Consider the following 72,089-nt stretch of genomic DNA (forward strand, 5'->3'; position numbering starts at 1 on the left):
CTCTGTGTGGCATTGACCTGGTCTCTAATCTGAGCTGCTGTTAACCTGCGATTTCTGAGGCTGGTGACTCGGATAAACTTATCCTCAGAAGCAGAGGTGACTCTTGGTCTTCCTTTCCTGAGGCGGTCCTCATGTGAGCCAGTTTCTTTGTAGCGCTTGATGGTTTTTGCCACTGCACTTGGGGACACTTTCAAAGTTTGCCCAATTTTTCGGACTGACTGACCTTCATTTCTTAAAGTAATGATGGCCACTCGTTTTTCTTTACTTAGCTGCTTTTTTCTTGCCATAATACAAATTCTAACAGTCTATTCAGTAGGACTATCAGCTGTGTATCCACCAGACTTCTGCACAACACAACTGATGGTCCCAACCCCATTTATGAGGCAAGAAATCCCACTTATTAAACCTGACAGGGCACACCTGTGTAGTGAAAACCATTCCCGGTGACTACCTCTTGAAGTTCATCAAGAGAATGCCAAGACTGTGCAAAGCAGTCATCAAAGCAAAAGGTGGCTACATAAGCTATATAAGACATAATTTCAGTTGTTTCACACTTTTTTGTTAAGTATATAATTCCACATGTGTTAATTCATAGTTTTGATGCCTGTGTGAATGTACAATTTTCAACCTATTCAATATTGTACGCGGCTTTAATCTATATATCTACGCATGTCATACGGATGTTCCGAGAAAAAAAAGAAAAAAAAAAATCGCATGACACTCACATAGCATTCATCCGTTTTTTTTGTCCGGAAATCGGACCTTTTTTTTCTCGCAAATGGGTATGAGCCCTTAGCCATATTCAGGGGCGGACACAGACAGCTTGAAGCCCCTGTGCAGGAAATGTGTCTGGGCCTCCTCTTTTTAAGGCAACAAAGCTATATATGTATATATATATAGCAACACACATACATGTATATATTACATAGTCTCCTTTATTATGTACAGTATATTGTCGTCCCTTACATATTGGATTTTCTAGAGCCCTGTTTTTTATTACATACCGTCCTGTCTTGTTAGCTGTATAATGCAATGATGGCTAATGGAGCATGGGAAAGCTTCTTTTCTAAAGGAGGAGCTGATGGACTGGTCGTCTGGTCACCGGCTCCTCCATCAGTAGTCATTTTACATCTAACAAGAGAGGGGACTATGTAATAAAAGAGGGCGCTATGAATAACAAAAGTAACAAGAATACACTATGTAAGAGACAGCACTGCACATAACAGCAGAGGAAGCTATATAACAGACCTGGGCAAGATGCGGCCCGCATCCGGCCCGCCTGATGATTTTAAACGGCCCGCCAGCTAGCTGTCACTTCTGACAGCCGCCCCCGGCACCGCTCGGCCAGCCGCCAGACGCTTCTGAGGAGGACCGCTGGCGGCTGGAGTGAAGGCCCCGAGCTCATCCACACGCTGTCGGAACGGTATGCGCTTGCAGCGCATACAGTTCCAGGGTCAGGATGTGATTGACACAGCATCAGGAGCCATTGGCTCCCGGCTGTGTCAATCATTCTTGTGACCGGATTCTAGCATATCAGAGTCCTGGAAATCTGGAGCTCCGCCCCTGATCATGTGACCCCTCCCCATGTGACAGATCACATGACTGTGACGTCACATAGGTCCTGTCCGCACACGGCGGGGCCGCTCTGCAGGAGGAGGTATGTGTGTGTGTTTCTGTCACTCTCTTATATGGCGCCACCATAGTTCTCAGCGCTGTACAGACAATATCACAATCTAATTCCCTATCAGTCTCTGGAATGCGGGAGGAAACACGGGGAGAACAGACAGACTCTGCACATGTTGTCTTCTCCTATTAGTGCAGATGATTTATTTTGTATGACATGGCCTCAGTGTGGCCCCTCAAGGCTCCTGTACCTTCCTCCCTATGACATGGCCTCAGTGTGGCCCCTCAAGGCTCCTGTTCCTTCCTCCCTATGACATGGCCTCAGTGTGGCCCCTCCAGTCTCCTGTTCCTTCCTCTTTATGACATGGCCTCAGTGTGGCCCTTCAGGTCTCACTCTGCTGCCAGGACCAGCTCTGTATTGGCCCCATGTTTTCAGTGTCTCTGTCACACCGGTATTCTGATTGTGTAACAACTCACAGGGGTAAATAGGTAAAACACTAGAAACTGCAACTGACCCTGCCGATGCCTGTACAGCAGAGTTAATTATATTAGTCCGGCCCTCTAAAACCATCCCAATTTCTCATGCGGCCCCATGGCAAAATTAATTGCCCACCCCTGCTATATAATAAGGGACTCCACCATATATAACTAGAGAGGATGGTATATAATAAGGGATGGTTATACATAACAAAAGAGGAAACTATGTAACTAAGGATGGTGTTATACATAATAAGTGAGTACACTATACACTAAGGGACTGTGCTATATAATAAGTGAGTACACTTTATACTAAGGGACTGTATTAGACATAATAATCAATAATAACGTCTTCCTCCACCTCCCCCTGTTCCTAAATCCATTATAAATCCCCCTTCCTCCCATCCCAATCCCCCACATGCCTCATTGTCCTCCTCCCCCGCATCCCATATTGCCCTCTCCACTACCCAATGATTGCCCTCTTCACCACCTCCATCATTGCTTTCTCCCAACACCCCATTATTGCCCATTCCACCACTTCCATCATTGCCTCCTCCCCACCAGCTGTTGTGAATTCCGTTCTGGAGCTCCCTCCTGTGGTTGCTAATGGTATTTTTGTGAGTCTGCCCTTGGGCTCCCTCTGGTGGTTTTGAGTGGAACTGCTGCTCCTTTAGGTAGCTGTAGCAGCTGCCTTCACTAATCGCCTTGCCTGGGTTTGTTATTTAAACCTGCTCTGGGCTTTAGTTCATGCCAGCTGTCATTGTTCTTGGTTGGATTTGGTTCTCTCCTTGGATTTCTCATATGGCCTGTCCTTGTCAGCAAAAGATAAGTTTTTGCTAGTTCTTGTTTGTCCATTTGTTTGGACTCTATTGCTCTGCAAATATGTCTCTTTTTGTCCAGCTTGTCACTATGTCATATTCAGGCTAGCTGGAAGCTCTGGGAAAGCAGATTTGCCCCTCCACACCGTGAGTCAGTGTGGAGTTCATTTTTGTAAACTCTGTGTGGATTTTGTAGTTTTTAATACTGACCGCACAGTATCCTTTTCTCTCTGTCTATCAAGTTTAGTATTGGCCTCCTTTGCTGATATCTGATTTCATTCCTGTGTACGTCATTTCCCTCTCCACTCACAGTCAATATTTGTGGGGGGCTGTCTTTCCTTTTGGGGTTTTCTCTGAGGCAAGATAGCTTTCTATTTCCTTCTTTAGGGGTAGTTAGTTCTTAGGCTGTGAAGAGGTGTCTAGGGAGAGTCAGGAACATCCCATGGCTATTACTAGTGTTGTTGTTAGGATTAAGGACTGCGGTCAGTAGAGATACCACCTTCTCAGAGCTCGTTCCATGTTGCGTTTTAGCCACCAGGTCATATCAGTGTGGCCTCTTAACCACCAGGTCATAACACCAGCCCATCATTGTCCTTTCCACTGCCACCAACTGTTGCCTTCTCCACCACCCCATCATTACGCATTCCACCACCTCCATCATTTCCTCCTCCCCCACCACCCCATCATTGTCCTTTTTACTGCCATCATCATTGTCTTCTCCCCATCACCCCCATCATTACCCATTCCACAACCTCCATCATTGCCCTCCTCCCCACACCCCATCATTGTCCTTTCCACTGCCATCATTGTCTTCTCCCCCATCATTACACATTTCATGACCTCCATAATTTCCTCCTCCCCCACCATCCCTGTTATGACCCCAATGGCGAGGGTCTCAGAAATATCAGCAAGTCTGCGAAGTACAAAAATCCAGCTCATAGGGCAGTGGTAACTGGGTTGACCATATATCTACTCCTAACGCCAACCCTAGAAGTAGCCGGGGAACATGCCTACGTTGGTCGCTAGATGTCTCGCGCCAGCCGGAGAGCTAACTACCCCTAGAAGAGGAAAACAAAGACCTCTCTTGCCTCCAGAGAAAAGACCCCAAAAGTAGGATACAAGCCCCCCACAAATAATAACGGTGAGGTAAGAGGAAATGACAAACACAGAGATGAACTAGGTTTAGCAAAGAGAGGCCCACTTACTAATAGCAGAATATAGTAAGATAACTTATATGGTCAACAAAAACCCTATCAAAAAATCCACGCTGGAGATTCAAGAACCCCCGAACCGTCTAACGGCCCGGGGGGAGAACACCAGCCGCCCTAGAGCTTCCAGCAAGGTCAGGATACAGATTATATACAAGCTGGACAAAAATAGAAAACAAAAACAAATTGCAAAAGCAAAAAAAAGCAGACTTAGCTTAATGAAGCAGGAACCAGGATCAGTAGACAAGAGCACTACAGATTAGCTCTGATATCAACGTTGCCAGGCATTGAACTGAAGGTCCAGGGAGCTTATATAGCAACACCCCTGACCTAACGACCCAGGTGAGCATAAAAGGAATGACTGACATATCCAGAGTCAAATCACTAGTAGCCACTAGAGGGAGCCAAAAAGTAAATTCACAACAGTACCCCCCCCTTAGTGAGGGGTCACCGAACCCTCACCAAGACCACCAGGGCGATCAGGATGAGCGGCGTGAAAGGCACGAACTAACTTGGCCGCATGCACATCAGAGGCGACCACCCAGGAATTATCCTCCTGACCATAGCCCTTCCACTTGACCAGATACTGAAGCCTCCGCCTGGAGAGACGAGAATCCAAGATCTTCTCCACCACGTACTCCAACTCGCCCTCAACCAACACCGGAGCAGGAGGCTCAGCAGAAGGAACCACAGGCACAACGTACCGCCGCAACAAGGACCTATGAAATACGTTGTGAATGGCAAACGACACCGGAAGATCCAGGCGAAAGGATACAGGATTAAGGATCTCCAATATCTTGTAAGGACCAATGAATCGAGGTTTAAATTTGGGAGAGGAGACCTTCATAGGAACAAATCGAGAAGACAGCCATACCAAATCCCCAACGCGAAGTCGGGGACCCACACCGTGGCGGCGGTTGGCAAAACGCTGAGCCTTCTCCTGTGACAACTTCAAGTTGTCCACCACATGATTCCAGATCCGCTGCAACCTATCCACCACAGAATCCACCCCAGGACAGTCAGAAGGCTCGACATGTCCCGAGGAAAAACGAGGGTGGAAACCAGAGTTGCAGAAAAATGGCGAAACCAAGGTGGCAGAACTAGCCCGATTATTAAGGGCAAATTCAGCCAACGGCAAGAAGGTCACCCAATCATCCTGATCAGAAGAGACAAAACACCTCAAATACGCCTCAAGAGTCTGATTAGTTCGTTCCGTTTGTCCGTTAGTCTGTGGATGAAAAGCGGACGAAAACGACAAATCTATGCCCATCCTACCACAAAAGGATCGCCAGAACCTGGAAACAAACTGGGATCTTCTATCCGACACAATATTCTCAGGAATGCCGTGCAAGCGAACCACGTTCTGGAAGAACACAGGAACCAGATCAGAAGAGGAAGGCAGTTTGGGCAAAGGAACCAGATTGACCATCTTGGAGAAACGATCACATATCACCCAGATGACAGACATGCCCTGAGACACCGGAAGATCCGAAATGAAATCCATAGAGATGTGTGTCCAAGGTCTCTTCGGGACAGGCAAGGGCAAGAGCAACCCGCTGGCACGAGAACAGCAAGGCTTAGCTCGAGCACAGGTACCACAGGACTGCACAAATGACCACACATCTCTTGACAAGGAAGGCCACCAAAAGGACCTGGCCACCAGATCTCTGGTGCCAAAAATTCCCGGGTGCCCTGCCAACACTGAGGAATGAACCTCAGAAATGACTCTGCTGGTCCACTTAGCAGGCACAAACAATCTGTCAGGTGGACAAGAGTCAGGCCTACCAGCCTGAAATCTCTGCAACACACGTCGCAGATCTGGAGAAATAGCTGACAGGATAACTCCTTCCTTAAGAATACCCACAGGTTCAGCGACTCCAGGAGCATCAGGCACAAAGCTCCTAGACAGAGCATCGGCCTTCACATTCTTAGAACCTGGTAAATACGAAACCACAAAGTCAAAACGGGAGAAAAACAATGACCAGCGGGCCTGTCTAGGATTCAGGCGTTTAGCAGACTCGAGGTACATCAGATTTTTGTGATCAGTCAAGACCACCACACGATGCTTAGCACCCTCGAGCCAATGACGCCACTCCTCAAATGCCCACTTCATGGCCAACAACTCCCGATTGCCCACATCATAATTTCGCTCTGCCGGCGAAAACTTCCTAGAGAAAAAGGCACAAGGTCTCATAGTAGAGCAACCAGGGCCTCTCTGCGATAAAACGGCCCCTGCCCCAATCTCCGAAGCATCCACTTCAACCTGAAAGGGAAGTGAGACATCAGGCTGGCACAAAACAGGCGCTGAAGTAAACCGGCGCTTCAACTCCTGGAAAGCCTCCACGGCAGCAGGAGCCCAGTTAGCCACATCAGAGCCTTTCTTGGTCATATCCGTCAACGGTTTAACAACGCTAGAAAAATTAGCGATAAAACGACGGTAGAAGTTAGCAAAACCCAAGAACTTCTGAAGACTCTTAACTGACGAGGGTTGAGTCCAATCATGAATAGCTCGAACCTTGACTGGGTCCATCTCCACAGCAGAAGGGGAAAAAATGAACCCTAAAAAGGGAACCTTCTGTACACCAAAGAGACACTTTGAGCCTTTAACAAACAAAGAATTTTCACGCAAAATCTTGAAAACCATCCTGACCTGCTCCACATGCGAGTCCCAATCATCAGAAAAAAACAGAATATCATCCAGATAAACGATCAAAAATTTATCCAGATACTTCCGGAAAATGTCATGCATAAAGGACTGAAAAACTGAAGGTGCATTAGAGAGCCCAAATTGCATCACCAAGTACTCAAAATGACCTTCGGGCGTATTGAATGCGGTTTTCCATTCATCTCCTTGCTTAATGCGCACAAGGTTGTACGCACCACGAAGGTCTATCTTGGTGAACCACTTGGCACCCTTAATCCGGGCAAACAAGTCCGACAACAACGGCAAAGGATACTGAAATTTGACAGTGATCTTATTTAAAAGCCGATAGTCAATACAAGGCCTCAAAGATCCGTCCTTTTTAGCCACAAAAAAGAATCCCGCACCAAGAGGGGAAGAAGAAGGACGGATATGCCCCTTCTCCAGGGACTCCTTAATATATGAGCGCATCGTGGTATGTTCAGGTACCGACAGATTAAACAGTCTTCCCTTAGGAAACTTACTACCTGGAATCAAATCTATTGCACAGTCACATTCCCTATGAGGAGGCAATGCACTAGACCTAGACTCGCTGAAGACATCCTGATAATCAGACAAATACGCCGGAACTTCCGAAGGCGTAGAAGTAGCAATAGACACGGGCAGGGAATCTCCATGAATTCCATGACAGCCCCAACTTGACACTGACATTGCCTTCCAGTCCAAGACTGGATTATGGGTCTGCAACCATGGCAAACCCAAAACAACCAAATCATGCATCTTATGCAGAACAAGAAAACGTATCACCTCCCGATGTTCAGGAGTCATGCACATGGTAACCTGTGTCCAAAACTGCGGTTTATTTTCTGCCAATGGCGTAGCGTCAATACCCCTAAGAGGGATAGGATTTTCTAATGGCTCAAGAACAAAACCGCAGCGCTTGGCGAATGACAGATCCATAAGACTCAGGGCAGCACCTGAATCCACAAACGCCACGACAGGATACGATGACAGTGAGCAAATCAAAGTTACAGATAGAATGAACTTAGGTTGCAAATTACCAATAGCGACAGGACTAACAACCTTAGTAAGACGCTTAGAGCATGCTGAGATAACATGTGCAGAATCACCACAGTAGTAACACAAGCCATTCTGGCGTCTATGAATTTTCCACTCATTTCTAGTCAGGATTCTATCACATTGCATTAAATCAGGTGCCTGTTCAGATAACACCATGAGGGAATTTGCGGTTTTGCGCTCCCGCAACCGCCGGTCAATTTGAATTGCCAGGGCCATGGAATCATTCAGACCTGTGGGAATGGGAAAACCCACCATCACATTCTTAATGGCTTCAGAAAGGCCATTTCTAAAATTTGCAGCCAATGCACACTCGTTCCACTGGGTCAGCACGGACCATTTCCGAAATTTTTGGCAATACACCTCAGCCTCGTCCTGGCCCTGAGACATAGCCAGCAAGGCTTTTTCTGCCTGAATCTCAAGATTGGGTTCCTCATAAAGCAAACCGAGCGCCAGAAAAAACGCATCAATATCAGCCAATGCCGGATCTCCTGGCGCCAGCGAGAAAGCCCAATCCTGAGGGTCGCCCCGTAAAAAAGAAATAACAATTTTCACTTGCTGAGCGGAGTCTCCAGAGGAACAGGGTCTCAGGGACAAAAACAATTTACAATTATTCCTGAAATTTCTAAACTTAAATCGATCTCCGGAAAACAGTTCAGGAATCGGTATCTTAGGTTCTGACATAGGATTTCTGGTAACATAATCTTGTATGCCCTGCACACGAGCAGCAAGCTGGTCCACACTTGTAATCAAGGTCTGGACATTCATGTCTGCAGCAATCACAAGCCACTCAGAGGTAAAGGGGAAAAGAAAAAAAAAATGAGAGAGAGAAAAAAAAACTCAGAACTTTCTTTCTTATAATCCCACTTCTGCAATGCATTTAACATTTAATACTGGCCTGGCAAACTGTTATGACCCCAATGGCGAGGGTCTCAGAAATATCAGCAAGTCTGCGAAGTACAAAAATCCAGCTCATAGGGCAGTGGTAACTGGGTTGACCATATATCTACTCCTAACGCCAACCCTAGAAGTAGCCGGGGAACATGCCTACGTTGGTCGCTAGATGTCTCGCGCCAGCCGGAGAGCTAACTACCCCTAGAAGAGGAAAACAAAGACCTCTCTTGCCTCCAGAGAAAAGACCCCAAAAGTAGGATACAAGCCCCCCACAAATAATAACGGTGAGGTAAGAGGAAATGACAAACACAGAGATGAACTAGGTTTAGCAAAGAGAGGCCCACTTACTAATAGCAGAATATAGTAAGATAACTTATATGGTCAACAAAAACCCTATCAAAAAATCCACGCTGGAGATTCAAGAACCCCCGAACCGTCTAACGGCCCGGGGGGAGAACACCAGCCGCCCTAGAGCTTCCAGCAAGGTCAGGATACAGATTATATACAAGCTGGACAAAAATAGAAAACAAAAACAAATTGCAAAAGCAAAAAAAAGCAGACTTAGCTTAATGAAGCAGGAACCAGGATCAGTAGACAAGAGCACTACAGATTAGCTCTGATATCAACGTTGCCAGGCATTGAACTGAAGGTCCAGGGAGCTTATATAGCAACACCCCTGACCTAACGACCCAGGTGAGCATAAAAGGAATGACTGACATATCCAGAGTCAAATCACTAGTAGCCACTAGAGGGAGCCAAAAAGTAAATTCACAACACATCCCCATCATTGCCCTTTCCACCACCACCATTGTCTTTTCCCCCACCACCCCCATCATTGCCCATTCACCACCTCCATCATTTCCTCCTCCCCCACCACCCCCATTATTGCCCTTTCCACCTCTCCATCATTGCTTTCTCCCAAATCACCCCCATCATTGCCCTCTGTCAATCCAATCATTGCCTTCTGCCCCACCACCCCATCTTTGCCCATTACACCACCTCCATCATTTCCTCCTCCCCACCACCCTCATTATTGCCCATTCACCACCTCCATCATTTCCTCCTCCCCCACCACCCCCATTAGTGCCCTTTCCACCACCTTCATCATTAATTTCTCCCCATCACCCCCATCATTGCCCTCTCTGTCAACACAATCATTGCCTTCTGCCCCATCATTGCCCTCTCTTTCAGCCCAATGATTGCCTTCTGCCCGATCACCCCCATCATTGCCCTCTCCTCCACCTATACACACACAGACACACAGCACCATTCACTTCTCTGCATGCACACACACACACCCCTCACCTCACCTCTGAGCACGGTATCCGGAAGCCCCACAATCGCCGACAGCTTCCCGTCTCGTACAGTGGCGGCATTGAATGATGATGTCATTCAGCCGCTGCTGTGAGAGACAGGAAGGACGGATCCATTCGCTGCAGCTCCACTGCCATTTTCTGTTGCAGGCTGTGGAGCTGCAGGGATTGCTCCCTGCCCGCCGCACATGAGGTCAATCTGGCCAGGGGCCCCATCGGAGACTCAGGGCCGGCTAATTTGGCCAGATTTCCCTCATTAATAGCCGTCCTGCAGGGGCTTCCCGGAGCCTCCGGGCCCGGATGCTGCTGCACCGGTTGAACCGGCGGTGTATCCGCCCATGGCCATATTTAATTCACAGCAGAAGATAGAACAATAGTCCGATGGTGAAAAAAAACCTGAAGTAATTTTGAAATTATTTACAGCAACACAAATAAAAAAAAAAATGGGACAGGGCGATGTCTACCATTGTGTAGCATCCATCTTTCTTCATACAATAGTGTGTAAACATCTGGGAAGTGAGGAGACCAATTACTAGAGTTTTTGGAGAGGCGTGTTGTCTGTTATGATCCGTTGACCTTGGAGCCGCATGAGACTTTCTCAGGAGTAGGTGGAACCTGTACTGACCGCAAACCCTAAACTGTCACCGCAACTAGAAGTAGCCGTGGGGTGCACCTAACACATCCTAGACACCTCGACACAGCTGGAGGACTAAATACCCCTATAGATGGAAATGGGAATTCTATCTTGCCTCAGAGCAGAACCCCAAAGGATAGGCAGCCCCCCACAAATATTGACTGTGAGTATTAGAGGAAAGACACACGCAGGCAGAAATCAGGATTTAGCAAAAGAGGCCACGCTAGCTAAATAGGAAAGGATAGGACAGAATACTAAGCGGTCAGTATTAAAACCCTAAAAATATCCACAGCAGATAATACAAAAATTCCACCATCTAACTAAAGACATGGAATGTATATCTGCATCTCCTGAGAATCCAACTTGACTGAAATATCCAAACACAGTCTAAGCTGGACAAGAAAAAACATTGAATAGTACTGAATTGTAAAGCACACAGCATGTGTGCTGTAGAAACAAAACCAGACACTTATCTTTGCTGATTTGGCAGCAGGGCAGAAGGAACCAGACAGATATGCAAAATCTCCAAGAACAATGGACAACTGGCAAGGGCTAATGAATCCTGCACACCTAAATATCCCAGTCAGAGCAGGCAATCAGCAGGGACACCTGCCCAGGATTGCAACCCAGGGACAACTGCATTACTATCAACAACCACCGGAGGGAACCCAAGAGCAGAATTCACAACAGTTGTCCCACTGTTGCCAGATGTAGGATTCTAGCTGCTCAGCAGCCCTGGGTCTTTGCTTGATTTTTTTTACAAAATACGCCAAATGTTATCTGTTGGTGAAAGGTCTGGACTGCAGGCGGCCTGTTCATCGCCCAAGCTCTTCTGTGAAGCCATGTTGATTTGATGGATTCAGTATGTAGCTTAGCATTGTCTTGCTGAAATTTGTAAGGCCTTCCCGGAAATAGACATTGTCTGTATAGGAGCATATGTTGTTCCATAACCTCCACGTAATGCTCAAAATTGATTGTGCCTTTGTAAGCTGAAAATGTATCAGGCACTAATGCAGCCTCATAACATCAGAGATGCAGAACTGTGTGCTAGTAACAAGCTGGATTGGCCCTCTACTCTTAAGTTCACAGGAAACGGCATCTGTGGTTTCCATAAAGAATTTCAAATTTTTATTCTTTTGACCACAGAACAGTTTTACATTTTTCCTCAGTCCATTATAAATGAGCTTTGACCCAGAGAGGACAGCAACGTTTCTAGATTGGGTTGATATATGGCTTCTTGTTTGCACACTAGAGCTTGACAGGGCATGGCGACTCTTTCTATTCCAAGCCTTCCATCTCCTTAGATAATCGTGCCCTTCCAGCCTTTACCAGAAAATAACACAAAAGAGATTAATTTGGCCACAGCGGCCATTTATTAAAGGGAACCTGTCACCCCCAAAATCGAAGGTGAGCTAAGCCCACCAGCATCAGGGGCTTATCTACAGCATTCTGTAATGCTGTAGATAAGCCCCGGATGTATCCTGAAAGATGAGAAAAAGAGGTTAGATCATACTCACCCAGGGGCGGTCTCGGTACGGTCCGATGGGTGTCGCGGTTTGGTCCGGCGCCTCCTATCTTCATTAGATGACGTCCTCTTCTTGTCTTCACGCTGTTTCTCCAGCACAGGCGTACTTTGTCTGCCCTGTTGAGGGCAGAGCAAAGTACTGCAGTGCGCAGGCGCCGGGCCTCTTTGACCTTTCCCGGCGTCTACGCACTGCAGTACTTTGCTCCGCCCTCAACAGGGCAGACAAAGTACGCCGCAGCGTGAAGACAAGAAGAGAACGTCATTGTAAGAAGATGGGAGGCCCCGGACCGGACCGCAACACCCGTTGTACCGGGACCACCTCTGGGTGAGTATAATCTAACCTCTTTTTATCATCTTTTAGGATACATCGGGGGCTTATCTACAGCATTCCAGAATGCTGTAGATAAGCCCCTGATGCCGGTGGACTTAGCTCACCTTCGATTTTCGGGGTGACAGGTTCCCTGTAACAAATAATAAGAATTACAAATTTAACATCATAATGAGGGGGGAGGTCCTTGAAGCTACAAGATCTGGCACTCATTACAACCAATGGTTAAAACACAAATATTTTACCCCCAGCTGTAACCATCTCAAGGACACCACACCACTGTACATGGTGACAAACAAAACCACATGCTCCCAGGGTCCATCCCCGTCCAAAGTCCCACTAAATGCCAGATCAGCCATTCTTAATTCCAACCAGAAGGGAACCGTCGACTAATTCTCCCTCTGACACCAATTTTTTTTACCAGCTCCAAGGATGCCCCACCACCGAGACTTGACAAAGTTAAGCCTTTTACATCCCAAAACACACCATCATAATATAAATATTTAATTCTCTCTCTCTCTCTATATATATATATATACACTCACTGGCCACTTTATTAGGTACACCATGCTAGTAACGGGTTGGACCCCTTTTGCCTTCAGAACTGCCTCAATTCTTCGTGGCATAGATTCAACAAGGTGCTGGAAGCATTCCTCAGATATTTTGGTCCATATTGACATGATGGCATCACACAGTTGCCGCAGATTTGTCGGCTGCACATCCCTGATGCGAATCTCCCGTTCCACCACATCCCAAAGATTTCATGTTGTTTACGCCAAATTCTGACCCTACCATCCGAATGTCGCAGCAGAAATCGAGACTCATCAGACCAAGCAACGTTTTTCCAATCTTCTACTGTCCAATTTCGATGAGCTTGTGCAAATTGTAGCCTCAGTTTCCTGTTCTTAGCTGAAAGGAGTGGTACCCGGTGTGGTCTTCTGCTGCTGTAGCCCATCTGCCTCAAAGTTCGACGCACTGTGCGTTCAGAGATGCTCTTAGGCCTACCTTGGTTGTAACGGGTGGCGATTTGAGTCACTGTTGCCTTTCTATCAGCTCGAACCAGTCTGCCCATTCTCCTCTGACCTCTGGCATCAACAAGGCATTTCCGCCCACAGAACTGCCGCTCACTGGATTTTTTTTCTTTTTCGGACCATTCTCTGTAAACCCTAGAGATGGTTGTGCGTGAAAATCCCAGTAGATCAGCAGTTTCTGAAATACTCAGACCAGCCCTTCTGGCACCAACAACCATGCCACGTTCAAAGGCACTCAAATCACCTTTCTTCCCCATACTGATGCTCGGTTTGAACTGCAGGAGATTGTCTTGACCATGTCTACATGCCTAAATGCACTGAGTTGCCGCCATGTGATTGGCTGATTAGAAATTAAGTGTTAACAAGAAGTTGGACAGGTGTACCTAATAAAGTGGCCAGTGAGTGTATATATATATATATATATATATATATATATATATATATATATATATATATATAAAAACACATATATTTCTATAAGTATACCTATATCCACACCAACCAGACATAGAGGTAGGGGGGACTATTCATCACCAGTAACACCCGAAAATGGCCCCCTTTCCGCACTTTTTACCTTAAATACCCCCACACCCAGACCCTCCTCTCAATGCCCCGCCTTCACCTTTAAAACTACCTATCCCATTTAGTACCCCTGTTCAGAGTTTTGTTAATGTTGTAACAATTGTTTGAGGTGTGATTCTGCCATCAATTTCTAAGTTAGTTAATTTTTTCAAATAAAACGTAAATGGGTTTAATATTCAATTTCTGACTCTATGTTCTATTAGGTGTTAGCTCTAAGATTTCCAAATCATTGCATTCTTGATTACTTCACATTTTATCTAGCTTCCCAACTTTTTGGGAATTGGAGTTTTACACCTCTAGTTCACTGACGACTACAGAAGAAGTAAAGAAGTATGGAGCCACTCACAGCTTCTCCCTTGCATTAATAGCATGGAGTTTCACTTACAAGGCTTAATAGATACCATTATCTATTCAACTGCAGGTCTTCCATTGCCAGAGAAGACTTTTTGAGCCAAGAAATGCATCTTGGGAAATAGGTATGCAAATTAGTTCTGATCCAGAATGAAGACAGCTGGCTGTCTAGTGCCAACTATTAGAGAAAGCTATCCTATAAGCCAATGTCAAGCACTTTAGCAAACCTTGTAACATCACTAAGAATATTGAGCTAAACCAGAGTCTCCCAAAAGGAAAAGACTCCCATCTGCAGACAGCCATTTGGGGGTCGTTGCCTCATGCACCAGCATAGCAGAGTACTGGTAGGCTCAGTGAGATACCTTTTCCTGGTGTATAACTCTCCCTACGTCAGCTGGCTGTCTTTGTAAGGAGGATTGGTACCCACTAAACCTCCATTAAGGGCCTCTTACCCAACCAATTAGTACACTGCTCTGCATCTATAAGGTACTAGGACCTCGAAAGACCTATTGGCTGATGGATATCTTTTAGAGGAGAGTCTGGTTTGGTTAAATATCATTAGTCATGTTGCAAGGCTTGTTAGAGGGAATCTTGTCACCTACTTTTTTGTATATAAGCTGCGGCCACTGCCATTAGGGGCTTATCTACAGCATTCTGTAATGCTGTAAATAACCCCCCCCCCATGTAACCTGAAAGATAAGAAAGACAAGTTAAATTATACTCACCCAGATAAAGTGCGCCTGCACAGGAGCCGCGAAGGAAGCAAGGAAGAGGAAGTCATTGCATGAAGATGGGAGGTGCCGCACCCGGACCACGACGCCCATCGGACCGAACGACGCCCATCGGACCGGACTGCACCGCCACCCCAGGTGAGTACAATCTAACTTGTTTTTCTTATCTTTCAGGTTACATCGGGGGCTTATCTACATTACATTACAGAATGCTGTAGATAAGCCCTTAATGGCGGTGGCCTCAGCTTATATACGAAAACGTAGGTGACAGATTCCCTTTAAAGAGCTGGTAGCTACTTTCAATAGATGGCGCTAGAGAACCTTCTCTATTCCTCCTGGAAAAGAGCTAATTTGCAAGCAGCTGGAACCAGTTTTAGGGCATTCAGGATGTGCTCATAAATAAGTAAAGCAAAATCCTGTCCGCTAATGCTGTGTCTAGAATATGCCATGTTTTGGGGAAATACATTTTAGGTGGCTTTCAGTTCCTCCATATTACAGGGATATTTTTGTAGATTTACAGTAAATAGCATTGCATGACTTTTCAAATGTATATATACTATACAATACTGTATAACAATTAGCTGTCAATGCAGACTCTTATGAGCTGTGCGAAAAGCTCCCTTTATTGCTTTTTAAAGCTTTCATTTTGAATATGTCTGTCATTTATGAGAACTGTTGTTATAGACAGGGTTCATTAACAATAGCTAGGTCACTTGTTGTAAGTGTCCATTTAAAGTGAACCTGACAGCTGTTATATGCTGCCCAATCTATGGTCAATGTATCAGGCACCAGCTGTATGATCTCAGCCAGTGGCGTACACACCATGTATGCGACGGGTGCCGCCGCATCCGGGCCCCACGGCCGGGGGGGCCCGGTGCTGCCCGGCCCCATGGTGTGTACGCCACCTATTTTTTTTTTTTTTTTGTGTTAATTTTTTTTTTGCTCGGACCAGTCGTCCCGGGGGGGGGGGGGGGGGGGCGCGCGAGAGCCGACAGGGCTTTGCTGTCGGGCCCTGTCGGAGATGAGCGTGTGGGGAAGCAGGAAGCTTCCCCACGGTGCTGCGCTGCAGTTGGAGGGGGAAGGTCACATAGGGGGCGCGGTGATCTCATTTCCGAGCGACCGGAAGTGACGTCACCGTGCACCCTTTGCGACCGACGGCTGCTCGCTCGCTCCTGTATATTGCTACAGGGCGGGCGCTCCGGGGCGTCACTGCTCCAGCACCTCCTCCTTGTGATGCCGTCCTCCTCCTTGCTGCGACCATACATCATCCACAGTCTCCCCAGCATCGCGCTCCTGCGCAGGCGCCAGGAAAGGTCAGAATAAAACATTACAGGAGCTCCACATGGTCACAGCTGATAGAAGACTGATAGAAGCCGCTGATGCTGTGGGCCCCGTGCGTGGGGCTGGGCTGTGGGCCCAGCCGCAGGGCATAGGCCCAGCCGCAGGGCATAGGCCCAGCCACAACCGAGGGGCCCACAGCAACAGGGCCCAGCCACACGCACGGGGCCCACAAGAACAGGGCCCAGATGCTGTGCACAGGCCCTGTTGCTGTGGGCCCCGTTATTATGGCTGGGCCGCACAAACGGGGCCCACAGCAAAAGGGCCCTGCCGTTGTGATCCGTCTGTGCTGCTGGGCCCCAGCCGCTGATGCTGTGGGCCCCGTGCGTGGGGCTGGGCTGTGGGCCCAGCCGCAGGGCATAGGCCCAGCCACAACCGAGGGGCCCACAGCAACAGGGCCCAGCCACACGCACGGGGCCCACAAGAACAGGGCACAGATGCTGTACACATCATGCCTGCTACTGGTCCCCTGGCCCTGTTGCTGTGGGCCCCGTGCATGCGGCTGGGCCCCAGGCCCTGTTGCTGCGGGCTCCATTGTGGTGGCTGGGCCCTGTTGCTGTGGGCCCTGTACAAGCAGTTGGGCCCTGGTGTGGCTGGGCTCTGGGGCCCACAGCAACAGGCCTGTGGCCCATCTGCACATACGGGTCCCACAGAAACAAGGCCCAGTCGCAAGCACGGGGCCCAGGTCACAAACAGCAACAGGGCCTAGGTCACTGGCAGCCGCAGCACATGTGTGTGTGTTCTCAATAACAGTTTATTAAGCAGAAAATTTTCCTTTGTGTACAGGTCTGTCGCGGTAACTGATCATCCAGGAGGGGAGGGAGACAGTAGTGCTCGGAGCGACAGATGGAATATAGCAGCTATCAAAGTCACTCATCACCATTCAATTGTTGATTGACCAGGTAATATATTGTTGATTGAAGGGACATTGCGGCCCAAAAAAGAAATAAGCATACTTACCCTCAGTCTGGGGCAGCCCTTACAGCGCATGTCCCATCCTCCTCACTGCACCCGATGTTGATGATTGGCAGTCTGGTGGTGGGGGGAGGGGCTGCTCGCCAATAACACTTCCTGGTTGTCACTCCGGGTGACACGCCCGCCTCGATTCTTGGAGGCGGCATCTCAAGATGTTGCTTAACGTACCATCTCCATTGCCGAGAACAGAGACGGGCGTGTCACTCACTCCGGGTGACAACCAGGAAGTGCTGTTGGAGGGCAGCCCCTCCCCCCAGCTCTGGAGCACCATGCCCCCTCCCCAATCTCCTACCCCCCCCCCCCCCCAAACATGGAGTGTGGCCTGCTCCGTTGGTGCTGCATTCACAATGACACCACTTGGCCCTGCATGCAAACACGGAGATGGATGCACTTCATAGGTGGCAGGATCGGTGAGTATTTGGCCTCCCTTATATGCCAAACCCTACTGAGTACTGGGGTGATTGGGGAGGGGGTTCTGGAAGAGCTTGATTGATGGTTTAAGTTGCATGTATTCAAACACCATTTGGTTACAGATTTTTACACTAAGGGTTAGCCAAAAATGCATAATGTGCTGGAGGGCTCAGTAAGGGTCCTTTTGCACGGGCAGATAAATTGCCCAATATATGGGCGAGCAAACGAAAAGACCAATTGTCAAATGATAAAAACATTGCCATAACACATGCCAAGAAATTGCCCAAGTGACTGCTTGATCGTTCGGCCGCTGCTGATTTCTATGCACAAATGATAATTCGTATATATACACGCAGGCGATTAGCAGCTGTCAAACAACGATCTGGGGTCCGTGGCATATTGAGCAAATGACCAATTTAGGAGCAATTTCACATTCATCACTACAGCACATACACTTGTCGATTATCATTTGCATTAGCTCATTTGAGTGAGTTCTCGACCGAAAATCAGCTCGTGTAAAAGGGCCCTAAAAGTTTTCCCCCAGTGTTTACACAGGCTGCCCGTTGCCCTCTGTGTCATCTTCGAAGCAGACAGGACTCTGCTGAGCTACAGTGAAACTTAGGTCCCCTTTACACCAGACGAATGTGAAAAGATAATTGTCTGGGATTCAACATATCTGAGCGATTATCTGTTCGTGTAAATGAACAAACGATCGAACAAAAAATTGGTCGCTGGTCGGCGATCACCTCTGTCATGCAGAACCTTAAATCTCTGTTTGTCGTCCATCAATTGCCTTCAATCGTTTGTGTGTAAACACGCAAGCAATCACACACTCATAGGGCTCAATTCTGCATGACTCCTGCGCTGCAGGTAAAGTGAAAAAAACCACAAGTTTTTTTAATTTAATGTTTATTATATTTTTTTGTACGCTATACTTACCTTTTGGTGTCCTCTGCCGTCTCCCGAAGATCCGAAGAGGCAGCGGTGGCTCGGGAAATGCTCCCACCTCCTAGCCACTTCCTCTCCTCAGACTTCCTATGCAGACGTAAGAGGATTCCCATTGGCACGCGATTCAATCTTGACTCGCGCCCCGGTGCTTGCGCTCCCATCCTCTCAAAGTAGCATTTCCCGAGCCACCGCTGCCTGGTGCTATCGGCCGAGTAACTGCCCGAGCGAAACGGTTGCTCGGGCACTAACTTGGCCGATTTCTCAGCCAGTGTAAATGGCGATCAAACGAGCTTCCAGACAAATGGGCGTTTTTTTTTGATTGGCCAAACTATCGGCCCGTGTAATAGGGCCCTAACCCTCAATCTGTGACAAATCGATTCTGATTATATTTTTTGTGTAGGGCAGAGGTCCCCAACCACCAGTTCGTGGACCAAGGTAAGGCTCTATCTTACCTTGTCCTCACTTCAACAGCACATGTGCGGGCAGCGGCCTTATACCTGCTTCTTAGCGGGTCCACACTTCCGAAAGGAAAGGGGATTTGGGACCATTGTAATGTTGTGCAAACATAGGAATTTGTCTTCCGCCTTTAACCCATTCATGCAGCAAATCAACAGCAGTGACCAACACATCCCAGGCCATCTTCCCAGTCACTCTCTCACCCTGAGCAGTAGCCCCATAGCCAGTCTCACATACGCTGCAATTTATTTACCTATTTTTTTTACTTGCAGGCCACTGAATACTCCCAAAGCAACGAAGAGCCTGTCAGAGCCAATAAGAGGGCAGCTGAGATCGTTGGAGTCAAGAGAAGCTCTTGTGCATACTTTTGGTAAGCATGAATAAGACCTATATGAGAATAGTGCTGAGTGGAAGCATGTCCATTTTCTGCATACTCTGCACCTCCCCCCACATGACTATCAGATTGTTGTCAATTATGTAAAGTTATTTTTTTTGTTTTACAAATTTGTATATCATGGCATCCTATGGGCTTACCTTTGGGGAAAATTTGTATTCTGTATAGCCCATAGATTGGAATTACACAAATTTGTAAGAACAGCTTCACATACCTGAGAAGATGCTGAATTTGATGCTGCTGCAAGCTCTGAGCAGATGGCCCATCGTGGGTACCAGGAAATATGAATCTTTTGCACCTTTTTGGTGCAAAGTGCTATAGTGTACTGCTGGAGGGGGCACAGCACCCGGCTGCTTTAAAGGAATTGTCCAGGCTAAGTGTAAAAACCAGTGTTTGCTTATCTGCCATGCAGAGGACTCATCTTGGTATGTTGCTGAATAAAGCTGTTTGCGCAGAGATCTTATCAACTCCTCGGTTTTATGCTTTCATGACGATGGTTTTTAGCACTGAAAGGTGTACCTACATTCACCCCTCAAGCATCAGACTGTGTGTGACAGAGCGGAGATTGTGTGTACAGTGCAGCATTGGGTAGCCCTGATTTGATCTGTCTTTTCCCTCTTTGACATCCTCTAATTGCTAAATTAAAAAGAGGTTCCTGCATGAATAAAATCCAGGGGCTGTGCATTAGAAGAGGGGCTGGATCTCACCAGCCATAGCTTTATTCAGCAGCAAACCAAGATACACCCTCTGTACGACGATTAAGCCAACTATGATTTGTCTTTACACTTAGCCTGGACATTCCCCTTACAATGCCCTTTTGAAGAGCATGGCTTCTCTTCCTGGCTTAATGGTTACTGGCATTATTGTTAATGGTTACTGGCACCTGTGAGCTATGTGGATGTTGGAGCATGTTCTTGCTCCAGCAGTCACTTCCCGGTCTGTTGGGATGCTGTCGGATGGTGGCTGTCGCGCATGATGTCAGGTGTGGTGTGGCTGGCCAGCCAGCACAGCGGGACATCTCCTTATAAATAGGCAATAACCCTAGCAGCAATCTACCCTGTGGAATTGGTCTTGGAACTCGGTAATGTGTGGGTCTTGTGGGCTACCCCCTGCGTAGATTTTTTTTTTGTCTTTTGCTAGCACAATTTTTTTTACTCAGTCTGTATTTTGAGGTCTTGACTGCTTTATTATGCATTAAGAGGTACCCAAATGTGTGTTATATATATATATATATATATATATATATATATATATATATATATATATATATATATATATATATATATATATATATATATATATATATATATATATATATATATATTAGGACTTTCTGATCATCATTATCCAGTTGTGGTACAAATTTTGGGTAACTTTGGGCCCCGAGAGCTAGGAACGCCTCTGTTTTTGGTCTTTTTCCTTAGTTTCTATATTTCGCTAGGTGAGGCACAGAATACTCTTAATTATGTAAAGTTGTTTTATTTTCATTTATAATTATTCTATGGGCTATTCGAAAAAGTTTTGCTGCAGAGCCTCAGCAGGCTTTTCTCTAGATAGCTCAAAGACTGCTTGTTTGTCAGAATTTGTGAAAAGAAACGTATATAATTCAGAACATTCTGTCTCTTACCTGTATAACTACACTATCATAGGTGCAGGAGATTCTCTGGAAAAATGTTATTTTCTCCATGCTTACCAAGCAGCAGGCTGTTTGCTCTGCGCTGGCTCACTGGTAAACGCATCCAAAATATTGGATGACCCCCAATGATTGAATGTGTGTTTCCGATACAATTTCCTCCTCCGTGCTATAGTGCATATGTGTATATATATATTTTAAACATTAGCATAATGCACTGTGCCATATTGATTATATGTGTTATACACCACTATGTATATCTGTAAATTTGGGATATTGAGTTGTTGCCTCCTTTGTGATATAATTTTTTGGTTTACCCAGTCATGTACCCCCCATGCCTACAGATCTATCTTTCTGTTAAAGCGGAACAACCACTACTTTTTGGGGTGGGTGAAGCCCTCCCACCAGGCTGCCACCCACCCCCGGGACATCCACTTTTGTGACGCCCCACATTGCAAAAACCCCGGAGTCCCTGGGTACTGACCTGCATCCGGCAGCCTCCTGCCCCTGTGCAGCTTCATGCCCGAGCTTCCTGTAAGCTCGGGCAGCTTCGGAACGGGGGTTATGCCGAGCGCGGCATCCCCTGCGTGTATGTCCATAGGAATCTAAATCTATATGCACTTATGTGTATAGGGATGCGAGGGATGCCGTGCTCGGCGTAACCTCCGTCCCGAAGCTGCCAGAGCTTACAGGAAGCTCGAGTCTGAAGTGGTGTAGTGGGGTCACAGGCGCAGGAGGCCGGCGAATGCAGGCGAGTACCCGGAGACCCCGGGTTTTTGTGTTGCGGGACATCCCAAAAGCAGATGTCCCGGGGGTGCGTGACAGCACGGTGGGAGTGCTCCACCCACCCCCAAAAATGGAGCTTGTTCCACTTTAAATGTAGAATTGTTGGGATATTTTCCAGCATGGGGTCTTATGCTGATCTCGGTAGCAGGAGGCTTCCATATGTAAATGCTTTCTCACACATCTGTTCAGAACAATGGATCTGAACAATGGAGAGTCATTAGTGTCATAAGCCCATTGTTAGCTTGGTATTCACTATCTTTGGTGCATCACAAAGTGTTGATGCAATGAGATACAAGTTTCATTCTGAACTCTTGCTACATCTGTATGTCATTTATCTGCCTAGCTTTGAGGAGGGTGTCCTGGGGCATTCCTAGGCTTCACGGTAGCTATTTCCTATCTGTGGAGGTGGTGTATGGCTCAGCAAATATGAGAATGGAGGAGCCACAACAATGTGCAACGAGGGGCATTGGATCAAGCGATGCAACTCTGTTCCCCATAGTACTGCTTGCACTTCGCCTTTATGGAGGAGCATGTGAGCAGCGCCGCGCAATGAATTGCGACAGGGCAGAGCCTGACACAGGATTTTAATTGACTGCCTCCTGGCAGCTCGGAGAGTGGTGATCCCGGCGATATGGGTAACAGTGCTTCCCAGCCAGCGAGTGGTGCAGGGCAGTATAAAAAAAAGATGTTCAGCTAGGGGTCCTGAATCTACCATCAGACCTAGACCATTCAGTGTATTTATGTTATGCCAGGGAGGAAACGTGAGCAATGCTTTTGCAGTTCAGTAGTGGTTATACTAAGTTGTTCTGCAGCTAGAAGGTCACACTGAGTTACACGGAACTAGAGGTAGTCTGCAAGAACCCCTTGATGGGAGATGTGATGTATTTCCAGGAGACATAGCAATTGATGCCCTACAGTCAGACAGACCAGATCAGGTGTTTAATCTAAAGTTAAGGTTTTACTGAATTTAGCTCTTCAGTTCAAGTGGTTTCCAGGTTATGAAGCTCTGCTGTGGAGGGGGATATAAGGTTGAATGTGCTTTGTTTCTACAGGAAAAAGCTTTACCATTATGTCAAGCTACAAGCATCTGAGCGGTGCTCAGAAGCGTAAAAAAAAGAGAGAGGAAAGCCAGAAACATGCCAAAATGCCCAAAATCAGTAGTTTCTTCAATGCCCCTTCTTCTGCAGAGAGCTCTGTTACTATTTCACATACAGAAGATTTAGAAGCAAGGGCTGAAAGTCTTTGCTCCTCAGAGAATTCAATACAGGAACTGGCGCAATCCAGAGATCATCCTGCAGCAAGTACAGTTGAGCAAATGGCACGTGTTACTGAAGCTAGCACGGAAGATATTTGTGAAAAACAGGCAGACCAGCCAGGCACTTCTGGATTGGCTAGCGAAGAATTCGTTATGCCATTTGATAGCAGTACGAGTCCTATCAACCTTGCTTGTGAAAAATACATAACAGACAGAGCAAATTTCCCAGTTACTATAACAGACTCGTCTGTTAAGATGTTTATAATTACGCATGGCCCTTGCAGACCACCAGGACCATTTCCTAGAGATAATGACGACAATAAAAGATGCTTTTCTGCGAAGTATTATGAGAAAATAACGAAAACAGGTCAAAAATTTCCAGTTTCTTGGCTTTGTTACTCGCCAAAATTAAATGCAGCATACTGTGAGCCATGCTGGCTGTTTGGTGATCGAAGAAAATTAGGATTTTCCCCAGCTTGGGCCAGAGGACTTAAAAACTGGAGAGGCTTATCGCACAAAATACAACGCCATGAATGTTCACAATCTCATCTAGAAGCTTGTGTAGTTTATGATCAGTGGCGAAGAAAGGGATCAATTGACCTGCAAACTGAAAATCAGTTAAGAAAACAACATAATTTCTGGAGGCAAATTTTAAAAAGAATAGTGAATGTTACCCTAACAATGGCCATGGCTAACATGCCATTTCGGGGTCACAGAGAAAAAATTGGCAAAATCAATAGTGGTAATTTCCTGGCAATTATAGAGTTACTAGCACTCTATGATCCCCTGCTTAAGGAACTGCTGGAACTGCCAGAGGGCACAGCAAAATACCTTAGTCCCAGAATTCAAAACGAATTAATAGAAATTTTGTCAACCAAAGTAAAATCTGAGATTTTATCTCAAGTGAATGAAGCTCACTTCTATTCGCTGATCATGGATACAACGCAAGATGTATCAAAAACTGATCAGATGAGCCAAGTAATTAGATACGTGTCTGTTGAAAGGAATGCAAATATGAGAGCCACGAAAGTTCGCATCCATGAAGCCTTTCTTGGATTTCAAGCCATTCATGACCAGCGTGCTGCTGGTATAGAGAAAGAGATCCTGGAATGCATTGACAGCAATGGCCTTTCCATTCATAAGTGCCGTGGTCAGGGCTATGATGGAGCTGCCACAATGAGTGGCATCTATTCTGGTGTGCAGGCCCGAATTTTAGAAAAAGAACACAATGCTATGTATGTTCACTGTGCAGCACATAATTTGAATCTTGTTCTTCAAGATGCTGTTTCAGAAATTACAGAAATTTCAAACTTTTCTGATATATTGCAACATGTCTATACATTTTTTGGGGAAAGCATACGACGTTGGGAGCTTTTGTCATCATTTACAAGCAGTTCATCGGTCACACTAAAAAAATTATGTCCCACACGCTGGTCTTCCCGTCATGAGTCGCTGCTTGCCCTAAGATTTCGTTTTTCTGATGTAATGATGGCATTGTCAAAAATCATCCTTATTTCATCCAAAAAAACTGAAATAAATGAGGCAATGGCTCTTAAAAAGAAAATGGATTCATTTCAGTTTGTTTTTTTGGTTGTCCTTCAGACAAAAGTATTACAGACTGTTAATGCACTGTCAACCATGCTGCAGGCAGAAAGCATGGATTTATCTAAGGCAACTAATTTAATAAAGAATGCAGCTGAAGAACTTTCACAATTCAGAAATCATTTTGATGAAGCGAAAGAGAGCGCTATCTTGTTGGCACGCAGCTGGGGCATCTCCCCAGCTTTTGAAAGTAAGCGATTATCAAAAGTTAAAAAGCATTTTGATGAACTGAGTACGGATGAGAGATTGCACATTCCGGAGGACCGATTTAAAGTCACCGTGTTCTATGAGTATTTAGACATCATTGTAGGTCAGCTGTCAAACCGATTTAATGGAATGAATCGGGTTGTGCAGTATTTTAGGATACTTCAGCCTGCAGATCTGGCATCTTCCTCAGATGAGGAATTATATGAGGCTGCATTACAGCTGCAGAAAAAGTACAACCAAAATCTTTCACCAGCATTTCCAGCCCAGCTTCTGAGTTTTAGATGTGCTCTAAAGAATGACATTCAAAAATTGACATCTGTCAAGGACCTTGCACATTTACTGTTAGTCGAAAATAGCCTGCTATCGTCAAATCTACCGGATGTGTGCATAGTCTTACTTTTATTCCTAACCTTGCCAGTAACGGTAGCATCAGCAGAAAGATCCTTCTCAAAATTAAAACAAATTAAAAACTATCTAAGAAGTACAATGTCTGAACACAGACTCTCTGGTCTTGCCATTCTAAGCATTGAAAATGCAAGAGCCAACCAACTTGACATAGATGGCATTGTTGACCAATTTGCTGAAGCAAAAGCACGTAGGCGCCAGTTCTAACCTTCCTAACGTTTGTTATACTCCGTGAGTATGCAAGTTGAAGTTGAAGTTTTATTTTTTTTTTATAGAGATGGGTGGATTTTCCATACTTATTTCCAGATTCCCCTGGAATGTAATTTTTTTCGTAAATGCCAGTTTTGTTAATGTTTTAATCTAGGATTTTAATTGGCTATCAAAACACCTCTTTTTACAATGAGACTTAATCTTCTCTTAAAAAAAAAATTCACCCATCTCTATTTCAGAGTTCTGGTTTCAAAGTTCCATTTGTTGCATCTGCATGAATGCATCAGTTCTTTATGTTGTTTAAAAACGTTTTCTAAGCCTTTTGCAGACCTGTATACAGCTGTATCATACACCATTCACATGTCTTTGCAGGTGTTGTAAGGGGTTAGAAGCTACTTTGCCCTGTCCATATTTTGCAGAGGGCAAGTGGCAACTATTTCCTTTACAGTAGTTAACTGACAATTTTATTGGCCATTTTAATACTGAAAATATATCTACGCGTCAGTCACTAAAATGTATTTTGCTATATCTGTTTAAATATATACCATTATGGTATATTCTAGTTTAAAAAACAAGCACGTTATGGTGAATGGCAGCTGTATGCACACATGGTAAAAGGCATTCAAAGTCTCACTCAACTAATTTGTGTTATTTACATTATAGGTTGCCACATCTCAATATTTGCGGAATGTTTGGCCACAGTTTTGGTTTTGAGTTCAAGTTTCAGAAGTTTAGAATGTTTCCAAGTTTTTCTGTTATTTTCAAGTTTGGGAGTTTTTGCTGGGAACACCACCATTCTCTGTTGTTCAAAGTTCCAGGTAATGTTTATCATACTAAAGTGAATAAATGTTTAGGATCACACTGTATTGGGGATGGCAAATAATAATAGTTTCACTTTTTTAGGTTGAATTCATTTTATCTATTACTGCAATGCAATGCTGCTTTCTCCTGCAATGCTGCTTTCTGGTAAGTCTATTTTTTATTGCCTTCGCCATATAAATTAGTAATTGGGGGGTGTGGCTGTGGAGGGGGTGTGGCTGTGGAGGGGGCGTGGCTTAACATGCAAATTTTTGGCGCGCTACGCGCGCCACCTATTCCCCTCCCTTCTTCGGGGGGGGGGGGGGCCCTTTGCTCAATTTTGCTATGGGGCCCTGTGAAATCTATGTACGCCCCTGATCTCAGCCAGGTATGTTTGATTCTGAAACACTGCAGCATTTCAGAGAAGAACATACTTTAAAAGCCGATGGGGACAGAGCAGCGCTGAAGACTAGTCGGACAGGTGGGTACCTGGCAACTTTGCTGCCCTGGGGTGACATGTCTAAAGGCCCCGTCTCACATAGCGAGATCGCTAGCGAGATCGCTGCTGAGTCACAAGTTTTGTGACGCAACAGCGACCTCCATAGCGATCTCGCTATGTGTGACACGTACCAGCGATCAGGCCCCTGCTGCGAGATCGCTGGTCGTGTCGGAATGGCCTGGACCTTTTTTTGGTCGTTGAGGCCCCGCTGACATCGCTGAATCGGTGTGTGTGACACCGATCCAGCGATGTCTTCACTGGTAACCAGGGTAAACATCGGGTTACTAAGCGCAGGGCCGCGCTTAGTAACCCGATGTTTACCCTGGTTACCAGCGTAAATGTAAAAAAAAACAAACAGTACATACTCACCATCTGATGTCCGTCAGGTCCCTTGCCGTCCGCTTCCTGCTCTGAGTGCCGCCGTACAGTGAGAAGTGAGAGCACAGCAGTGACGTCACCGCTGCGCTCTGCTCTCACTGTATGGCCGGATCTCAGTCAGAGCAGGAAGCAGACGGCAAGGGACCTGGACACCGAAAGGCGAGTATGTACTGTTTGTTTTTTTTGGTAACCAGGGTAAACATCGGGTTACTAAGCGCGGCCCTGCGCTTAGTAACCCGATGTTTACCCTGGTTACCCGGGTGCTGCAGGGGGACTTCGGCATCGTTGAAGACAGTTTCAACGATGCCGAAGTCGTTCCCCTGATCGTTGGTCGCTGGAGAGAGCTGTCTGTGTGACAGCTCCCCAGCGACCACACAGCGACTTACCAACGATCACGGCCAGGTCGTATCGCTGGTCGTGATCGTTGGTAAATCGCTTAGTGAGACGGGGCCTTTAGTCTATACACCCACGTGGAGTGAGACCTGTCAATTTACGGCGTGGAGAGGCCCCTGGGGGCTTTAATGAGGATTCCAAGATCCTGTGGGAGATCCTGACTTTTACACTAAATGGGAGCATCTCTTTTTTTTCCCACAAGGGTCAACTGCATTTTTGGGTAACTTACTCAGGGTTGTTTGACAAACTACTACAGTCAATCAATTTATTTTACTACAATGGTTCCAATTTTGTTAATAAGCGCCCATAATCCATAAAATGTAATTATTGTGCATCGGATTAGGGACAATCAAAAGATAGAACCTATGGAGCCAAATACCAAGGATAAAAGCTGGGTCTCCTTCAAGTGCTGGCCATCCCACTGCCTGGAATAGAAGGACTAGGTACTTCTTTCTCTTTCTCTTATATCCATGATCCTCCTTGGGCTGATCATACAAAAACTTGATTTCTTAAGTTGTAGGGCTCATTAAAGGGAACCTGTCACCTGAATTTGGCGGGACCAGTTTTGGGTCATATGGGCGGGGTTTTCAGGTGTTTGATTCACCCTTTCCTTACCCGCTGGCTGCATGCTGGCCGCAATATTGAATTGAAGTTCATTCTCTGTCCTCCGGAGTACACGTCTGCGCAGAGCTTCAATCCAATATTGCGGCCAGCATGCAGCCAGCGGGTAAGGAAAGGGTGAATCAAACACCCGAAAACCCCGTCCATATGACCCAGAACTGGTCCCGCCAAATTCAGGTGACAGGTTCCCTTTAAGAATAATTCTCACCATGCATAACAATAGGGTCTATAGCAGTGCATGGGCCCCTTCTATAATATGTAAGGCTGTGGTCATCCATAAATCAACCCATACCTCCAAGCACTTTATGACTATCCATCAGCGTAATGTTTTGTTCAGCACTACTGAAAATAGCCGTAGTACATCAGAAAAGCATTTATACGAGCTGTGCTATTAGAGATTTGTGGTGAGACCTCAGCGTGTTTGGCTCCATGTTTACATCCCCATTAGTCTGTATAATTATCTTCTTATGTAACCAGTTCTGTAATGGGGCCAGCCCTCCAATCATTATATATCACAGTCCTCTTTCTATAGAGTGCACATTTTTCTGTAACATTTTTCAGGTAAGATGTCAAGGTGACATGATATGATAAAACATTGCTGAAATCCTTCCAACTGCATGGCTTGACTCTTTGTTGCTGGAGGCCTGCGGCACATCTGTTTGATGGTTATCTGTTGAAACATTTACTGTGTGTTTGGGAAATTGAACTATTCTAAGTGAAGATAATGCATCCGGGAGGAACTGCATTCCAAAAATATAATTAGTAGCAGAGAAATAATTATTGTGATATTAACCACTTGCAGACCAAGTAGTTTGAAGATCCTGGGTCTCATTGAAAAATCTGTAACAGAACATTCCACCAGCCACGTCACATTTATAACACTGTGACAAAGGTACCTTTGGGCCCTTTGATTTACCATGGCCCAGATGCAACTGCTACCTTTGCACACCCTTTGGTACTGTTAATGGACCCTGACTTTCCCTTTTGTGATCTTCACTATGTACACTGAATTGTGAGGTCTAACTTTTTCAAAATTACTTCCTGCACCAGTCTATTTTTCAAATTGATATGATGGCAGATAGTTTATAATGAAATCACAACATATATCAGTGGTTATGGATAAATTAGCTTGCATTTAGAAAAGATTATTATTTTAAATAAATAAAAAAATCAAATCCAATTGTAAAGTGGCCTTTATATACACTAGAATAAATGCAATTAGTGGTGTCAAATCACTTCAAGCTCTCCAATATACAGTTATACCACATCACCTGCCCCTGATGAAGTCACGATAGTGACGACACACGTCAGGTTCTACAGGAGTTGGACCTTGCTCCTGCGCCTCTAACATTTACGAGTGAATCCTGTGAGCTGTGAGCATATCCATCATGGTTGCCCATTGAGTAGGAGGAGGGATTTCTATTATGGCTGTTATATACTGCTTGTATTAACTGGACATGGTATACCTTGACTGGTCCTGTTTACAGTTATCTTCACACCTAATGATTTAGATAGATATTACAATAGTGGTGTTTTTATACTCTTATATTGGGTACCAATCTCTTGGTTTAATGTTGTACAGTATCGAGTTAAAGCTATATTATAAACCTCCAAGATGTATAATTTGTTTATGGGTAACCCTCACGCAATATCTAACAAACATGGGGTCCAGTAAAAAGCAGTAGATGAAATTGTACTACAGTATATCATGTATGCTGCCCTATAAGTATCTGGATAATCATGTTATAATAATTTTTGTATTGGTTGACTTATGAGGCGTCAGTTAGCAAACCATACTCTTGCCCCTTATGGGGATGATGTTCACATATTGGTATGTGTTTTTAAATGTTTTTTTTTTTTTTCACATTTGTGTGGTTAATGGATTATATACAGTAATAAATTGGCTAATTTTTTCTTGTTGATCCCTGCAATTTGCATGTTTCTTTCACCTTTAATAACAATATATAGTTATTGCACACTCGCCAACCCTCTTGTTCATCCAGGAAGCATCCAGAAAACAGCAGATCTCCGAGACTCTAAGAAGAATTGGCAAATCTCATGGGTATCTCCAAAACCTCCAGAAAAGCAGAACTTCCAGAAGGTTTTTGGCACTGAGTGAGTGGAAATGGTGTGGGGCTGTCATAAAAAGTTGTGTTTGGGGCCATCGCATGGTGGATGTGCTGTGAAAGATGCATGGAGGGCCATAGTCTCCTTCTTAAGTGTAATACAAAGTATGACTTATTATTCTGACTCTTCAAAGCAGTATGAATCTATAAATCCTTAGCGATCAATCTCTTTGATAACTGTAGGATAATAACAATCTTTATTTTTATATAGCGCTAACATATTCCACAGTGCTTTACAGTTTACACACATTATCATCGCTGTCCCCGATGGGGTTCACAATCTAATCTATCAGTATTGTCTTTCAAATGTGGGAGGAAACCCCTGTAAACACAGGAAGAACATACAAACTCGTTACAGATATTGTCCTTGGTGGGATTTGAACCCAGGACTCCAGCATTGCAAGGCCGCAGTGATAACCACTTAGCCACCGTGCTGATTGTTGTACTCACATGCCAGGCTTCCTCAGACAGTGCCAACTCAGCTGTACTGACTTGTAATAATAGTCCAGGAGTTGATATTCTCTGAAATTTTGTATTAAGTACAATGCAGAAGGTGGAAAGCGTAATCCCAAGCAGAGCAGTACACATGTGCATCCAAAGATGGCTGCAGCAAATGATAATAAAGAAGAAGGGAGGAGCAAGGGCTAACATAATCAACTACAGGAGAGACGAAGGGACAAACTTCAGAGGGCAGAGCTTCTCCATTGCAACAGCAGAATTAAATGCATAACACAGAAAATACACAAGTTGTTCCCATTCATGGGACACAACACTTATTGTTAGCCACATAGACCATGTTCTATCTAAAATTGAGACACATACAACTTACAGTAGAATAGAAAATGATCCACAGCAACCAAGCCACAGGGATGATTTTATTGTAGGCGCCGTGATCTCATGTGGACGTCGCTCCCTTAATTGTTTTTTGTGAACAGTGTGTATATTTACGGCACTATGGACAACAGCGCATGCGCAGTGACTTAGTGTACACGTCGCCTTGGTAATCTAGCGGCGGATACTTGGCGGCTGTATGTTTGGCGGCATTGCCGTTGACACACACGCAGTATGTTATGTGACACTATTCTATACATCTTGTATACGGACACGATGTTAGTATATATGCGCCGCCTTAAATACTAGATCACAAGGATGATCTCAACGCGGGTGCCCTAACTCCATGTGGGCGTCACTTTTTTCATTTGATTCCTGTGACTAGGATTGGTATGTACGGCACTGTGGACAATAATGCATGCACAATAATTTAGTATGCATGTTGCTTTGGCAACCCAGTGGCGGATACTTGGATGCTGCATGTCCGGTGATATGGTTGCTGACGCATGCGCGGTACGTTATGTGGCACCGCTCCATACATCCCGTGCATGGGCGGGTTATTTACTTCTGGTTTGGTTGCTTCACCGTTTCCCAGGTAAGCAGCACAGCTGCAATTGATTTTGGTGATTTAGGCACTTAGTATAAGAAGGATACTGCACACAAAAAGAGAGAACCCCTGACGAAGCTACCGTGAGTGGCGACACGCGTCGGGTTCTTTCTGCCTACCTGATTCTATGTGCGCTATATTTACTCGCATCGCACCATAGCTGCCTTATGGAACCATCTATGGACAGCTACTTTAACGGCCCTTCTAGACCTACATAGTCTTTCCACGCCTGATTTGATCTCCTACTCAACCCTTCTTTTTTCACTCTGCCTCATTTTTGGGTTATAAGGACATCTTTGCATGGTACATGTATTTTGGTAAGCCCCCTATTTATGTTCATTTTGAAACATGGTGGGTCTGTTATACTAAGGGTTGATATGGAGAAATTTTGGACGTTCATGGGTGTGTGCCAATGGGTGTTTTATTGATGCTGGTGCGCTGCTTATAGAGTTATTGTATGTATTTGCACAAATTTAATCGGGTGTATGGTAGCTAGCTTTATTATGAGCTTGTGTTATGTCCAGTTATGTCACATGTGTTACTATTTTTAATGTTTTTTGTGTGTTGCTGTGTATCTAAATAAAGAGATTTTGATCGAACATCCATGCCTGTATGGTGATCCCCGTTTTATAGCCTATACCTGTTTTCTGATAGTTTGTGGTACTCAATATTTATAGGCTGAGGTTGGATCCCTATAAAACCTTCCTATGGTGCCCCTTAATGTTTTTCACAGAATAGAAAATGATGACATAAGAATAGAAAAGAAGCAACCTTAGGAAAATGACCTTTCCTCTGATAGGTTCAGATAGCTGTAGCTGGTGGTTAGGCTCATATAGTATTCACATACTAGGCAAAATGCACATGCCGCAGAGACTTAAAAGCCCACACAGCTCAGTGGCTGGAATTAAATAGAGAATGAGGATGTCATTTATTACTTATTTCTAAAAGCTGCCTGTGCTGGACTCTATCTCAAAGGAGTTTTAAAGACAGATTACCATTAGCTTCAAAGGAGTTTCTTCTTCATTCAGGATCTACAGAAGAGGGGATATAACCAAGGGGACACACATGATGGAATTCTTTACTCTACATAAGTATGTATATGGTGTAAATGAATCATAGTGGTGACTCTCTTGGGGTTTTAAAGAAGGCACCTGCCTAACCCTTCATATGCCACCAACTTCAAGCATGAGCCGTAATTAGCCCGGATGAAGGCAGACTGCCATTCTCAGGCAGAAGAATGTTAATCGCAATGACATATGCCATGCAGACCACAATTATATGCATACTGAGGCCCCTTGTTACAGTCTTTCAGTACATATGATACATGTTTATTTGTGTTCTTCTTTAACAACGGTTATCTCAGTTACTATTTCAATGACTTTCACCAGTCTAAGAAAGGTGCATCTTAAAGCGAGATTTGTCTTAGGCCCTCTTCACTCATCCTGATAATTCTGGTACTGGAGAAACCAGTGCTGGTGCTATTCATGTCCATGTGTGCCATCCGTGTGCACCATCCATGTGACACATACTGGAATAGAATGCAGAATAGAAATGACAGATGTTTAGGTGTTAAAGGTGTGCAAAGATAGAGATAGACAGATATGGACATGGCCTATTTGGCATTCATGCTCTCCGTAGGCACTTTAAGTGGTCACGCCCCTACTGATCAGTCAGACTAACGGTATGTGCACACAGCGGGTTTTTTTCTGGCAGATCTGCTCTGTAACATGCCTGAAAAAAGTGCTAAATATATGCTAAAAAGAATGAACTCATACACTGCAATGTAAAAACGACTCACTGTTCAGTTTTTGTAGTTATTTTTAACCACTTCAGGTTTCCCAAGACATGAAGCAGCAAAAAGAAGTGACTGGTCCATTTAAAAAATAAAACAAAAACTGATGGCTAAAGATGTCGGAAAAGACGACTAAAAAGGAAGCCAAAAAAAGTTACTTCGGGACAAAATGACAATTATGTGTCCTGAAGCGTCGGCTGTCTGAAAAACTCCACGGATTCACAGAAGTCTAAAAGAAATCAAGAGCATATACGCTGACAGTGCTCATATCCTTCAGATAGTAGTTAAGATCCTTATACACATTAGACTAAATTTGGCCAAACCCGCTGATACCAGCAGGTTCTGACAGTCCAATGTGTATGGGGGCCTCTGACTGATGATTGACAGGGGAGATAAGAATCCAGCTTGTCTGATTTCGGACTGCAGATCCTTTTGTTCTTTGGGTGATAAGCTGCTGCCAGACATGTCTAACAGTGGCTTTCACAGAGAACACAGGAACGCTCCTCAGAGTGAGCAATCCTATATATGGGGGAGCCAAACAAGATAGCTGCCGGCCGAACGAGCGGACAGCTGTCTACAGTGTATGGGTGGGGCTTAGTCAATTTTTTGTTTAGCTTACAGATATTCAGACAGTTTTAGTTTTAGTCCAGCACAATGATCTTATGTTTTGGTATCAAGACTCATAAATTAAAGATTACAACATGTACATGACCACATCACTAGAACCATCGGCAGTACATTAATACATCACCAGAACCACCATCAGTACAGAAATAAATCACTAGAACCACAGTTGGTACAGCAACACATCACCAGAACCACCATCAATACAGTAATACATCACCAGTACCGGAGCCCGCATCAAAGCGGGGCTTCTGACCTCGGACGTACTATCCCGTCTGAGGTCAGAAAGGGGTTAATATTGGTAAGGAGATGCTTGAATTTGTTGTTGCAAGCCATCATCAGACTGCAGACCATACAAGAATCACAGTACTGCTTGGTCCTAGGCAGGAGCTTTATTAAACATTTGAAGATTAACTTTTGGAATATATCTTATGTTTTAGGTCCATTAACTCTCAGCAGATTGGTGCGAGTCTGAGTTAGCTCAGTGTGGAGAAGCATCATGGGGTGGGATCTGAGCCCCCACCGATTGCTGAAAAGCTTAGGAGACAGGACTACACAGCTTAGGAGACAGGACTATGACTTTCCACTCACTGCTTGATAAAGGTTTATACCGAAACGTCGCCGCAGTTGGCAGATTAAAGCTGTAAGTTTTTTCTCATCACTGACCGTTGTGGCGCTGTCCTCTTTTTTACATTATGGATTGGACTTTTTAGCTGGGCTGACCCCCTGGCAAGGACTTGCGTCCACAGGCCTAGGAAGGCTGTAAGGGACATAGGGTGCGGTTTAACCTATTTTTTGGATTTGTTTCCACTCACTGGATCCACTCTGCGCTGTGTGCATGGTCTCCTCAGCTGCGGTCTTCCAGGAGGTCTTTGTTTAGTGACTGGTGGGGGCCTCAGAAGTGGCAGACATCTCTGGTCTTGCTCCGGTGTCTCCTCTCTTCTTACAATCATCATCCTTCTTTCCTGCTTCATAAGGATGACGCTTCCTATGTCATCATACAATGTGATATTCTGTTTTTTATTTTTTTAGATTCTTTCTCTCACAGTTGAAGTGCACCTATGACACAAAATTACAGAGCTCTCCATTCTTTGTAGGTGGGAAAACTTGCAAAATCGGCAGTGTATCAAATACTTATTTTCCCCACTGTGCGTGCCAATATAACAAGAGACTTTTCTTGTATTTTAGGATTAGCAGACCATTAAGGGAGAACATTACAGGAATGTATTTCCTGTTTATCTGAATCTATATTTTTGCACATATGAATCATTCATGATTGCACAAGATATTGTAGGCTTTATTTGGATATGTAGGAATTTTGCTCTTAGAACGTTCATTTTACCTTCCCCTGTTTGCAACACGTTTCCTAATTCGGAAGTTGTGGCCAATCTTTCATCTTCTAGAAATGATCTCCATAAATCTCTGTGATGGGTTACTTAATTAGAGCTTGTAATCTGAGTATTCTGGATATAATATAGGAGCTGCCTATAATTATGATAGAATTGTCTGGTTTGTTTCTACAAGAATCGCCAAAATTTATCCATTATGTTTCATTGCAAACACTTCCAGATATCATCTCGCAGTGCTGTCGGTTCTCACCCTCCCCACACACTGACTGTCGTAATATGAGCAAGAGTGTAAAAAAACTTTTTATGATAAACAAGGATGTAATTTTTTATTGTAGAAATATCCAGACAAAAATTAGAGACATTTCAGTCAAAACATGACCTTCATCAGCCAGCTGGATGGAGAAAAAAACTGCATGCTGCAGCGCAATGTAGGGCTATGTTGTGTCCACTGCTATGTCAGGAAGTGCTGACGTATCTAGATCCTAGCTGTGCACCAGTTTAGCCAGAAGTGGCGTGTTTGTCTCTCCCTTTACCTGTCGTAATATGCGATCTGGAAGTGTTTGGTATGGTATGGTTGCATTTGGTAAAGCTGTTCATTAAATGGTATATGGCACTAAATATGTATTTTTGTCTTATTCCTTTGTATAGTAAAGGGCAACCTGAAGTTGAAAAAGTATATATCAAAGCATACAACCCTGAAGCATGCTAAAATCCCTTAGCTATGCTAAATATAGACACCAGATGCAGCCTACAAGTTTACCAAAGGCGAAACCACCCTGGACCATGGAATGCTGACTTTCTAGATGGGTCTACATTTATCTTATAATACCTGAAAAAGGATATGACATCCAAAATATTGCTATTTAAATTACCGTTCATTGTGCACTCTTGGAAGGTATTTCTCTCATCAATATTGAAGCGTAACTGCTGCCTATGGTGTACTGTTTCTTCATGACATTGATAGACATGGTATATATTGTTAGTTGTTTTCAGAAAATAAATATATTGCCAAGACCACGGGATGTGAAATATCTATAGATCTACTTGAAGCAAGTGTTCCTATCTCAAGTTCTTTAAGCTGCGAATATAAAATTTAATTTTAATTTCTCATGACACAGTCTTATCCAGTTAAAGGGAAGCTAGAATTCTTTGTGTCCTAGAAAATGTAGTTCTGCAGAAGCAAGAAAAACAACCTGCTTTTAGAAGAGACATACCGGATACGGTAAGACAAGATTTGATGTGGTTAATCAGCTCATCCATTCTCTTCTTGATTCTGGCGATCTGGTTAAGTCAGATAATGGATTTATTCTAAGGTATGATTAAAGAAGATTTTTGCAAACATTCTTTTTTTGCTAGAACATGAAAATGATTAACCTCCTTTTCGGCTCCTGTTTTTAAATCCCAGAGCATATCTCAAAGGTAGTAATAAGATACTACATTACATAAGCTCTTGACTGGCAGTAAAACTGTCAATTCAACATTTTATTATATGAAGATAACCAATTAGGGTTTTCCAGAGTTACAAAAAGTTGTTACTGGGGACTGTCCATGGCGTTTTTGCAACTTTAAATAGAGCTTTCATAGACACTCTTTGCGCTAGCCACTTAGCTTAGCTTAGCTTTGATGAATTGGGTCCACCGATTCTTCAGATGGACATCACCACCAGCCCCAGCCACAATAATATGCATGGATGCACCATAGCTGTGGCAACAGTGTCATCCCCAGTGTAAGATTGGTCTCGACAGATGTAAGAAGTTGCGGTTGTAGGGCCAGATTCAGACCAGAATGTAACATTTTTATATCAGTGACTCATACAGCATTTTGGTTCTCCAATAGTGGAATTTCTGGTGCCATACCAATCGCACCTTTAAAAACACAGTCCAAGACAATATACGAACAGCATGGACTGACCCAGGCCTTTTGCTATAAAATAGTTACCACTGAAACTCCTTCATCAATTCTCAACCAAGAGGCAGCAGATCTAGGTGATTACAATTCTTTGACACTTTGAAAGTATAAACTATTATACACACCTTCTATATAACCTCCAACACGTGCACAGAAGAAAAAAAAGTGGATATTCCACTTGTTCACCAATATCCACCACATATTCGGGAAAGAGAAACTGAAGTTGGGAACTATGTCAGCCACCTGGAAACCAGGCTACACTTCTAGCTTTGCACCTGGGAGGTGTGAAGCAGGTCTTCTCAGTACTGCATCAACATCTACATGATCAGGAGAACATAAAGAGGCTGAAGTCTGCATTTTGTCAGCCAGTCCTGAATCCATCACAGAAACCTGCTTTTTACCACCTATGGGACAAGTTTTCTTTCAAGTTTGCAGTAAGAAAATGTCCATCAATTTTTCTCCAAACCTCTGTCATAGCTGATAGAACCTCCACTCTTCACCACCTCACAGAAGGTTTTGGACTGTCTTAAAGCTCACCCATAAGGCAATACTTGATTACCTGGCTGTCAAGGTATCTAACTTCTGTTATCTCTTCATTTTTACTCACCTTCTCTGTCCTCCTGAAAAATCTGCTTTAGGCTATGTGCACACGTTGCGGATTAGGCTTAGGAATTTCTGGTGCGGATTCTGTCTCTCCCGGCAGAAAACGCATTTGCGGTTTTTTTGTGCGGTTCCGCAGCGGTTTTTTGTGCATTTTTGCTGCGGTTTTCTTGCGGATTTGCTGCGTTTTTTACCCCTGCGGTTTTCTATAATGGAATGGGTACAAAAACGCTGCAGATTCACAAAAAAGAAGTGACATGCCACTTCTTTTAAACAGCAGCGTTTCCTCAGCGGATTTTCCGCAAAGTGTGCACAGCATTTTTTTTCTCATTGATTTACATTGTACTGTAAATCAATTGCGGATCTGCAGCGTTTCTGCACTGCAAAAAACGCTGTGGATCCGCAGAGAATCCGCAACGTGTGCACATACCCTTACACCTGTTCTTGTCATCTTTAACAGCAAAGACATTGATGCAGCCCACCTCTGAAAAAATTTGTAACAAGATATCTGTTCAAAATTATAGAGTGCTTTATACACTTCTTTCTTTCACTGTTTATTGTAACTCAGTAGGTCCACTACATGCTTTTGTCACAAGGTTGTCATGTCCCCCTGGAAGACCTGGATTTAGAGTGTCACGTTGATTAATCAACTGCAGGTCTTCTTTAGAGATGGTGTGATTTGTGTCCCATATTAAATGGATTTAGATTCCTCTGGTGCCAAAGAGGTTAACAACCGTTTCTATGCTGGTCAAAAACATGCAGCTCCATTTCAGCTGCTTCTGGTCTGATTATTACCTCTTCCTATATAAACTGGTCATACCTTCTTGTCCCTGTCAGTGAAAGATTCATATTCCTGTGCTGTGTGCTAAAACTAAGTGGTTGGAGTAGAGTTGTTGTAGTTATGATCTGTGGTTTGCTGTAGTACGTGTGTTTATCTTCTGGTCACTATTCCCATTTAGTTTTTTCCTCCCTGTCCTCCTCCCTTTTGTTGGTTAGTGCTTTTGTATGATAGATGTTTTCTGTTATATCTGTCGCATGCCTCATGGGGTGCGGGAGGTCACAGATCAGGGTTTAACAGAAGCATGGTAAGGTTGAAAACTCAAGCCGCTCTACCTTCAAGAGTACCCCCGGGATAGGGATAGCTATGGTCCCAGTTCCAGGGACAGCCTGAGGCCCCCTTTCCTTACTGAAGACCGTCACAGCTTTTATGTGATGAAGAAAGGTTTGGAAATGCTTTTGTTTCCTTGTTAATACAATCTTCTGAAGGTTTCATACAAAGATCCTAAACAAATAGATATGTGATTGGTTAGGCTACACTCATTAATTCCAATTGCTTTTCACCCCTTTCCATTACCAACACTGTATACTAATTGGTTTAATATAATTTAGTTTATGACATAGAAATTGAAATAGTCCAAAGATGAGTAAAGAACCAGCGCTCCATCCGGGTGTAGTATTCCAAAAAAGAAATTTAAGCCATGTCACAGCAACGTTTCGACCAAAACGTCTTTCTCAAGCATAACAAACCATGTCAGGGGTCAGCTTTAAATAGCGTCAATGCCACATAGTGCACCAATCGCAATCAAGCCACCTCCCACCATACAATATATCACAATTAAAATACAAAAACAAACATCAGATATACATATAATAAAAATCCACCACCGCAGATACAATCACCACATACAAAGTATAGAAAACATATATATACTTAAAGTTTCATAGGTTGTTTACATTTCTACTAGCCAATCAACATAATGTGTCAGTCGTTACCATGAGAACAATAGCCCAATCCAGAGAACGCCATGTACTATCTTATATGAAGGATTAAACCAATTGGTTACCTCCGAAAACGGCGCCTAAATGTACCTGATACCTATCAAAAATCACATTTCAACAAAAGGTTCACATCCCTACCAATGAACCACAGCGTCTCATAACTCACCACTCACGTCATATCCCTGCACTCCGGCTGCGTCATCCAACGCAGTCTCACATCCGCCTCCAGTCATGTAGACGTTACCGCAAGAGTGCGCACGCGCACATCCAGCCGGGAGAGAACACCGCCTGTGAGCAGTGAAACCCAGCCGGCAGGAGTACCCACCCACACACATAGCGGCAGCATCACCTGACCGCGGCCAGGAAGGCTTTACCTAGGTGATACCAATTAACAGAAACCACGGTACTATTATTATTCTACAATAGGGCGTTATACTATGGAGATCAAAGAACACACCACAACCACACATCAAAAGCCGAAAGTCAGAGCATATACCCCATATCTTATCATATTATGGGGGAATCGGAGTATATAGGGAGCGGATCCAAAGAGAATTTTTTAATCACATATGACTCAATAACAGTCCGACCCCGACACCCATCGTCTTCAGTGAATCCAGTCCCCCAGTCATCTGTATACATATAACAACCTATAAAATAAAATTAGGGTGAGTATACAAGTACTAAACCGCGGAGTAGAAAAAATTCTAAACAATAATACCGATGTGCATTACCCAGATCCCATCCATGTGATGAAACTATACCACACAGGTCTGCAAATTGAAATCTAAGTTGAGACCCCTCGGTTGCAAGGATCCCAACATATAAATCCACTTTAGTTCCTTTTACTTCAGCAACTGCAGTCTGTCACCTCCCCTCCTAAGAACTGGAACACTGTCAATAACCCTAAATCTCAACTGATTCACTGAATGCTTGTGTTCAAGGAAGTATTTTGGTACTGGTAGCTCAGTAAGCCCCGTCCTCACGGTACTCTTATGCTTACTGATGTGAGCCCAAACCTCCATGGTCGTCTCACCCACATAGGTGAGCCCACAAGGGGACACAATCATGTACACAACGTAACTCGATGCACAAGTATACCTCTCTTTTACCAGTATGGGGATGGCAAAAAAATTCCCCTTTCAACATGTTGTTACAACACGCACAGCCCAGACATGGAAAATTACCATATCTAACTGTGCTCAGAGTCTTTTGTATTGAGATTTTTGATGTTCCAATATCTCAGATTTCGTCCCCTCCTGAAGGACATCAATGGATACGCCCCCCTTTGGTACCCCCTGAGTTGGAGTGTGGCCTCTGGTACCCTATGAGTTGGGGTGTGGCCTCCAGTACCCTCTGAGTTTGCCCAGGGTGTGGCCATCCGTACCCTGTGAGTTGAGGTGTGGGCTCTTGTACCTTCTAGGAGTTGGCGTGTGGCCTCCTGTACCCTCTAAGTTGAGGTGTGGCCTCTAGTACAATCTGAGTTGGGTTGTGGCCTCCGAAACCCTTTGATTTGGGGTGTGGCCTTGGCTACATAGATGAGTTGAGGTGTGGCCTCTGTTCCCCTCTGAGTTGGGGTGTGGCCTTTGGTAAACCCTCTGAGTTGGGGTGTGGCCTTCGGTCCCCTGTGAGTTGGGGTGTAGCCTCAAAGGAACCTCTGAGATGGGGTGTGGCTTCCAGACCCTCTAGTACCCTCTGAGTTGGGGTGTGACCTCTGAGCTGGGGTCTGGTCTCCGGTACCTTTTAAGGTTTTTGAGTTGGGGTTTGGCCTCCTGTACCCTCTAAGTTGGGTGTGTACTCTGGTACCCTCTAAGTTGGGGTGTGGCCTCCGGTAAAATCTGAGTTGGGGTGTGGCCTCCGGTACTCTGAGTTGGGGTGTGGCCTCTGGTACCCTCTGAGATGAAATGTGGCCCCCTGTACCCGCTGAGTTGGGGTGTGGACTTCGGTCCCCTTTGAGTTGGGGAGTAGCGTCTGAGTTTATGTTTGGCCACCGGTACCCTCTTAGTTGTGATGTGGCCTCCGCTACCCTCTGAGTTGGGGTGTGGCCTCCGGCATCCTTCTGAGTTGGGGTGTGACAGCCTCTGGTACCCTCTGAGATGAAATGTGGCCTCCGGTAACCTCTGAGTTGGGGTGTGGCCTCTGGTACCCTCTGAGTTGGGGTGTGCCCTCTGAGTTGGGCTCAGCGTGGCCTCCGATCCGCTCTGAGTTGGGGTGTGGCCTCCGATACCCTCTGAGTTGTGGTGTGGTCTTTGGTCCACTGTGAGTTGGGGTGTGGCCTCGTAGAACCTCTGAGATGGGGTGTGGCTTCTGGACCCTCTCATCCCCTTTGAGTTTGGGTGTGACCTCTGAGCTGGGGTCTGGTCTCCGGTACCTTCTAAGTTGGGGTTTGGCCTTCGGTACCCTCTGAGTTGGGGTGTGGCCTCCGATTTCCTCTGAGTTGGGTGTGGCTTCCAGTACCCTCTGAGTTTGCTCAGGGTGTGGCCATCGGTGCCCCCTGAGTTGAGGTGTGGCCTCTTGTACCTTCTAGGAGTTGGGGTGTGGCCTCTGCTACCCTCTGAATTGAGGTGTGGCCTCCGGTACAATCTGAGTTGGGGTGTGGCCTCCGGCACCCTTTTAGTTGTGGTTTGGCCTTGGCTACATATATGAGCTAGGGTGTGGCCTCCGTTCCCCTCTGAGTTGGGGTGTGGCCTCCGGTAAACCCTCTTGAGTTAGGGTGTGGCCTTCGGTCCCCTGTGAGTTGGGGTGTGGCCTCAAAGGAACCTCTGAGATGGGGTGTGGCTTCTGGACCCTCTAGTACCCTCTGAGTTGGAGTGTGACCTCTTGTACCATTTACAGGTGTGGCCTCTGGTACCCTCTGAGTTTCGGTGTACCCTCAGTGTTGGGGTGTGGTCTTCAGTACCTTCTGAGTTGGGGTTGGCCTCTAGTTTGGCCTCCGGTACCCTCTAAGTTGGGGTGTGGCCTCCAGTATCCGTCTGAGTTGGGGTGTGGCCTCGGCTACATCTATGAGGTGGGGTGTGGCCTCCGGTAAACCCTCTGAGTTGGAGGTGTGGCCTCTGATATCCTCTGAGGTGGGCTGAGGCCTCCTACCTCTGAGTTGGGGTGTGGCCTCCAGTACTCTTTGAGTTGCAGTGTGGCTTCCATTACCCTTTAAATGGGTGTGTCCTCTGAGATGGGATGTGGCTTCTGGACCCTCTAGTCCCCTTTGAATTGGGGTGTGACCTCTGAGCTGGGGTCTGGTCTCCAGTACCTTCTAAGTTCGGGTTTGGCCTTTGGTACCCACTGAGTAGGAGTGTGGCCTCCGGTACCCACTAAGTTGAGGTGTGGCTTCCAGTACAATCCGAGTTGAGGTGTGGCCTCCGAAACCCTTTGAGTTGGGGTGTGGTTTTGGCTACATATGACTTGGGGTGTGGCCTCCATTCCCCTCTGAGTTGGCGTGTGGCCTCCGGTAAACCCTCTGAGTTGGGGTGTGGCCTTCGGTCCCCTGTGAATTGGGGTGTAGCCTCAAAGGAACCTCTGAGATGGGGTGTAGCTTCCAGACCCTCTAGTACCCCCTGAGTTGGGGTGTGACCTCTGAGCTGGGGTCTGGTCTCCGGTACCTTCTAAGTTGGGGTGTGGCCTTTGGTACCCACTGAGTAGGAGTGTGGCCTCCAGTACCCTCTGAGTTTGGCCAGGGTGTGGCCATCGGTACCCTCTGAGTTGGGGTGTGGCCTCTGAGTTGCGGTGTGGCCTCCGTTCCCCTCTGAGTTGGGGTGTCACCTTCAGACCCCCTTTGAGTTGGGGTGTGGCCTCCTGTAACCTCTGAGTTGGATGTGGCCTCTAGTACCCTCTGAGTTTGCCCAGGATGTGGCCATCTGTACCCTCTGAGTTGAGGTGTGGCCTCTTGTACCTTTTAGGGGTTGGGGTGTGGCCTCAGTTCCCCTCTGAGTTGGGGTGTGGCCTCCGGTCCGCTGTGAGTTGGGGTGTGGCCTCAAAGGAACCTCTGAGATGGGGTGTGGCTTCTGGACCCTCTAGTACCCTCTGAGTTGGGGTGTGACCTCCGGTACCCTCTGAGCTGGGGTCTGGTCTCCGGTACCTTCTAAGTTGGGGTGTGTTAGGAGTCGAGTTTCCTCTGCTGCACAGGGGGAATTTTGATCCATGTATGCTGCGGTCTCCCATTCTGCATCGGCCGCAGTGGAGCCTTCTCAGCAGAGACATCAGTCCCAGCGTCTCACTGAGACCGATACTGTGCAAAGGGTTACTGCTGCCTCTCCTGGCTCTTCTATTGTACCCTGCACTGATCTGCGGTGAGCAGGCTTTTCTGGGACTAAGTCCTGCTTTGCATACACTGAGCATGCCCAGGGTAGGATCTCTCAGTGGAGATCAAGGGTCACATGCTCAGGTACTGCAGCCAAATCTATTGGTCCTTCTAGGAAGGTCCTGTAGGTGCGCAGGCTCTGTGGCAGCCTCTCATTGGTCCTTCTAGGAAGGTCCTGTACGTGCTGCAGCTATTTAAGGCTCGCATGGCCGCACGGCCATGCGCAAGTATCTTCCAAAGTTACGTGCTTTGCGCCACTGTGGTCATGTGTTTGAATGTGTTCAGGGACCCGGCTGAAATAAGCCCCTAGAATGCTGGCACCTCCGGCGAGGAGATTGTGTTTGAGTATGTATTCAGGGACCTGGCTGAAATAAGCCCCTAGAATGCTGGCACCTCCGGCGAGGAGTTTTGTGTCCATGCATGACCATTGACTGCTCTCATCTGGGTAGTTAGCCTGTGCCTCTGTGAAAGTCTAACAGGGCACAGAGCTTTGCTTTCTCAGCTGCTCTGTGAAGCTAACAGAGCTGGTTCATACCACCATATTGTGCCACCATTCACTTAGCAGCAGGTTTTTTCCTGCACGGTGGATCCCGGGTTGCGAACGCACCAATCCCATCTATTAAATATATTTGGTGCGTTCCGCAAACCCTAACAGGGTGTGACCTCCGTTCCCCTCTGAGTTGAGGTGTGGCCTCCGGTAAACCCTCTGTGTTGGAGATGTGGCCTCCGATACCCTCTGAGTTGGGCGGACCTTCAGTACCCTGAGTTGGGTGTAACCTCTTGTACCATTTACGGGTGTGGCCTCTGGTACCCTCTGAGTTTGGGTGTACCCTCAGAGTTGGGGTGTGGTCTTCAGTACCTTCTGAGTTGGGGGTTGGCCTCTAGTTTGGCCTCTGGTACCCTCTAAGTTGGGGTGTAGTCTCTGCTACCCTGTAAGTTGGGGTGTGGCCTCCAGTATCCGTCTGAGTTGGGATGTGGCCTCTGAGTTGGGGTGTGGCCTCGGCTACATCTATGAGGTGGGGTGTGGCCTCCGTTCCCCTCTGAGTTGGGGTGTGGCCTCCGATAAACCCTCTGAGTTGGGCTGAGGCATCCTACCTCTGAGTTGGGGTGTGGCCTCCGGTACCCTTTAAGTGGGGTGTGGCCTCCATCCGATACCTCTGAGTTTGGGTGTACCCTCACAGTTGGGTTGTGGCCTTCAGTAGCTTCTAAGTTAGGGTTTGGCCTCCGGTAGCCACTAAGTTGGGGTGTGGACTCCGGTACCCTATTGAGTTGGCTGGTACCCTCTGAGTTGGGGTGTGGCCTACGTTACCTTCTGACTTGGGCTGTGGCCTCCTACCTCTGAGTTGGGGTGTGGCCTCAGTACCCTTTGAGTTGGAGTGTGGCCTCCGGTACCCTTTAAATTGGGGTGTGGCCTCCGAAACCCTCTGAGTTTGGGTGAAACCCTCACTGTTAGGGCTAGCGGAACGCACCAAATAATTAGAGAAAAGGAATAAGGTGCGTTCACAGCCCGGGGTCCACCGTGCAGAGATGGAACCTGCTGCTAAGCAATGAAGAACTATATGGCGGTACAATGAGGATACACACTGGTTAGCTTCACCCTGTGTGAAATAGGCGAACCCTGTTGCGTCATAGGGCCGCAGTACCGCACGTAACAAAACTAATAATTAAATAGCACGAGAGTGCATGCGATGCCACACTGGCGGACGCCACTAACCACCCAGACTTGGGTTTGGAAAGCGCAGTGATAGCGCACGGCGCCGCACTGGCGGTCACAGCAATAGACGCTGTTTGTATACCAGTGTTGGTTACTAGTCGGGCGCTAGATTACAATCATCCTCCTTACGCGAGCATTCAAACACAAGGGAGGGGACGATTAAGAGCGACTTTCACTCACAACACACACATAAACAAGTGTATACTAGCGTATGGCCGTGCGACCATGCAAACCTCTTATAGCTGCAGCATGTACAGGACCTTCCCAGAAGGACCAATGGGAGGCTGCCACAGAAGTTGAGCACCTTCCTGGAGGACCAATGGGATTCGCTGCAGTATCTGAGCATGTGACCCTCGATCTCCAACGGGAGATCTCGCCCTGGGCATGCTCAGAAGGGGAAAAGCAGGACCTAGTCCCAAAAGCGTCTGCCCGCCGCTGCCCAGCACTGGCTTCCATGGCAGAAACTGGAAAAGCAGAAGTAACCCCTTGCACAGAGTGAGACTGAGCAAGACGCTGGGACCGACATCTCCGCTGAGTAGGCTCCACTGCGGCTGATGCAGAATGAGAGACCGCAGCAGACATGGTTCAAGATTCCCCCTGCGCAGCAGCGGGAACTCGACTCCTAACACTCACAGTTGGGTTGTGGCCTTCAGTAGCTTCTGAGTTAGGGTTTGACCTCCGGTAACCTCTGAGTTGGGTGTGGCCTCCAGTCCCCTCTGAGTTTGCCCAGGGTGTGGCCATCTGTACCCTCTGAGTTGAGGTGTGGCCTCTTGTACCTTTTAGGAGTTGGGGTGTGTTCTCCAGTACCCACTGAGTTGAGGGGTGGCCTCCAGTGCAATCTGAGTTGGGGTGTGGCCTCCGAAACCCTTTGAGTTGGGGTGTGGCCTTGGCTACATATATGAGTTGGGGTGTGGCCTCTGTTCCCCTCTGAGTTGGGGTGTGGCCTCCAGTAAACCCTCTGAGTTGGGGTGTGGCCTTCGGTCCCCTGTGAGTTGGGGTGTAGCCTCAAAGGAACCTCTGAGATGGGGTGTGGCTTCCAGACCCTCTAGTACCCTCTGAGTTGGGGTGTGACCTCTGAGCTTGGGTCTGGTCTCCGGTACCTTCTAAGTTGGGGTGTGGCCTTTGGTACCCACTGAGTTGGAGTGTGGCCTCTGGTACCCTCTGAGTTGGGGTGTGGCCTCCGGTAACCTCAGAGTTGGGTGTGGCCTCCAGTACCCTCTGAGTTTGCCCAGGGTGTGGCCATCGGTACCCTCTGAGTTGAGGTGTGGCCTCTTGTACCTTCTAGGAGTTGGGGTGTGGCCTCCAAAACCCTTTGAGTTGGGGTGTGGCCTCTGAGTTGGGGTGTGGCCTTGGCTACATACATGAGCTGGGGTGTGGCCTCCGGTCCCCTTTGAGTTAGGGGGTGGCCTCAAAGGAACCTCTGAGATGGGGTGTGGCTTCCGGACCCTCTAGTACCCTCTGCGTTGGGGTGTGACCTCTGAGCTGGAGTCTGGTCTCCGGTACCTTCTAAGTTGGGGTGTGGCCTTTGGTACCCACTGAGTTGGAGTGTGGCCTCTGGTACCCTCTGAGTTGGGCTGAGGCCTCCTACCTCTGAGTTGGGGTGTGGCCTCCATTACCCCTTGAGTTGCAGTGTGGCTTCCGGTACCCTTTAAGTTGGGGTGTGGCCTCTGATACCCTCTGAGTTTGGGTGTACCCTCACAGTTGGATTTTGGCCTTCAGTAGCTTCTGAGTTAGGGGTTGGCCTCAGGTAGCCTCTAAGTTGCGGTGTGGACTCCGGTACCCTTTTGAGTTTGCTGGTACCCTATGAGTTGTGGTGTGGACTACGTTGCCCTCTGACTTGGGCTGTGGCCTCCTACCTCTGAGTTGGGGTCTGGCCTCAGTACCCTTTGAGTTGGAATGTGGCCTCCGGTACCCTTTAAATTGGGGTGTGGCCTCTGATACCCATCTGAGTCTGGGTGTACCCTCACAGTTGGCATGTGGCCTTCAGTTGCTTCTGAGTTAGGGTTTGGCCTCCGGTAGCCTCTAAGTTGGGGTGTGGCCTCCGGTAACCTCTGAGTTGGGTGTGGCCTCCAGTACCCTCTGAGTTTGCTCAGGGTGTGGCCATCGGTACCCTCTGAGTTGAGGTGTGGCCTCTTGTACCTTCTAGGAGTTGGGGTGTGGCCTCAGGTACCCACTGAGTTGAGGTGTGGCCTCCAGTACAATCTGAGTTGGGGTGTGGCCTCCGAAACCCTTTGAGTTAGGGAGTGGCCTTTGAGTTGGGGTAAATATAGAAAAACTGACTGAACAGCCATCTAGTCTGAACTGGTGCATAACCAAAAAGTCTTACATAGCAAATAGATAATGGCTGCACTCAAGTTTATTGTGCTAAAGCAAGGAAATGTGCAATACATGAAATGTGAACAGCATAATGGCTTGTGAAATTTATGAAAAAACACATGAGATTTTTAGCACAAAATTTGGCCAAAAGTTGTGAGCCCATTCACCAAACGTCAAGGTAATCTCAGATCGAATGGGTAACTAACCTGTCTGCCTAGTGTGAACACTTACCTATGGCTAATAAAATGGTAAAGCCTGCATTTATAGAGGAGGTTAGAACCAACTGTGTTTGGATGTAATTAAAATCACAGCATGGTGAAGGGCGGGGCGTTCAAGTCAGAAAAAGCAATACATAGTAAATATAGAAAAACTGACTGAACAGCCATCTAGTCTGAACTCGTGCATAACCAAAAAGTCTTACATAGCAAATAGATAATGGCTGCACTCAAGTTTATTGTGCTAAAGCAAGGAAATGTGCAATACATGAAATGTGAACAGCATAATGGCTTGTGAAATTTATGAAAAAACACATGAGATTTTTAGCACAAAATTTGGCCAAAAGCTGTGAGCCCATTCACCAAATGTCAAGGTAATCTCAGATCGAATGGGTAACTAACCTGTCTGCCTAGTGTGAACACTTACCTATGGCTAATAAAATGGTAAAGCCTGCATTTATAGAGGAGGTTAGAACCAACTGTGTTTGGATGTAATTAAAATCACAGCATGGTGAAGGGCGGGGCGTTCAAGTCAGAAAAAGCAATACATAGTAAATATAGAAAAACTGACTGAACAGCCATCTAGTCTGAACTGGTGCATAACCTTTTTGGCTACATATATGAGTTGAGGTGTGGCCTCCGTTCCCCTCTGAGTTGGGGTGTGGCCTCCGGTAAACCCTCTGAGTTGGGGTGTGGCCTTCGGTCCCATGTGAGTTGGGGTGTGGCCTCAAAGGAACCTCTGAGATGGGGTGTGGCTTCCGAACCCTCTAGTACCCTCTGAGTTGGGGTGTGACCTCCGGTACCCTATGAGCTAGGCTGGTCTCCCGTACCTTCTAAGTTGGGGAGTGGCCTGCGTTCCCCTCTGAAATGGGGTGTGGCCTTTGGGCCCATGAGTTGAAGTGTGGCCTCAAAGGAACCTCTGAGAAGGGGTGTGGCTTCCGGACCCTCTAGTGCCCTCTGAGTTGTGGTGTGACCTCCAGTACCTTCTGAGCTGGGGTCTGGTCTCCGGTACCGTCTAAGTTTAGGTGTGGCCTCCGTTCCCCTCTGAGTTGAGGTGTGGCCTCTGGTAAACCCACTGAGTTGGAGGTGTGACCTCCGATACCCTCTGAGTTGGGCTGAGGCCTCCAGTACCCTCTGAGTTGGAGTGTGGCCTCTGGTACGATTTGCGGGTGTGGTCTCTGGTATCCTCTGAGTTTGGGTGTACCCTCAGAGTTGCAGTGGGTGTTCAGTACCTTCTGAGTTGGAGTTGGCCTCTAGTTTGGCCTCCGATACCCTCTAAGTTGGAGTATAGCCTCCGATACCATCTAAGTTGGGATGTGGCCTCTGGTATCCTTCTGAGATGGGGTGTGGCCTCTGAGTTGGGGTGTGGCCTCGGCTACATCTATGAGTTAGGGTGTGGCTTCTGATACCCTCTGAGTTTAGGTGTACCCTCACAGTTGGTTTGTGGCCTTCAGTAGCTTCTGAGTTAGGGTTTGGCCTCCATTAGCCTCTAAGTTGGGGTGTGGACTCCGGTAGCCTCTGAGTTGGCAGGTACCCTCTGAGTTGGGGTGTGGCCTACGTTACCCTCTGAGTTGGGCTGTGGTCTCCTACCTCTGAGTTGGGGTGTGGCCTCCAGTACCCTTTGAGTTGGAGTGTGGCCTCCGGTACCCTTTAAATTGGGGTGTGGCCTCCTGTAAAATCTGAGTTGGGGTGTGGCCTCCAATACCCTCTGAGTTGGAGTGTGGTCTTCGGTCCCCTGTGAGTTGGGGTGTGGCCTCGTAGGAACCTCTGAGATGAGATATGGCGTCTGGACCCTCTAGTCCCCTTTGAGTTTGGGTGTGACCTCTGAGCTGGGTTCTGGTCTCCAGTACCTTCTAAGTTGGCGTTTGGCCTTTGATACCCACTGAGTTGGAGTGTGGCCTCCGGTACCCTCTGAGTTGGGGTGTGGCCTCCGTTAACCTCTGAGTTGGGCTGTGGTCTCCTACCTCTGAGTTGGGGTGTCGCCTCCGATACCCTCTGAGTTTGGGTGTACTCTCACAGTTGGGTTGTGGCCTTCAGTAGCTTCTGAGTTGGGGTTTGGCCTCCGGTACCCTCTAAGTTGGGGTGTGTACTCTGGTACCCTCTAAGTTGGGATGTGGCCTCCGGTAAAATCAGAGTTGGGGTGTGGCCTCCGATACCCTCTGAGTTGGGGTGTGGCCTCTGGTACCCTCTGAGATTAAATGTGGCCCCCTGTACCCGCTGAGTTGTGGTGTGGACTTCGGTCCCCTTTGAGTTGGGGAGTGGCCTCTGAGTTAAGGTTTGGCCACCGGTACCCTCTTAGTTGTGATGTGGCCTCCGCTACCCTCTGAGTTGGGGTGTGACAGCCTCTGGTGCCCTCTGAGATGAAATGTGGCCTCCGGTAACCTCTGAGTTGGGGTTTGGCCTCTGGTACCCTCTGAGTAGGGGTGTGCCCTCTGAGTTGGGCCCAGCGTGGCCTCCGATCCACTCTGAGTTGGGTGTGGCCACCAGTACCCTCTGAAATTGCCCAGGGTGTGGCCTCCGGTCCAATCTGAGTTGGGGTATGGCCTCCGGCACCCTCTTAGTTGGGGTTTGGCCTTGGCTACATATATGAGTTGGGGTGTGGCCTCCGTTCCCCTCTGAGTTGGGGTGTAACCTCCGGTAAACCCGCTTGAGTTTTGATATGGCCTTCGGTCCGCTGTGAGTTGGGTTGAGGCCTCAAAGGAACCTCTGAGATGTGGTGTGGCTTCTGGACCCTCTAGTACCCTCTGTGTTGGGGTGTGACCTCCAGTACCCTCTGAGCTGGGGTCTGGTCTCCGGTACCTTCTAAGTTGGGGTGTGGCCTCTGTTCCCCTCTGAGTTGAGGTGTGGCCTCCGGTAAACCCTCTGAGTTGGAGGTGTGGCCTCCAATACCCTCTGAGTTGGGCTGAGGCCTTCATTACCCTCTGAGTTGGGTGTAACCTCTTGTTCCATTTATGGGGGTGGTCTCTGGTACCCTCTGAGTTTAGGTGTACCCTTAGAGTTGGTGTGTGGTCTTAAGTATCTTCTGAGCTGGGGTTTTCCTCTAGTTTGGCCTCCGGTACCCTCTAAGTTGGGGTGTTGCCTCCGGTACCCTCTAAGTTGGGGTGTGGCCTCTAGTATCCTTCTGAGTTGGGGTGTGGCCTCTGAGTTGGGGTGTGGCCTCGGCTACATCTATGAGGTCGGGTGTGGCCTCCGTTCCCCTCTGAGTTGGGGTGTGGCCTCCGGTAAACCCTCTGAGTTAGAGGTGTGGCCTCCGATACCCTTTAAGTTGGGGTGTGGCCTCCGATACACTCTGAGTTTGGGTGTACACTCACAGTTAGGTTGTGGCCTTCAGTGGCTTCTGAGTTAGGGTTTGGCCTCCGGTAGCCTCTAAGTTGGGGTGTGGAGTCCGGTACCCTTTTGAGTTGGCTGGTACCCTCTGAGTTGGGGTGTAGCCTACGTTACCCTCTGACTTGGGCTGTGGCCTCCTACCTCTGAGTTAGGGTGTGGCCTCAGTACCTTTCGAGTTGGAGTGTGGCCTCCGGTACCCTTTAAATTGGAGTGTGGCCTCCGATACTCACAGTTGGGTTGTGGCCTTCAGTAGCTTCTGAGTTAGGGTTTGGCCTCCAGTAGCCTCTATGTTGGGGTGTGGATTACGTTACCCTGAGTTGGGCTGTGGCCTCCTACCTCTGATTTGGGTGTGGCCTTCAGTACCCTTTGAGTTGGAGTGTGGCCTCCGATACCCTCTGAGTTTGGGTGTACCCTCGCAGTTGGGTTGTGGCCTTCAGTAGCTTCTGAGTTGGGGTTTGGCCTCCGGTACCCTCTAAGTTGGGGTGTGTACTCTGGAACCCTCTAAGTTGGGGTGTGGCCTCCGATCCCCTTTGAGTTGGGGTGTGGCCTTGGGTATTCTCTGAGTTGGGGTGTGGCCTCTGGTACCCTCTGCGATGAAATGTGTCCCCCTGTACCCGCTGACTTGGGGTGTGGACTTTGGTCCCCTTTGAGTCGGGGAGTGGCCTCTGAGTTAGGGTTTTGCCACCGGTACCCTCTTAGTTGTGATGTGGCCTCCGCTACCCTTTGAGTTGGGTTGTGGCCTCTGAGTTGGGGTGTGGCCTCTGAGTTTGGGTGTGGCCTCTGGTACCCTCCGAGATGAAATGTGGCCCCCTGTACCCTCTGAGTTGGGGTGTGGACTCCGGTCCTCTTTGAGTTGGGGTGTGGCCTCTGAGTTAGGGTTTGGCCACCGGTACCCTCTTAGTTGTGATGTGGCCTCCCCGACATCCTTCTGAGTTGGGGTGTGAAAGCCTCTGGTACCCTCTGAGATTAAATGTGGCCTCCGGTACCCACTGAGTTGGGGTGTGGCCTCTGAGTTTGGGTGTAGCCTCCGGTACCCTCTGAGTTGGGGTGTGGCGTTCGGTCCCCTGTGAGTTGGGGTGTGGCCTCATAGGAACCTCTGAGATGGGGTGTGGATTCTGGACCCTCTAGTACCCTCTGAGTTGGGGTGGGACCTCTGAGCTGGGGTCTGGTCTCCGGTACCTTCTAAGTTGGGGTGTGGCCTTTGGTACCCACTGAGTTGGAGTGTGGCCTCCGGTAACCTCTGAGTTGGGTTTGGCCTGCAGTACCCTCTGAGTTTGCCCAGGGTGTGGCCATCGGTATCCTCTGAGTTGAGGTGTGGCCTCTTGTACCTTCTAGGAGTTGGGGTGTGGCCTCCGGTACAATCTGAGTTGGGGTGTGGCCTCCGAAACCCTTTGAGTTGGGGTGTTGCTCAACTACATATATGAGTTGGGGTGTAGCCTCCTTTCCCCTCTGTGTTGGGGTGTGGCCTCCGGTAAACCCTCTGAGTTGGGGTGTGGCCTTCACTCCCCTATGAGTTGGGGTGTAACCTCAAAGGAACCTCTGAGATGGGGTGTGGCTTCCAGACCCTTTTGTACCCTCTGCGTTGGGGTGTGACCTCTGAGCTTGGGTCTGGTCTCCGGTGCCTTCTAAGTTGGGATGTGGCCTTTGGTACCCACTGAGTTGGGGTGTGGCCTCTGTTACCCTCTGAGTTGGGGTGTGGCCTCCGGTAACCTCTGAGTTGGGTGTGGCCTCCATACCCTCTAAGGTGAGGGGTGGACTCCGGTACAATCTGAGTTGGGGTGTGGCTTCCGAAACCCTTTGAGTTGGGGTGTGGCCTCTGAGTTGGGGTGTGGCCTTGGCTACATATATGACTTAGGGTGTGGCCTCCGTTCTCCTCAGAGTTGGGGTGTGGCCTCCGTTAAATCCTTTGAGTTGGGGTGTGGCCTTCGGTCCACTGTGAGTTGGGGTGTGGCCTCGTAGGAACCTCTGAGATGGGGTGTGACCTCTGAGCTGGGGTCTGGTCTCCGCTACCTTCTAAGTTGGGGTTTGGCCTTTGGTACCCACTGAGTTGGAGTGTGGTGTTATGATCCGGTGACCTTGGAGCCGCATGAGAGACTTTCTCAGGAGTAGGTGGTACCTGTACTGACCGCAAACCCTAAACTAACACCGCAACTAGAAGTAGCCGTGGGATGTACCTAACACGTCCTAGACACCTCGACACAGCCGGAGGACTAAATACCCCTATAGATGGAAATGGGAATTCTATCTTGCCTCAGAGCAGAACCCCAAAGGATAGGCAGCCCCCCACAAATATTGACTGTGAGTATAAGAGGAAAGACACACACAGGCAGAAAAACAGGATTTAGCAAAAGAGGCACTTCTAGCTAAATAGAAAAGGATAGGACAGAATACTAAGCGGTCAATATTAAATTCCTAAAAATATCCACAGCAGATAATACAAATATTCTACATCTAACTAAAGACATAGAAAGTATATCTGCATCTCCTGAGAATCCAGCATGACTAAATAATCCAAACAAAGTCTAAGCTGGACAAAAACACAATGAATTGCACTGAATTGCAAAGCACACTGCAAGTGTGCACAGAGACAAAAAAAACCAGACACTTATCTTTAGCTGAATTGGCAGCAGGGCATGAGGAACCAGAGAGAGATACAATCCCTCCAAAAACAATGGACAACTGGCAAGGACTCATGGATCCTGCAAACCTAAATACCTAGTAAAGCTGCAATCAGCAGAAACACCTGCCCTGGATTACAACCCCAAGACAACTGCACTACCACCAACAACCACCGCAAGGAGCCCAAGAGCAGAATTCACAATAGTACCCCCCTTTGAAGAGGGGTCACCGAACCCTCACCAGAGCCCCCAGGCCGATCAGGACGAGCCAGATGAAAGGCACGGACCAAATCAGCAGCATGGACATCAGAGGCAAAAACCCAAGAATTATCCTCCTAGTCATAACCCTTCTGATTGACAAGGTACTGAAGCCTCCGCCTCGAAAAGCGAGAATCCAAAATCTTCTCAACCACATACTCCAACTCCCCATCAACCAACACAGGAGCAGGAGGATCAACAGAGGGAACAACGGGCACCACATATTTCCGCAATAAAGATCTATGGAAAACATTATGGATGGCAAAAGAGGCCGGAAGGGCCAAACGAAAAGACACCGGATTGGTAATCTCAGAAATCCTATAAGGACCAATAAACCGAGGCTTAAACTTAGGGGAAGAAACCTTCATAGGAACATGACGGGAAGACAACCAGACCAAATCCCCAACCCGAAGCCGGGAACCAACATACCGACGACGGTTAGCAAAACGCTGAGCCTCCTCCTGAGACAACACAAAATTGTCCACCACATGAGCCCAAATCTGCTGCAACCTATCAACCACAGAATCCACACCAGGACAATCAGAAGGCTCAACCTGCCCCGAAGAAAAACGAGGATGAAAACCAAAATTACAAAAGGGCGAAACCAAGGTAGCCGAACTAGCCCGATTATTAAGGGCAAACTCGGCCAATGGCAAGAAAGCCACCCAATCATCCTAATCAGCAGACAGAAAGCATCTCAAATAAGTTTCCAAAGTCTGATTAGTTCACTCGGTCTGGCCATTTGTCTGAGGATGAAATGCGGAAGAAAAAGACAAATCAATGCCCAGCCTAGCACAAAAGGCCCGCCAAAACCTAGAAACAAACTGGGAACCTCTGTCGGACACAATATTCTCCGGAATACCATGCAAACGAACCACATGCTGAAAAAACAACGGAACCAAATCAGAAGAGGAAGGCAATTTAGGCAAAGGCACCGAATGAACCATCTTAGAAAACTGGTCACAAACCACCCAGATAACCGACATCCTCTGGGAAACCAGAAGATCTGAAATAAAATCCATAGAAATATGCGTCCAGGGCCTCTCACTGACCGGCAAAGGCAAAAGCAACCCACTAGCACGGGAACAACAAGGCTTGCCCCGCGCACAAGTCCCACAGGACTGCACAAAAGAACGCACATCACGTGACAAAGAAGGCCACCAAAAGGACCTACCAACCAAATCTCTGGTACCAAAAATACCAGGATGGCCAGCCAACACAGAACAATGAACCTCAGAAATCACTCTACTAGTCCATCTATCAGGAACAAACAGTTTCCCCACTGGACAGCGGTCAGGTTTGTCAGCCTGAAATTCCTGCAGAACCCGTCGCAAATCAGGGGAAATGGCAGAAAGGACCACCCCTTCCTTCAGAATGCCGACCGGCTCAAGTACCTCAGGAGAATCAGGCAAAAAACTCCTAGAGAGGACATCAGCCTTAATATTCTTAGAACCCAGAAGATATGAGACCACGAAATCAAAACGGGAGAAAAACAGGGACCATCGGGCCTGTCTAGGATTCAGCCATTTGGCAGATTCGAGGTAAATCAGATTTTTATGATCGGTCAAGACCACAATACGGTGCTTGGCTCCCTCAAGCCAATGTCGCCATTCCTCAAACGCCCACTTCATAGCCAACAACTCCCAATTGCCGACATCATAATTGCGTTCAGCAGGCGAAAACTTACGGGAAAAGAAGGCACACGGTTTCATCAAGGAACCATCAGAATTCCTCTGAGACAAAACGGCACCTGCCCCAATCTCAGAAGCGTCAACCTCAACCTGAAACGGAAGAAAAACATCTGGCTGACGCAACACCGGGGCAGAAGTAAATCGGAGTTTAAGCTCCTGAAAGGCAGAGACAGCCACAGAGGACCAATTCGTTACATCAGCGCCTTTCTTCATCAAATCGGTCAGGGGTTTAACCACACTGGAGAAGTTAGCAATGAAACGGCGATAAAAATTAGCAAAGCCCAAAAATTTCTCAAGGCTCTTCACGGATGTGGGCTGAATCCAATCATGAATGGCCTGAACCTTAACCGGATCCATCTCTATAGATGAGGGAGAAAAAATGAAGCCCAAAAAAGAAACCTTCTACACTCCAAAGAGACACTTAGACCCCTTCACAAACAAAGCATTATCACGAAGGATCTGAAATACCATCCTGACCTGTTTCACATGAGACTCCCAATCATCGGAAAAAATTAAGATGTCATCCAAATATACAATCATGAATTTATCAAGATAATTCCGGAAGATATCATGCATGAAGGACTGAAAAACAGATGGAGCATTAGAGAGCCCGAATGGCATCACAAGGTATTCAAAATGGCCTTCGGGCGTATTAAACGCAGTTTTCCATTCGTCACCCTGCTTAATACGAACAAGATTATATGCCCCCCGAAGGTCAATTTTAGTAAACCAACTAGCCCCCTTAATCCTGGCAAACAAATCGGAAAGCAAAGGTAAAGGGTATTGAAACTTGACCGTGATCTTATTCAAGAGGCGATAATCAATACAGGGTCTCAAGGAGCCATCCTTCTTAGCAACAAAAAAAAAATCCCGCTCCCAACGGTGAAGAAGATGGCCGAATATGCCCTTTCTCCAAAGACTCCTTAACATAACTCCGCATGGCGGTATGTTCAGGCACAGACAGGTTGAAAAGTCGGCCCTTAGGAAACTTACAGCCTGGAATCAAGTCAATAGCACAATCACAGTCCCTATGCGGTGGAAGGGAACTGGACTTGGGCTCATCGAATACATCCTGAAAATCAGACAAAAACTCTGGAACTTCAGAAGAGTAGGAAGAGGAGATTGACATCACAGGAACGTCATTATGAACCCCCTGACAACCCCAACTAGTCACAGACATAGACTTCCAATCCAACACAGGATTATGTATCTGCAACCATGGAAAACCCAGCACAATAGCATCATGCAAATTATGCAACACCAGAAAACAACAATCTTCCTGATGGGCTGGCGCCATGCACATGGTCACCTGTGTCCAAAACTGGGGTTTATTTTTAGCCAAAGGTGTAACATCAATGCCCCTTAAAGGAATAGGGTTCTGCAAAGACTGCAAGGGTTGAAACCACAACGCCTGGCAAATTCAAAGTCCATTAAGTTCAAAGCGTGCGGTATAACGTGGCACAACTGTGACGGCGCACAAAGAAGGTTCCCAAACCAGAAGCTATATGAAGTAAACTTTGGCACTCAACTTTCAATGATAAGCAAATTTTATTGGCAGCCACTTGTACAACAAACGTTTCGGTCATTGACATTGACCTTCTTCAGTGTACTTAATATTTTGGAAAAAATATTTTGTGTGTGGCTCAAGACCAGAATGAGGTCCTATATGGATCCTAGACCATAGAGGTAGTACAAGGCAGAGGGGTCAGTACCGTGATGCTCCTAGTCTGGATTATAAGAGATTTCTGTAGATAGATATATATATCTATGAAGATACATATATAGGAATACCCAAAAGGATAAATCTATAGATTGTGTAGTGTGGTAAGACCACTGGTATAACAGACCCTAGGGTCATGGATAGCAGCTATAATTGGCGAAGTCCTTTTCCGGGGTTATAGTGATATCATATGTGCATATAGATTGTGTACAGGATCCTAAGCGGACCGAAGTTGTGGTCCCTGCCGGTGAATGGCAGCGCTGTATGTGCAGCTGCAGAATGTCAATGTCACATTGGAACAAGCGTGGACACCGCGTTCTGCACATACAGCGCTGCCATTCACCGGCAGGGACCACAACTTCGGTCCGCTTAGGAGCGTTGAGGTGGTGCCTCTAGTACAATCTGAGTTGGGGGGTGGCCTCCGTCACCCTCTTAGTTGGGGTTTGGCCTTGGCTACATATATGAGTTGAGGTGTGGCCTCTGTTCCCCTCTGAGTTGGGGTGTGGCCTCTGGGAAAACCCTCTAGAGTTTGGGTGTGGCCTTCGGTCTGCTGTAAGTTGGTGTGTGGCTTTAAAGGAACCTCTGAGATGGGGTGTGGCTTCTGGACCCTCTAGTACCCTCTGAATTGGGGTGTGACCTCTGGTACCCTCTGAGCTGGGGTCTGGTCTCTGGTACCTTCTAAGTTGGGGTGTGGCCTCCGTTCCCCTCTCAGTTGAGGTGTGGCCTCCGGTAAACCCTCTGAGTTGGAGGTGTGGCCTCTGATACCCTCTAAGTTGGGCTGAGGCCTTCAGTACCCTCTGAGTTCGGTGTAACCTCTTGTACCAGTTATGGGTGTGGCCTCTGGTACCCTCTGAGTCTGGATGTACACTCAGAGTTGAATTGTGATCTTCAGTACCTTCTGAGTTGGGGTTGGCCTCTAGTTTGGCCTCCAGTACCCTCTAAGTTGGTGTGTAGCCTCCGGTACCATCTAAGTTGGGGTGTGTCCTCAAGTATCCTTCTGAGTTAGGGTGTGGCCTCTGAGTTGGGGTGTGGCTTTGGCTACATCTATGAGGTGGAGTGTGGCCTCTGGTAAACCCTCTGAGTTGGAGGTGTGGCCTTCGATATCCTCTTAGTTGGGCTGAGGACTCCTACCTCTGAGTTGGGGTGTGCCCTCCAGTACCCTTTGAGTTGCAGTGTGGCCTCCGGTACCCTTTAAGTTGGGGTGTGGCCTCCGATACCTTCTGAGTTTGGGTGTACCCTCACAGTTGGGTTGTGGCCTTCAGTAGCTTCTTAGTCAGGGTTTGGCCTCCGGTAACCTCTGAGTTGGGTGCGGCCTCCAGTACCCTCTGAGTTTGCCCAGGGTATGGCCATCGGTACCCTCTGAGTTGAGGTGTGGCCTCTTGTACCTTCTAGGAGTTGGGGTGTGGCCTCCGGTACCCACTGAGTTGAGGTGTGGCCTCCAGTACAATCTGAGTTGGGGTGTGGCCTCCGAAACCCTTTGAGTTGGGGTGTGGCCTCTGAGTTGGGGTGTGGCTTCCATTCCCCTCTGAGTTGGGGTGTGGCCTCCGGTAAACCATCTGAGTTGGGGTGTGGCCTTCGGTCCCCTGTGAGTTGGGGTGTAGCCTCAAAGGAACCTTTGAGATGGGGTGTGGCTTCCAGACCCTCTAGCACCCTCTGAGTTGGGGTGTGACCTCTGAGCTGGGGTTTGGTCTCCGGTACCTTCTAAGTTGGAGTGTGGCCTGTGGTACCCTCTGAGTTGGGGTGTGGCCTCCGGTAATCTCAGAGTTGGGTGTGGCTTCCAGTACCCTCAGAGGTTGCCCAGGGTGTGGCCATCGGTACTCTTTGAGTTGAGGTATGGCCTCTTGTACCTTCTAGGAGTTGGAATGTGGCCTCCGGTACCTTCTGAGTTGAGTTGTGGCCTCCGGTACAATCTGAGTTGGGGTGTGGCCTCCAAAACCCTTTGAGTTGGGGTGTGGCCTCTGAGTTGGGGTGTGGCCTTGGCTACATATATGAGTTGGGGTGTGGCCTCCATTCCCCTCTGAGTTGGGGTGTGGCCTCCGATAAACCTTCTGCATTGGGGTGTGGCCTTTGTTCCCATGTGAGTTGGGGTGTGGCCTCAAAGGAACCTCTGAGATGGGGTGTGGCTTCCGAACCCTCTAGTACCCTCTGAGTTGGGGTGTGACCTCCGGTACCCTCTGAGCTAGGCTGGTCTCCGGTACACTCTAAGTTGGGGTGTGGCCTCTGTTAACCTTCTGAGATGGGGTGTGGCCTCTGAGTTGGGGTGTGTACTCAGCTACATCTATGAGTTAGGGTGTGGCCTCCAATACCCTCTGAGTTTGGGTGTACCCTCACAGTTGGGTTGTGGCCTTCAGTAGCTTCTGAGATAGGGTTTGGCTTCCGTTAGCCTCTAAGTTGGAGTGTGGACTCCGGTAGCCTCTGAGTTGAACGGTACCCTCTGAGTTGTGGTGTGACCTCTGTTACACTCTGAGTTGGGCTGTGGTCTCCTACCTCTGAGTTGGGGTGTGGCCTCCAGTACCCTTTGAGTTGGAGTGTGGCCTCTGGTACCCTTTAAGTTGGGGTGTGGCCTCCGATACCCTCTGAGTTTGGGTGTACCCTCACAGTTGGGTTGTGGCCTTCAGTAGCTTCTGAGTTGGGGTTTGGCCTCTGGTAAACCTGCTTGAGTTTTGGTGTGGCCTTCGGTCCGCTGTGAGTTGGGTTGAGGCCTCAAAGGAACCTCTGAGATGGGGTGTGGCTTCTGGACCCTCTAGTACCCTCTGTGTTGGGGTGTGACCTCCAGTACCCTCTGAGCTGGGGTCTGGTCTCCGATACCTTCTAAGTTGGGGTGTGGCCTCCAATCCCCTCTGAGTTGAGGTGTGGCCTCCGGTAAACCCTCTGAGTTGGAGGTGTGGCCTCCGATACCCTCTGACTTGGGCTGAGGCCTTCATTACCCTCTGAGTTGGGTGTAACTTCTTGTACCATTTATGGGTGTGGCCTCTGGTACCCTCTGAGTTTGGGTGTACCCTCAGAGTTGGGGTGTGGTCTTCAGTACCTTCTGAGTTGGGGTGTGGCTTCTGAGTTGGGGTGTGGCCTCGGCTACATCTATGAGGTGGGGTGTGGCCTCCGTTCCCCTCTGAGTTGGGGTGTGGCCTCCGGTAAACCCTCTGAGTTGGAGGAGTGGCCTCCTATGATATCCTCTGAGGTGGGCTGATGCCTCCTACCTCTGAGTTGGGGTGTGGCCTCCAGTACCCTTTGAATTGGAGTGTGGCCTCTGGTACCCTTTAAGTTGGGGTGTGGCCTCCGATACCCTCTGAGTTTGGGTGTACCCTCACAGTTGGGTTGTGGCCTACAGTAGCTTCTGAGTTGGGGTGTGGCCTAGTTTGGCCTCCGGTACCCTTTAAGTTGGGGTGTAGCCTCGGTACCCTCTAAGTTGGGGTGTGGCCTCCAGTATCCTTCTGAGTTGGGGTGTGGCCTCTGAGTTGGGGTGTGTCCTCGGCTACGTCTATGAGGTGGGGTGTGGCCTCCGTTCCCCTCTGATATGGGGTGTGGCCTCCGGTAAAAACTCTGATTTGGAGGTGTGGCCTCCTATGATATCCTCTGAGGTGGGCTGATGCCTCCTTCCTCTGAGTTGGGGTGTGGCCTCCAGTACCCTTTGAGTTGCAGTGTGGCCTCTGATACCCTTTAAATTGGGGTGTGGCCTCAGATACACTCTGAGTTTGGGTGTACACTCACAGTTGGGTTGTGGCCTTCAGTAGCTTCTGAGTTAGGGTTTGGCTTCCGTTAGCCTCTAACTTGGGGTGTGGACTCCGGTAGCCTCTGAGTTGAACGGTACCCTCTGAGTTGGGGTGTGACCTCCGTTACCCTCTGAGTTGGGCTGTGGTCACCTACCTCTGAGTTGGGGTGTGGCCTCCAGTACCCTTTGAGTTGGAGTGTGGCCTCCGGTACCCTTTAAGTTGGGGTGTGGCCTCCGATACCCTCTGAGTTTGGGTGTACCCTCACAGTTGGGTTGTGGCCTACAGTAGCTTCTGAGTTGGGGTTTGGCCTCCGGTACCCTCTATGTTGGGGTGTATACTCTGGTACCCTCTAAGTTGGGGTGTGGCCTCCTGTAAAATCTGAGTTGGGGTGTGGCCTCCGATACCCTCTGAGTTGGGGTGTGGCCTCCGGTACTCTCTGAGTTGGGGTGTGGCCTCTGGTACCCTCTGAGATGAAATGTGGCCCCCTGTACCCGCTGAGTTGGGGTGTGGACTTCAGTCCCCTTTGAGTTGGGGAGTGGCCTCTGAGTTAAGGTTTGGCCACCGGTACCCTATTAGTTGTGATGTGGCCTCAGCTACCCTCTGAGTCTGGGGTGTGGCCTCCAGCATCCTTCGGAGTTGGGGTGTGACAGCCTCTGGTACCCTCTGAGATGAAATGTGGCCTCAAGTAACCTCTGAGTTGGGGTGTGGCCTCCGGACCCATCTGAGTTGGGGTGTGGCCTCCGGACCCCACTAAGTTGGGGTGTGGCCTTCGGTCCCCTGTGAGTTGGGGTGTGGCCTCATAGGAACCTCTGAGATGGGGTGTGGCTTCTGGACCCTCTAGTCCCCTTTGAGTTTGGGTGTGACTTCTGAGCTGGGGTCTTGTCTCCCGTACCTTCTAAGTTGGGGTTTGGCCTTTGGTACCCACTGAGTTGGAGTGTGGCCTCCAGTACCCTCTGAGTTGGGGAGTGGCCTCCGGTAACCTCTGAGTTGGGTGTGGCCTCCAGTACCCTCTGAGGTTGCCCAGGGTGTGGCCATCGGTGTCCTCTGAGTTGAGGTGTGGCCTCTGGTACCCTCTGAGTTGGGGTGTGGCCTTCGGTACAATCTGAGTTGGGGTGTGGCCTCCGGCACCCTCTTAGTTGTGGTGTGGCCTTGGCTACATATATGAGTTGGGGTGTGGCCTCCATTCCCCTCTGAGTTGGGATGTGACCTCCCGTAAACCCGCTTGAGTTTTGGTGTGGCCTTTGGTCCTCTGTGAGGTGGTTTGAGGCCTCAAAGGAACCTCTGAGATGGGGTGTGGCTTCTGGACCCTCTAGTACCCTCTGTGTTGGGGTGTGACTTCCAGTACCCTCTGAGCTGGGGTCTGGTCTCCGGTACCTTCTAAGTTGGGGTGTGGCCTCCTTTCCCCTCTGAGTTGAGGTGTGGCCTCCGGTAAACTCTCTCAGTTGGAGGTGTGGCCTCCGATACCCTCTGAGTTGGGCTGAGGCCTTCAGTACCTTCTGAGTTGTGGTTTTCCTCTAGTTTGGCCTCCGTTACCCTCTAAGTTGGGGTGTAGCCTCCGGTACCCTCTAAGTTGGGGTGTGACCTCCAGTATCCTTCTGAGTTGGGTTGTGGCCTCTGAGTTGGGTTGTGGCCTCGGCTACATCTAGGAGGTGGGGTGTGGCCTCCGTTCCCCTCTAAGTTGTGGTGTGGCCTCCGGTAAACCCTCTGAGTTGGAGGTGTGGCCTCCTATGATATCCTCTGCGGTGGGCTGATGCCTCCTACCTCTGAGTTGGGGTGTGGCCTTCAGTACCCTTTGAGTTGCAGTGTGGCCTCCGATACCCTTTAAGTTGGGGTGTGGCCTCCGATACACACTGAGTTTGGGTGTACACTCAAAGTTGGGTTGTGGCCTTCAGTAGCTTCTGAGTTAGGGTTTGGCTTCCGTTAGCCTCTAAGTTGGGGTGTGGACTCCGGTAGCCTATGAGTTGAACGGTACCCTCTGAGTTGGGGTGTGACCTCCGTTACCCTCTGAGTTGGGCTGTGGTCTCCTACCTCTGAGTTGGGGTGTGGCCTCCAGTACCCTTTGAGTTGGAGTGTGGCCTCCGGTACCCTTTAAGTTGGGGTGTGGCCTCCGATACCCTCTGAGTTTGGGTGTACCCTCACAGTTGGGTTGTGGCCTTCAGTAGCTTCTGAGTTGGGGTTTGGCCTCCGGTACCCTCTATGTTGGGGTGTGTACTCTGGTACCCTCTGAGTTGGGGTGTGGCCTCCGGTACTCTCTGAGTTGGGGTGTGGCCTTCAGTACCCTTTGAGTTGTAGTGTGGCCTCCGATACCCTTTAAGTTCGGGTGTGGCCTCCGATACACTCTGAGTTTGGGTGTACACTCACAGTTGGGTTGTGGCCTTCAGTAGCTTCTGAGTTAGGGTTTGTCCTCCGGTAGCCTCTAAGTTGGGGTGTGGAGTCCGGTACCCTTTTGAGTTGCCTGGCACCCTCTGAGTTGGGGTTTGCCCTACGTTACCCTCTGACTTGGGCTGTGGCCTCCTACCTCTGAGTTAGGGTGTGGCCTCAGTACCCTTTGAGTTGGAGTGTGGCCTCCGGTACCCTTTAAATTGGAGTGTGGCCTCCGATACTCACAGTTGGGTTGTGGCCTTCAGTAGCTTCTGAGTTAGGGTTTGGCCTCCGGTAGCCTCTAAGTTGGCGTGTGGATTATGTTAGCCTGAGTTGGGCTGTGGCCTCCTACCTCTGATTTGGGGTGTGGCCTTCAGTACCCTTTGAGTTGGAGTGTGGCCTCCGATACGCTCTGAGTTTGGGTGTACCCTCGCAGTTGGGTTGTGGCCTTCAGTAGCTTCTGAGTTGGGGTTTGGCCTCCGGTTCCCTCTAAGTTGTGGTGTGGACTCTGGTACCCTCTAAGTTGGGGTGTGGCCTCTGGTATAATCTGAGTTGGGGTGTGGCCTCCAGTACCCTTTGAGTTGCAGTGTGGCCTCCGGTACCCTTTAAGTTGGGGTGTGGCCTCCGATACCCTCTGAGTTTAAGTGTACCCTCACAGTTGGGTTGTGGCCTTCAGTAGCTTCTGAGTTAGGGTTTGGCCTCCGGTAACCTCTGAGTTGGGTGTGGCCTCCAGTACCCTCTGAGTTTGCCCAGGGTATGGCCATCGGTACCCTCTGAGTTGAGGTGTGGCCTCTTGTACCTTCTAGGAGTTGGGGTGTGGCCTCCGGTACCCTCTGAGTTGAGGTGTGGCCTCCAGTACAATCTGAGTTGGGGTGTGGCCTCCGAAACCCTTTGAGTTGGGGTGTGGCCTCTGAGTTGGGGTGTGGCCTCGGCTATATATATGAGCTGGGGTGTGGCCTCCGTTCCCCTCTGAGTTGGGGTGTGGCCTCCGGTAAACCATCTGAGTTGGGGTGTGGCCTTCGGTCCCCTGTGAGTTGGGGTGTAGCCTCAAAGGAACCTTTGAGATGGGGTGTGGCTTCCAGACCCTCTAGCACCCTCTAAGTTGGGGTGTGACCTCTGAGCTGGGGTCTGGTCTCCGGTACCTTCTAAGTTGGAGTGTGGCCTCTGGTACCCTCTGAGTTGGGGTGTGGCCTCCGGTAACCTCAGAGTTGGGTGTGGCCTCCAGTACCCTCTGAGTTTTCCCAGGGTGTGGCCATCGGTACCCTCTGAGTTGGGGTGTGACCTCCGGTACCCTCTGAGCTAGGCTGGTCTCCGGTACACTCTAAGTTGGGGTGTGGCCTCCGTTAACCTTCTGAGATGGGGTGTGTCCTCTGAGTTGGGGTGTGTACTCAGCTACATCTATGAGTTAGGGTGTGGTCTCCGATACCCTCTGAGTTTGGGTGTACACTCACAGTTGGGTTGTGGCCTTCAGTAGCTTCTGAGTTAGGGTTTGGCTTCCGATAGCCTCTAAGTTGGGGTGTGGACTCCGGTAGCTTTTGAGTTGAACGGTACCCTCTGAGTTGGGGTGTGACCTCTGTTACCTTCTGAGTTGGGCTGTGGTCTCCTACCTCTGAGTTGGGGTGTGGCCTCCAGTACCCTTTGAGTTGGAGTGTGACCTCCGATACCCTTTAAGTTGGGGTGTGGCCTCCGATACCCTCTATGTTGGGGTGTGTACTCTGGAACCCTCTAAGTTGGGGTGTGGCCTCCTGTAAAATCTGACTTGGGGTGTGGCCTCCGATACCCTCTGAGTTGGGGTGTGGCCTCCAATACTCTCTGAGTTGGGGTGTGGCCTCTGGTACCCTCTGAGATGAAATGTGGCCCCCTGTACCCGCTGAGTTGGGGTGTGGACTTCGGTCCCCTTTGAGTTGAAGAGTGGCCTCTGAGTTAAGGTTTGGCCACCGGTACCCTCTTAGTTGTGATGTGGCCTCTGCTACCCTCTGAGTTGGGGTGTGGCCTCCATTCCCCTCTGAGTTGGGGTGTGGCCTCCGGTAAACCCGCTTGAGTTTTGGTGTGGCCTTCGGTCCGCTGTGAGTTGGGTTGAGGCCTCAAAGGAACCTCTGAGATGGGGTGTGGCTTCTGGACCCTCTAGTACCCTCTGTGATGGGGTGTGACCTCCAGTACCCTCTGAGCTGGGGTCTCCGGTACCTTCTAAGTTGGGGTGTGGCCTCCAATCCCCTCTGAGTTGAGGTGTGGCCTCCGGTAAACCCTCTGAGTTGGAGGTGTGGCCTCCGATACCCTCTGAGTTGGGCTGAGGCCTTCATTACCCTCTGAGTTGGGTGTAACTTCTTGTACCATTTATGGGTGTGGCCTCTGGTACCCTCTGAGTTTGGGTGTACCCTCAGAGTTGGGGTGTGGTCTTCAGTACCTTCTGAGTTGGGGTGTGGCCTCTGAGTTGGGGTGTGGCCTCGGCTACATCTATGAGGTGGGGTGTGGCCTCCGTTCCCCTCTGAGTTGGGGTGTGGCCTCCCCGGTAAACCCTCTGAGTTGGAGGAGTGGCCTCCTATGATATCCTCTGAGGTGGGCTGATGCCTCCTACCTCTGAGTTGGGGTGTGGCCTCCAGTACCCTTTGAGTTGCAGTGTGGCCTCCGATACCCTTTAAGTTGGGGTGTGGCCTCCGATACACTCTGAGTTTGGGTGTACACTCACAGTTGGGTTGTGGCCTTCAGTATCATCTGAGTTAGGGTTTGGCTTCCGTTAGCCTCTAAGTTGAGGTGTGGACTCTGGTAGCCTCTGAGTTGAACGGTACCCTCTGAGTTGGGGTGTGACTTCCGTTACCCTCTGAGTTTGGGTGTACCCTCACAGTTGGGTTGTGGCCTTCAGTAGCTTCTGAGTTGGGGTTTGGCCTCCGGTACCCTCTAAGTTGGGGTGTGGCCTCCTGTAAAATCTGAGTTGGGGTGTGGCCTCCGATACCCTCTGAGTTGGGGTGTGGCCTCCGGTACTCTCTGAGTTGGGGTGCGGCCTCTGATACCCTCTGAGATGAAATGTGGCGTCCTGTACCCGCTGAGTTGGGGTGTGGCCTCCGGACCCCTCTGAGTTGGGGTGTGGCCTCCGATACACTCTGAGTTGGGGTGTGGCCTTCGGTCCCCTGTGAGTTGGGGTGTGGCCTCGTAGGAACCTCTGAGATGGGGTGTGGCTTCTGGACCTTCTAGTCCCCTTTGAGTTTGGGTGTGACCTCTGAGCTGGGGTCTTGTCTCCCATACCTTCTAAGTTGGGGTTTGGCCTTCAGTACCCACTGAGTTGGAGTGTGGCCTCTGGTACCCTCTGAGTTGGGGTGTGGCCTCTGGTAACCTCTGAGTTGGGTGTGGCCTCCAGTACCTTCTGAGTTTGCCCAGGGTGTGGCCATCAGTGTCATCTGAGTTGAGGTATGACCTCTGGTACCCTCTGAATTGAGTTGTGGCCTCCGGTACAATCTAAGTTGGGGTGTGGCCTCCGGCACCCTCTTAGTTGTGGTGTGGCCTTGGCTACATATATGAGTTGGGGTGTGGCCTCCGTTCCCCTCTGAGTTGGGGTGTGACCTCCGGTAAACCCTCTTGAGTTTGGGTGTGGCCTTCAGTCCCCTGTGAGTTAGGGTGTGGCCTCAAAGGAACCTCTGAGATGGGGTATGGCTTCTGGACCCTCTAGTACCCTCTGAGTTGGGCTGAGGCCTCCAGTAGCCTCTGAGTTAGAGTGTGGCCTCTGGTATCATTTACGGGTGTGGCCTCTGGTACCCTCTGAGTTTGGGTGTACCCTCAGAGTTGGGGTTTGGTCTTCAGTACCTTCTGAGTTGGGGTTGGCCTCTAGTTTGGCCTCCGCTCCCTCTAAGTTGGGGTATAGCCTCCAGTACCCTCTAAGTTGGGTGTGGCCTCCATTAGCCTTCTGAGTTGGGGTGTGGCCTCCGATACCCTCTGAGTTTGAGTGTACCCTCACAGTTGGGTTGTGGCCTTCAGTAGCTTCTGAGTTAGGGTTTGGCCTCCGTTAGCCTCTAAGTTGGGATGTGGACTCTGATAGCCTCTAAGTTGTCCGCTACCCTCTGAGTTGGGGTGTGGCCTCCGTTATGCTCTGAGTTGGGCTGTGGTGTCTTACCTCTGAGTTGTGGTGTGGCCTCCAGTACCCTTTGAGTTGGAGTGTGGCCTCCGGTACCCTTTAAGTTAGGGTTTGGCCTCCGATACCCTCTGAGTTTGGGTGTATCCTCACAGTTGGGTTGTGGCCTTCAGTAGCTTCTGAGTTGGGGTTTGGCCTCCGGTACCCTCTAAGTTGGGATGTGTACTCTGCAACCCTCAAAGTTTGGGTGTGGCCTCCTGTAAAATGTGAGTTGGGGTGTGGCCTCCGATAACCTCTGAGATGAAATGTGGCCCTCTGTACCCGCTGAGTTGGGACGTGGACTCCGGTCCCCTTTGAGTTAGGGTTTGGCCACCGGTACCCTCTATGTTGGGGTGTGTACTCTGGTACCCTCTAAGTTGGGGTGTGGCCTCCTGCAAAATCTGAGTTGGGGTGTGGCCTCCGATACCCTCTGAGTTGGGGTGTGGCTTCCGGTACTCTCTGAGCTGGGGTGTGGCCTCTGAGTTAAGGTTTGGCCACCGGTACCCTCTTAGTTGTGATGTGGCCTCCGCTACCCTCTGAGTTGGGGTGTGGCCTCCAACATCCTTCTGAGTTGGGGTGTGACAGTCTCTGGTACCCTCTGAGATGAAATGTGGCCTCCAGTAACCTCTGAGTTGGGTTGTGGCCTCCGGACCCCTCTGAGTTGGAGTGTGGCCTCCGGTACAATCTGAGTTAGTGTGTGGCCTCCGGCATCCTCTTAGTTGTGGTGTGGCCTTAGCTACATATATGAGTTGGGGTGTGACCTCCGGTAAACCCTCTTGAGTTTGGGTGTGGCCTTCAGTCCCCTGTGAGTTGGGGTGTGGCCTCAAAGGAACCTCTGAGATGAGGTGTGGCTTCTGGACCCTCTAGTACCCTCTGAGTTGGGCTGAGGCCTCCAGTAGCCTCTGAGTTAGAGTGTGGCCTCTGGTACCATTTACGGGTGTGACCTCTGGTACCCTCTGAGTTTGGGTGTACCCTCAGAGTTGGGGTTTGGTCTTCAGTACCTTCTGAGTTGGGGATGGCCTCTAGTTTGGCCTCCGGTACCCTCTAAGTTGGGGTATAGCCTCCGGTACCCTCTAAGTTGGGGGTGGCCTCCATTATCCTTCTGAGTAAGGGGTGTGGCCTCCGATACCCTCTGAGTTTGAGTGTACCCTCACAGTTGGGTTGTGGCCTTCAGTAGCTTCTGAGTTAGGGTTTGGCCTCCGTTAGCCTCTAAGTTGGGGTGTGGACTCTGATAGCCTCTAAGTTGGCCGCTACCCTCTGAGTTGAAGTGTGGCCTCCGTTACGCTCTGCATTTTGGTGTGGCCTCCAGTACCTTTGAGTTGGAGTGTGGCTTCCGGTACCCTTTAATTTAGGGTGTGGCCTCCGATACCCTCTGAGTTTGGGTGTACCCTCACAGTTGGGTTGTGGCCTTCAGTAGCTTCTGAGTTGGGGTTTGGCCTCCGGTACCCTCTAAGTTGGGGTGTGTACTCTGGAACCCTCAAAGTTTGGGTGTGGCCTCCTGTAAAATCTGAGTTGGGGTGTGGCCTCCGATACCCTCTGAGTTGGGGTGTGGCCTCTGGTACCCTCTGAGATGAAATGTGGCCCTCTGTACCCGCTGAGTTGGGACATGCACTCCGGTCCCCTTTGAGTTGGGGTGTGGCCTCTGAGTTAGGGTTTGGCCACCGGTACTCTCTTAGTTGTGATGTGGCCTCCGCTACCCTCTGAGTTGGGGTGTGGCCTCCGTCATCCCTCTGAGTTGGAGTGTGACAGCCTCTGGTACCCTTTGAGATGAAATGTGGCCTCCGGTACCCTCTGAGTTGGGGTGCGCCCTCTGGGTTGGGCCCAGCGTGGCCTCCGATCCCCTCTGAGTTTTGGTGTGGCCTCCAAACCCATCTGAGTTGGGGTGTGGCCTCTGATACCCTCTGTGTTGAGGTGTGGCCTTTGGTCCTTTGTGATTTGGGGTGTGGCCTCATAGGAACCTCTGAGATGGGGTGTGGCTTCAGGACCCTATAGCCCCCTTTGAGTTTGGGTGTGACCTCTGAGCTGGGGTCTGGTCTCTGGTACCTTCTAAGTTGGGGTTTGACCTTTGGTACCCACTGAGTTGGAGTGTGGCCTCTGGTACCCTCTGAGTTGGGGTGTGGCCTCCGGTAACCTCTGAGTTGAGTGTGGCCTCCAGTACCCTCTGAGTTTTCCCAGAGTGTGGCCATCGGTACCCTCTGAGTTGATGTGTGGCCTCTTGTACCTTGTAGGAGTTGGGGTGTGGCCTCTGGTACCCTCTGAGTTGAGGTGTGTCCTCCGGTACAATCTGAGTTGAGGTGTGGCCTCCGCCACCCTCTGAGTTGGGTGTGGCCTCTTAGTTGGGGGTTGGCCTTAGCTACATATATGAGTTGGGGTGTGGCCTCCGGTAAACCTTCTTGAGTTAGGGTGTGGCCATCGGTACCCTCTGAGTTGGGGTGTGCAACCTCCGGTATCCCGTGAGCTGGGGTCTGGTCTCCGGTACTTTCTAATTTGGGGTGTGGCCTCCGTTCCCCTCTGAGTTGAGGTGTGGCCTCCGGTAAACCCTCTGAGTTGGAGGTGTGGCCTCTGATACCATGAGTTGGGCAGAGGCCTTCAGTACCCTCTGAGTTGGATTGTGGCCTCTTGTACCATTTACGGGTGTGGCCTCTGGTACCCTCTGAGTTTGGGTGTACCCTCAGATTTGGGGTGTGGTCTTCAGTACCTTCTGAGTTGAGGCTGGCCTCTGGTTTGGCCTCCGGTACCCTCTAAGTTGGGGTGTAGCCTCTGGTACCCTTTAAGGTGGGGTGTGGCCTCCAGTATCCTTCTGAGTTGGGGTGTAGCCTCGGCTACATATATGAGGTGGGGTGTGGCTCCGGCAAACCCTCTGAGTTGGAGGTGTGGCCTCCGATATCCTCTGAGTTGGGCTGATGACTCCTACCTCTGAGTTGGAGTGTGGCCTCCAGTACCCTTTGAGTTGCAGTGTGGCCTCCGACACCCTTTAAGTTGGGGTGTGGCCTCCGATACCCTCTGAGTTTGAGTGTACCCTCACAGTTGGGTTGTGGCCTTCAGTAGCTTCTGAGTTAGGGTTTGGCCTCCGGTAGCCTCTAAGTTTGGGTGTGGACTCCGGTACCCTTTTGAGTTGGCCGGTGCCCTGAGTTGGGGTGTGGCCTACATTACCCTCTGACTTGGGATGTGGCCTCCTACCTCTGAGTTGGGGTCTGGCCTCCAGTACCCTTTGAGTTGGAGTGTGGCCTCCGGTACCCTTTAAGTTGGGGTGTGGCCTCCGATACCCTCTGAGTTTGGGTGTACCCTCACAGTTGGGTTGTGGCCTTCAGTAGCTTCTGAGTTGGGATATGCCTCCGGTACCCTCTAAGTTGGGGTGTGGACCCTGGTACCCTATAAGTTGGGGTGTGGCCTCCGGTAAAATCTGAGTTGGGGTGTGGCCTCCAATACCCTGTGAGTTGGGGTGTGGCCTCCGGTACTCTCTGAGCCGGGGGGGGGGGCCTCTGAGTTGGGGTGTGGCCTCTGAGTTTGGTTGTAGCCTCCGGTATCTTCTGAGTTGGGGTGTGGACTCCGGCCCCTTTGAGTTGGGGGTGGCCTCTGAGTTAGGGCTTGGCCACCGGTACCCTCTT

At 48.6% G+C, this 72,089-nt stretch overlaps 1 long non-coding RNA gene across 1 annotated transcript; it reads left to right on the forward strand.

Moving 5' to 3' along the window:
• The first annotated feature begins 17,335 nt into the window (after window positions 1-17,335).
• LOC143769026 (uncharacterized) lies at window positions 17,336-26,825 on the forward strand. The gene is made up of 4 exons (XR_013214169.1): window positions 17,336-17,473; window positions 19,634-19,731; window positions 26,517-26,671; window positions 26,757-26,825. It is a non-coding gene; the product is annotated as an uncharacterized LOC143769026 (long non-coding RNA).
• The last annotated feature ends 45,264 nt before the right edge of the window (window positions 26,826-72,089 follow it).

This window comes from Ranitomeya variabilis, chromosome 4 (genome assembly GCF_051348905.1).
Source record: "Ranitomeya variabilis isolate aRanVar5 chromosome 4, aRanVar5.hap1, whole genome shotgun sequence".
NCBI classification, from domain to species: Eukaryota; Metazoa; Chordata; class Amphibia; order Anura; family Dendrobatidae; genus Ranitomeya; species Ranitomeya variabilis.